The 71272-nt window shown below is 37.8% G+C and overlaps 5 protein-coding genes and 1 long non-coding RNA gene across 15 annotated transcripts; all 6 read right to left on the bottom strand.

Moving 5' to 3' along the window:
* Positions 1–10914: 10914 nt before the first annotated feature.
* Positions 10915–12334, bottom strand: LOC139192515 (uncharacterized). The gene is made up of 2 exons (XR_011576718.1): positions 11706–12334; positions 10915–11213 (listed from the first exon to the last, which is right to left on the bottom strand). It is a non-coding gene; the product is annotated as an uncharacterized lncRNA (long non-coding RNA).
* Positions 12335–18966: 6632 nt separating this feature from the next.
* On the bottom strand, positions 18967–26621 carry LOC103401338 (uncharacterized). The gene is made up of 7 exons (XM_029094560.2): positions 23982–26621; positions 22546–23172; positions 22086–22372; positions 21340–21475; positions 21074–21213; positions 19984–20107; positions 18967–19495 (listed from the first exon to the last, which is right to left on the bottom strand). The coding sequence occupies exons 1-7, from the start codon at positions 24532–24534 to the stop codon at positions 19137–19139; spliced, it is 2226 nt and encodes a 741-aa protein (XP_028950393.2). The 5' UTR covers positions 24535–26621; the 3' UTR covers positions 18967–19136.
* Positions 26622–26918: 297 nt separating this feature from the next.
* Positions 26919–27404, bottom strand: LOC139191795 (RPW8-like protein 3). The gene has a single exon (XM_070812815.1). It carries the CDS (start codon positions 27402–27404, stop codon positions 26919–26921), a length of 486 nt encoding a protein of 161 aa, XP_070668916.1.
* A 1043-nt stretch (positions 27405–28447) lies between these two features.
* Positions 28448–32097, bottom strand: LOC103425097 (probable disease resistance protein At5g66900). The gene is made up of 5 exons (XM_070814726.1): positions 31027–32097; positions 30463–30863; positions 29936–30297; positions 29587–29843; positions 28448–29451 (listed from the first exon to the last, which is right to left on the bottom strand). Exons 1-5 carry the CDS (start codon positions 31586–31588, stop codon positions 28613–28615), a joined length of 2421 nt encoding a protein of 806 aa, XP_070670827.1. The 5' UTR covers positions 31589–32097; the 3' UTR covers positions 28448–28612.
* A 1279-nt stretch (positions 32098–33376) lies between these two features.
* LOC103415988 (uncharacterized) lies at positions 33377–53608 on the bottom strand. Of its 10 annotated transcripts, none has more exons than XM_070814725.1 (17): positions 53419–53608; positions 53139–53256; positions 52821–52927; positions 52107–52173; positions 51222–51585; positions 51033–51121; positions 50728–50823; positions 50440–50497; positions 50069–50240; positions 49821–49900; positions 49244–49405; positions 48988–49086; positions 48034–48119; positions 35321–35386; positions 34921–35012; positions 34698–34801; positions 33377–33580 (listed from the first exon to the last, which is right to left on the bottom strand). In XM_070814725.1, exons 7-11 carry the CDS (start codon positions 50804–50806, stop codon positions 49387–49389), a joined length of 408 nt encoding a protein of 135 aa, XP_070670826.1. In that variant the 5' UTR covers positions 50807–50823; positions 51033–51121; positions 51222–51585; positions 52107–52173; positions 52821–52927; positions 53139–53256; positions 53419–53608; the 3' UTR covers positions 33377–33580; positions 34698–34801; positions 34921–35012; positions 35321–35386; positions 48034–48119; positions 48988–49086; positions 49244–49386. The 10 variants fall into 10 exon arrangements, with proteins under 10 accessions (XP_070670826.1, XP_070670817.1, XP_070670816.1 ...); XM_070814716.1 differs by lacking the exons at positions 33377–33580; positions 34698–34801; positions 34921–35012; positions 35321–35386; positions 50728–50823 and adding exons at positions 41398–42549; positions 43651–43750; positions 43870–43961; positions 44270–44335; positions 52649–52670 and having other exon boundaries at positions 51510–51585; positions 53419–53558; XM_070814715.1 differs by lacking the exons at positions 33377–33580; positions 34698–34801; positions 34921–35012; positions 35321–35386; positions 50728–50823 and adding exons at positions 41398–42549; positions 43651–43750; positions 43870–43961; positions 44270–44335 and having other exon boundaries at positions 51510–51585; positions 53419–53558.
* LOC103401335 (probable disease resistance protein At5g66900) lies at positions 36572–42423 on the bottom strand. Its single transcript, XM_070814714.1, has 5 exons — positions 39151–42423; positions 38587–38987; positions 38060–38421; positions 37711–37967; positions 36572–37575 (listed from the first exon to the last, which is right to left on the bottom strand). Exons 1-5 carry the CDS (start codon positions 39710–39712, stop codon positions 36737–36739), a joined length of 2421 nt encoding a protein of 806 aa, XP_070670815.1. The 5' UTR covers positions 39713–42423; the 3' UTR covers positions 36572–36736.
* Positions 53609–71272: the final 17664 nt, after the last annotated feature.

The raw sequence follows: 71272 nt of genomic DNA, 5'->3' as shown, positions 1-71272 counted from the left end.
TTGGCGGTTAAGGAGTCTCTGGCTCTTAGCGTGCAGTGTGCGGGTTCCGTATCCAACATGGCCCAACGCCTATATGCCCGAACCCGTCACGTTGAATCCTTGGTGGCTGAAATACAGAGTCTCAAGCAAGAGATTAAAGGGCTCAAGCATGAGAATAAGGAATTGCACAAGCTCGCACACAGCTATGCTACCAACATGAAGAGGAAGATTGACCAGATGCAGGACACCGATGGTCAAATTTTACTTGATCATCGGAGGTTTGTGGGTTTGTTCCAACCGCATCTGCCTTCGTCTTCTGGAGCGGCACCGCGTAGTGAAACTCCAACTGATCAACCTCTGCTGCCTCCTCCTTATGTGGCCCCGCCGACTGCTGAAGCCCCGCCTACTACTGAAGCACCACCCGACCAATGAATACTATTAGTTTACATCATTGTAAAATATTTGTACTTTTTTTTTTTTTTTTTTTTTTCATTAATTTTAAATTTTATCTTCTTTTTTTTTTTTTTTTATTTTATTTTATTTTTTATATATATATATATGTAAATTAATGTAAAGAGACTTTGGTTAACCTTCCCCCACACTTAAACTAAATAACACAAACTCACAGAAATCAACCAAATAACACAACTAACTAAACAAAACAAAATGAAAGCATTAAAGATAAGGGTGTAAAAATGCAAATCTGATTGGGTTAGCGATTCCAAAGTCTCTCTTCGTTGAATGCTTGGGTTGCCTCCCAAGAAGCGCTTGATTTAACGTCTTTAGCCGGACGCATCTTTCCTTTAAATTTCCCTCGGCTCCATTTGAACCTAAAATCAAAGAAAGAAAAATAAATCAAATATCAAAAGTAAAATACACAAACACCAATATAAACATAAACAAAAACAAAAATAAAAGGATTAGCAAAGTTGCTAATCCCCGGCAACGGCGCCAAAATTTGATGTGAAAATTACTTGACACACAAATTAAACCCTCTTTTTTACAGTTGTAGTATAGATGTAAGTAGGATATCGTTCTAGGCCGGGGATTAGGAGGGATTGCTAATCTATTCTAAATTAATTTAAAAATATTAAATAAGACTCAAGGACACAAAATTAGGCTAAAAACTCTAATAACTCGAAACACACTTAAAATGACTCAAAATAATGAAAACAATTAAATTAAACACTAGGAACTGAAATGGACGGAAATTAAATTAAAAGACTAACAATAAAGAAAACTAACTAAATAATATAATTTAATAATGGATGGGTGTTTGGTTTTGATGAAAAGTAAATTAAACTTAATTAAATTACAGAATTGACAAAAACATAAAATTAAGGTAAAATGATAAATGACGGACTAGCTAGAGGGTTCTTCTCCACACATGACACATATGCAACCTAAATTGATTTTCAGTTGTTCTTTCAATAAATTGTGAATCTCAATACTCCAGATTAACCGTGAATAGCACTTTTTTAATCTTCAAGTTTTCCTTAAGTTATTGAATTGGACGGAAAAACGCATACAACAATTCAAAACATTCTTCAAAAGTCCCCTACGTGAAAAGCACAATAGAGATACAATCAAAGATCATTAAACTTTGTGAAAACTATAAGCATTGACGAGGCATTCGTAACTATGAAAAGCATGATACTCTTGCCAAGAATTTACTTAACGTGATTGTGACTAGCAACCTTTACTGCTTGTGAAAATAAGTTCATAACGATTAGGTGAAATTCACTTATATTCTAGCATCAAATTCATGCATGTAAATTAAGCGTGCACTCTCAACCAACATACACAAATCAGTTTTTATACGAACGGATAAGTAAATTGAAATCACAACTTATGAAATCACAACCGAAGGTAATCAATTCATATTACAAATATATTCATGGTTTCGACTTAACCTCTAGCCAAAATAAAATTAATTACACATTATTAAAACAAAAATAAAATAGGAGTTTGGAAAGATTAAACCGAAAGAAAAGGCTTCTGCTTTCTGTGCTCTGACCAACTCTTGCTGTGCTCTCCTCTCCATTCCGTGGACTTGGCTTCTTCTCTCTGACCTCGCTGCCAAAGGGCAGCGTTCTTCCCCCAGCTCTCAGTCAGTCCGCCTCTCCCTATTGCCCACGCTGCCCAAGGGCAGCCCTCCTGCTTTCCCACGCTGGTTTTCAAACTGCCCCCGTGTTTCCCTCCTCTCTGACCTCCTGACCTTCCCAAGCTGCCAAAGGCAGCTTTCCTCCTGATTTTTTTTTATTTCTTTCCTATTTTCTTTTTCTGCTTCTGGCAGCAAGGCTGCCTTTCTCTCTATCCCGTACTCACCTTTCCTGCACCTCCTGCGCACTGCTGCCAAAACAGCCCCCCCCAGTCTCTCCGCTTGTCTCTGCGAGCTGCCCAAAGGGCAGCTCCTTTCTCCCGCTCCCAGACCCCCCCTTTTGCACCAATCTCTTCTCCTTCTTTTATTCTTTTCTGACCTCTTGTTCTCTGCTTTTGACTCCTTGGATTCCTTCTCCGCGTCCAGCTGCAAAGCAGCTCTCCCTCTTGGATCCCTTTCACGTTTTCTGCTTTTCTTTATTGCTCACGCTGTCTCTCCACTTCTTCTATTTAATTTCTCAGTGCTTTCCACTTTCTTCTCCTACAAACACAATAAATTAAAAGTATCATAAATACTTAAAGCTTTAACTAAATTAGACAAGACAAGAAAAGAAATATAAAAGGATGAAATATATAGTTTAAATATTGGTTTATCATTTAGCGTCACAATGGGTTGGCAATATTGTAATTTAAATTTGCTTTTGACGAATTTATTACATAAAATTTCACTTGTTCTATTTTTATTTTCTTTGCATAACAAATCCTATAAACACAAAAATAACGTAAATAGCTCAAAAATATAAGGAACTAACTAAGAAAAGACGAGTGAATTTGAAGTAAAAATATATATAAATATGATCCGATCATTTTGTTAGATTAGATGTTAGATTAGTCATCGACGGGGTTCGAACCCACGTTGTTATTTAAGGGCTCAACTCATTTCTACTACTGTGGTAAAGAGTCACTTGCTTATCAGAATTTAAATATATTTAAGTTAAAATGTTCATAAAATTAAATTAGAATAATCTACATAATTTTTTGTTTAAAAGTGACTTAAGAAAAAAAATTATCTTAAATCCATTATTTAATAATCTCGAGTTAAAAATTTTAACTAGAAGGGTTGGAGTAGAAAAATGATTTCTGGGTTTAAAACCTAAGCTTTTAAGTTTTGGGTTAAAAATTTTAGGTTGTAAACCCAAGAGTTGGAGATGGTCTAATACACCAGATTTTTTTAATAAGTTGGTTTTTAGTAATTTCAACAACCCCAAACTGATACTCAATTAGAAAATCTCTAATAAAATATGTAAAATATCTAGAAATTAATAATGGCTTATTTTATTAACACCCCACAAATTGTTGAATAAACCCCACATACTTAATACACCCCACATTTGTCACATCGCGGCCCAGGGCGGACCACTTCCCGGGCCCACTCCACTACCGTAGCACGATATTGTCCGCTTTAGGCTTACCATTCCCTCACGGTTTTGTTTTTGGGAACTCACGAGCAACTTCCCAGTGAGTCACCCATCCTGGGAGTGTTCTGGCCTCATTCTCGCTTAACTTCGGAGTTCCGACGGAACCCGAAGCCAGTAAGCTCCCAAAAGGTCTCGTGCTAGGTAGGGATGGGAATATACATTTAAGGATCACTCTCATGGGCGATGTGGGATGTCACAATCCACCCCCCTTAGGGGCCCGACGTCCTCGTCGGCACACCACAGCCAGGGTTAGGCTCTGATACCAATTTTCACATCCCGGCCCGAGACGAACCACTTCCCGGGCCCACTCTACCACTGTAGCACGATATTGTCCGCTTTGGGCTTACCATTCCCTCACGGTTTTGTTTTTGGGAACTCATGAGCAACTTCCCAGTGGATCACCCATCCTGGGGGTGCTCTGGCCTCATTCTCGCTTAACTTTGGAGTTCCGACGGAACCCGAAACCAGTGAGCTCCCAAAAGGCCTCGTGCTAGGTAGGGATGGGAATATACATTTAAGGATCACTCGCCTGGGCGATGTGGGATGTCACAACATTTGCTTTTTCAATTAAAAATTATCTTAATACACCCCACTTCCTTTCCCATAATACCCTCACACCCACATTATCAATATACACTATACATTTTCTACATACACCCCATATTTTTTATACACCCCACATTTATCAAATCTTATAACACTCATTTTTAATTTTGCCGAATGATTTCAAACCATCTGAACATTAGTTTGCTGAATACTTTCAAATTGAATGATCTGAAAAATATTTAGGTTCATTTGAACATTTTTCAATAACAATAATAATGACCATGATTCCACATCGCTCAACTTTTCTTTTGAGAAATTGTGCGACTATATGGAGTGCCTCAGTCTATTACTTCTTACCGTGATTCAACATTTCTCAATCATTTTTGGATCCTTGTGGAAATTATTTGGTACAGATTTGCGGCGTAGTACTATGGCTCACCCACAGACGGATGGTCAAACCGAGGTTACAAACCGCACCATGGGTAACATGGTTCGTAGTGTTTATGGGACCTTGCTCTTCCTTAAATTGAACTTGCCTACAACATTGTTGTTCACAACGTAACTGGCAAGTCTCCTTTCTCCCTAGTGTATACTACTGTCCCCAAGCATGCAATGGACCTCATCAAGCTCCCTAAGGGTCCAAGTGTGAGTGTTGCTGCTGAAAAGATGGCAGAAAGCATCCAGGCTATTAAGGCAAAGGTTTGTGAACGTATGGCACATACAAATGCAAAATACAAAGCGGCGGTTGACCAACATAGGCGTTCCCATGTGTTTCAGGTCGGTGAAGCTATGATGGTGTTCTTGAGGAAAGAAAGATTTCCAGTCGAGACTTACAGCAAGCTCAAGCCTCGCAAGTATGGACCCTACATGATTCTACAGAAGATTAATGATAATGCTTATGTTATGGATCTTCCTTCTTCTATGGGCATTTCTCCTACCTTCAAATGTTGTTGATCTTTTTTAGTTTTAAGATTAAATCATTATTGTTGTCGTCGAAATCACTAAAACAATGAAAAATATGAAGTCTTACCTCATGTGAAAATTTCGAAACACCGATTTCGTATTCCATTCGTCAAAAATAATTTTCTCAATCAACATATTTGTAGTTCCACTGATTAGGGTTTTATTCAACAATGGAGGATGGGAGGGGTTTTGATAGTTGAAGAAGATAAACAATACGTTGAAAGTGATTTAGGGTGTATTTAGAAATTTTTTATTTTTTTAACCTAATAAGGTCAAAATTATCATTGTATAGTAAGGTAAATAAGTCATTCTTATTAAATTTTAATGTGGGGTGCATTCAACATTTTGTGGGATGTTAATATAAAAAGCTATTAATAATTCTATTTTTTTAAGAAGCTGTCTAATAATCAATCTAAATTATCCATTTTTCCCGTAACATGTAAATAAAATGTATATTCACATATTTAGGAGGTGAACTCCACTTGCCAGAGAGAGACCAAAAATAAATAGATCCCAAATTTATCTTTTTCGTTAGAGTAGAACTCCTATTTTCAATTCTCAAAAACGCTCACTTCCTTAATACAAATATTGTTGAATACACTCCATATACTTAAAACACCCTAAATTTGCTTTTTTATATAAAGTTTATCTTAATAGGCTTCACCATTTTTTATGTTTTTTTTGAAGTTCAATGGAGAAAGATTATGCGAGATTAATCATTCAGCAATGATCGTGTGCGAGGCACCCTACCGTCCCCCGTAAGGGTGAGGACCCTTACACCCAGAAACCCTCAACCCGTCCCTCATCCACCATTTTTACAAATAGATATTAGGAAATTAAAAGGAAAAAGTACAAGCGGGGGGATTAAGCCAAGACCTGCCATGACCAAATGATCAATGAAATTGCAAATTAGGGCAAAATGAAATATCACAAGCATGGGCTGAGGCAAAAAAATCCGTAACTGTAAACCACCAGCGATCAGTATAACTATTTACCCAAAATGAAGCTAAAGAATTTGCGACCTGATTTCTTTCTTGATAAATATGTGTACATATGAACCGCATTTAACGAAGTTGCCAAAGACAATTCTTCTAATCCACCGTAAGGAACCAAGGGACCGCATTAGGAGCCTTTTAAAAGATAATGAATAATTAACATGGAATCTGTTTCAATTCATATATGCTTCCAGTCATTCACACAAGCTATACGCGCAGCCTTAATGAATGCAAGAACTTCTGCAACAACTGAACTTACAAAATTCGTATTTGAAGCAAAAGCACCAAGCACCTCAACCTCCGAAGAGCGAAATATCCCCCCAAATCCAGCACGTCTGTTGGCACATAACCCATCAATATTAACCTTAAGCCACCCATTCATCGGCATATTCCAAAGGACTGGAATAAAGGATGGAGACGCAATTGAAAGTGGTGACATACCCAATAAAGAGAAAATATGCAACATTGAAGATGAAGAGCTAAAATTCGAGAAACATAATAGTGTCGAGTCACGAAACCGAGCCACTAGCTAGCACTTGATATAATCCAATGAAGCGAACTTGCCCCCAAACTGAATTTGATTACGAAGACACCGCATGCCCCATATATAAGTGCAAGCCACTATAATCCAAAGTTTTCTAGATGAACCACAAAAAGTTGAAAGAAAAGTTTCTGAAAAAACCTATAACAATGATCTTACCAGAAGAGAAGAGGATGAAAAAGCTCCAAGATCCCAATTCAAGGACATTCCAAATAAATGTGAAAGAAAGATTCAACAACAGAATTATAGAATGAGCAACAAGAGACCAGTGAAGCTCCCATATGTTGAAGCACCACATCAGTGAGGAGACGACCTTGTAGGACTTTCCAAACCGTAAGGCTTTGCCTTGGTTGAATCCCGTGAGACCAGATGATTTACTCCAAGGCACCTGGTTATCATAGTTAAGCAAGTGAGAATAAGCCTCTTTAGCTGTAAGGATACTAGAGAGAGAACCAGACCAACATAAAGAGTCAATAGATGCCTGCAGTGTGAGAGGAGTAGCTATAACTAAAGCAGTCACCTTAGGGAAAATATTAATGAAAGCAGTCGGCAACTCCCAATGAGAACCGCATATAAAATCTCTCACTGAAGCGGTAATCGTATGAGCAAGAGCATCAAGAATTTCGAGATAATAAATTAAGGGCCTGCATAATGTCTTCACACCCCACACTATCACCATACACCTTACATTTTCTATATATGCAACACACATTTTCTGTATACACCACACCACACATAAGCCGGTGTGATTCGGGAAATTTTCTAATTCTCTATTGGAGTGGCTCCAACACACCTTTGGTCTGATGTTTTCCAAAGGGTGGAGTGAGTCCGGATCTCTTCTATTTCTATATGCCTTCTTATTGTTCTAAATACTATCATCCTACATCACTTAATACTTGGACGATGTGATGCCGGCAATTGTTTGATCCTATTTGCATGTGTTCATCCCTTCATATTTCTCTATCACTTCAATTGTTTGATCATATTTACTCCATGGAAAGAGGTGGAAAGCTGTGGGTATTCAGCATCAAGTAGATGAAGAAGATGATTTTCGCAGCAGGGGATGAGGAAGATAAAAAAACAAAAAAAAAAGGGAAAACAAAATATGGCAGCTATAGGAATGTAGATGATTAGGGTTGATGATGATGATTTCCTTTTTTTCCAATAATCGAATCATGGGAATGGATTGAGTTGTTTAATCATTGAATTACGGGAAGAGATTAGGCTGTTATAACGCATAAAAAAATAGAGAAATATCCTAAAATTGGACAATTTCTTAATCTTGGGACAAAAATAGGACATTTCGAATATGCACACGGCATGCACAACAATCAAATAGAAATACAATTTTTCCCACACCTTAAAATGACCAAATTGTCTTCCCATATAAATGGATTATCCAGAAATTCCAACCTTTATTTCTCATTTTGTAGAGAGAGAAACAAAAAGGAGGAGAGAGAAAATCTCTTTCTCCCAATTCCAATTCAAAGAACCCTATCCCACCCACCCATCTTCTTCATCCAAAAGCTCCCTCTCGCTAACCCAACCATCTTCAGTTTTTACCTTTTCATTTGTAGGTTTTGTGAACTGGGTTTGCTTAATTTTGCTTTTTGATTGATGGATTTTTGGAGTTGAAGTAATTGGTTTTGTGTTTCTTGGAGGAGACCCAAATCCTTCATTTTTTATTGTTGATTTTTTATCATTTCTCTGATTTATATGTGGGTTTTTATTTCTTGTCTTCTCCCTCCCTCTACTCCCCTTCTCGATCCAAATTTACAAGCACTAAAATAGGGTTTGTCTTTTGCTGCAATTAAATGAAAAAACATATTAAAGGCCAGTTGTTTTTGGAGAAGAGATAAATTTGAGGGAAAAGAGAGAAATCATAGTGGAAAGAAGGAATAGAGAATGATATGGACAAAATTGTTTCGCACACTCGTTCGCTTTCTTCGTATTAAGCTCATTCATACACTGTATGCACATGGCATGCACATGACATGCACATCTTATGCTCATAGATCTAAGCTTAACCCAAAAACCCATAGCTCACAGCTCTCTCTTTGAAATCAGAAAAATAATGCAATCAGATAAACGAGCCTAAACTTTATATGAAGAATCGAAGATTCATTAATTTGAATTTGGTATCAAATTTGATTGGGTTCAAATATTTCAAGGATTTGGAAATTGTAGTTTGAATGGGCACAAAAGAACCCAATTGAATCAAAGGAAATTGTTTTAGGAACTTGTTCACTTTTTTCGTATTTGCAAAGCATGCCTCTGAATCAAAGAAAAAAGTAGTAAACTACGTTAATGTTAAGAGTATCAAAGATGTAAATCCACACCATATACACTATATGCATGCCATATGTGCATAATATGTACAATACATGCACATGATATGCACAGAGCACAAGAAACTTTAACAGAAACATATTGGTATAGTGGATACAATTAAAACATAATTTTTACGTACATAAGGTTACAGTGAAAGTTTGAAAAGTCTTGTTGCATATATCAATCACCACTTAACTGTGCACGCAGAAAACATTATACTCGTTTTCGTTATTTCATGGACACACATGACCCTTAAAGTCCTCTAAGTTTTTTTCTTTTTTTCTTTTTTTTTTTCACCGAGGCCAACTAGGTTGTGGTCATACTCACAAAATTCCGGGGCATAACATATGTGCATCATAACTATTGAACTTCCCGCTTCTCATATTAAGATGTAGCCATGCACACCACATGCACACCATGGAAAAATTTTCACAAACTTCTGCAATTGGACACTTGAACAATAAATTGTTCCATCCTAGTTTCTAGCATGTCAAAACTTGAAATTTAGTCCACAACCCATACACCCCAACATGAAACACAAACCCTAGTTTAACTTCTAAATATTAATTCATCTTACAAAGAACCCATTTATTCCATAAATCATTGATGAAGGAACTTAAACTAAACACCCTACCTTACTATGCATGTTGAAGCTTTAGTTGCCCAAAAAAATGGAACTTTCTGGCCAAAACAGAAAATATGGTACAAAACTCAGCTCACTCTTCTCACCTTTCTCTCGCATCCCTTTGTTCAAAATTAGAGGTATGAGGTCAACCCAAAACCCAGCCCACTTTTTTTTTACTCTCTTTGGACTTTACTCTTTTCAAAATCAGCCCAGAGCTCACGAAGCTCAACCTAGAAACCCAGAGCTCACGAAGCTCTCTCGACAACCCTCTCTTCCAAATGAGAACAGTGATGCAATGGGCTGATGATTTTTAGCATTTATATGTGGGTATTTTAGTAATTTTGATTTTGTGCATATTGTGCATGACTTGTGCATGGCCGGTTTGTCCTATTTATGTCCCAAGATTAAGAAATTGTCCCATTTTGGGGTATTTCCCAAACAAAATATGGTAGTCATGGCAGCTATAAGCATAACGCATATTAACACATGATATCTGATAAAAGGATCTTTTTATCAAATATGGCTAAGGTTTATTAGGTGTGTGATTCTCATCATCAATCATATTTTTTTTCAAGGGATATCATTCATAATGAAGCTATAGTCATGTTGATGTTGTTGAAGTCACTAAAACAATGAAAAATACGAATTTTTACCTCATGTGAAACTTCTGAAACACAATTTCATGTTTCATTCTTCAAGACTAATTTTTTCATTAACGTGTTTGTAATTTCATTCGTTAGAGTTTTGTTCTACAATGAAGAGTGAAGGTGGTTTTGAGAGTTGAAGGAAATAAATAAACTTGGGATATAAATGTTAAAAGTAACTTGGGGTGTTTTAGAAATTTCTTATTTATTTTCAAACCTTATAAAGTGAAAATTATCGTTGCATATTAGAGTATATAATTTATTTAATATTAAATTTTAATCTTAAGTGTATTTAACATATTGTGGAGTGCTAATAAAAAAATTGTTAAATATGTACTAGAAAGACACTATAAATGAACTACTCAGTAATTACAAAATTACTATTAAAAATACGACAAATGCATTACAAAGACATCGTTGAATTACAATTATTTTTGCATTATCTTTTGTTAGTAAAACTCGCAAGGATAATACAAAAATTAAAATAATTATCAAACATATTTTAATATTTAAAGCCTAATATTTTTTCAAGCTTTCAGCTTTTAGCTTTTTAAACTAAATAAGAATCCCAAAATATAAAAATTTTAATTGTCAAACATATTTAATATTTCTGTGCATGTTCGTTATGTAATCGTGTCATTTGGTAGGACTTTCGGTTTAATGCATCACACACACAATAAATTGTAATGAAATGGTTGCAAAACAGCTTTACCGAAACAGTATCGTTCTTGGAAACTTCCTGCAATCTGAGCGAGACAACGCACACAGCGGAGTCAAGTAAATGATAGCGTATTTAAAAGTGTTCTGACGACAACGACCAAAATAAAAATAATAGGGTAAATTACACAAAATTACTTTAATTATAGGTCGAATGATACTTTCATACCTTATCTTTTAAAAGTGGTAATGTCATAGCTCATCTTACGAATTTGTGCCAATGTCATACCTTCCGTTAGCTTGGCTGTGAATTTCTTAGTTAAATGCTGACTTGGCTTGATTCAGGCCTACTTTCTATTAAAAAAATAATTAAATATTTAAAAAATTAATTAAATATTAAAAAATTAAAACAAAACAAAAACAAAAAAACAAAAAACAAAAAACCAAAAAAACACCCATCCATGTGTCCCCCTTCCCCAAAAACCCAGATCCCCTCCCCCCATCAACTCGTGTCCCCCTCCCTAAAACCCAGATCTCCTTCTCCCCATCGGAAACCCTTCCTACCCATCCCCCCCCCCAACCTTCCTCCACCACCCACCCTCTCTCTCATCTCTCTCTCTCTCTCTCCTTTCTCTCTCATGTGTCTCTCCTCTCTCTCTCTTCTCTCTTTCTCTCTCTTGCCTCTCTCTCTCCTCTCTCTCTCTTCTCTCTCTCTATCTCCTCTCTCTCTCTCTCGCCTCTCTCTCTCTCTCTCTCTCTTTCTCTCTCTCTCTCTCTCTCTCTCTCTCTCTCCTTCTTTATGGGTTTATGCTGAAACCAGAAAGAAAAAAGATAATAAGTACTTACTCGGGTCAAGTTCTGCAATTAGAGCAGCACCCTTGAAGTAGCAAGATCCCCACCCTTGTATTTGAATCTTTGGAAGTAGTTGTTGAATGCATAGGAAGCATGGTCTTTTAGAGTGTTTGGGAAATAGCAAGCTTGTTTCACCTGAATCTGGCTACAATCTGCACCTCCTCCTCCCCCACAAGCCCAATCCATTGCCGCCTGCCACTTGTCATCCAGCGTCAGCTCGTCAGTGATGCACCATTGCTCGAACTTCGCAGCAGAAAAATCTAGTATTGTGCATTCACACACACGCATTAAGTAACAAAGGTTTGGGGGGGGGAATTGAGGGTTTGGGTGTGTAGGAGGGGAAGGGGATCTAGGCGTGGCCGCGTGGGTTTGGTTTTTTTTGTTTTTTTGTTTTTTTTGGTGTGGGATCTAGGTGTGGGCTTGGTTTTTTTTGTTTATTCAGTTGGGTGGTGAAGATGGAGGAAGAGAGGCGGTGGTGGGGTGAAGAGAGAGAGAGGGTGGTGGAGGAAGGTTGGGGGGACAAGGAAGGGTTTGGTGGCTGTCGAAGAGAAGAAGAAAAAAGGTTGGTGCGGGTGGAGGAAAGGGAAGGTCAGCATTTAACAGAAAAATTAACAGAAAAATTGACGAAGGTATGACATTGGCACAAATTCGTAAAATGAGGTATAACATTGTCACTTTTAAAAGATGAGGTATGAAAGTGTCGTTCAATCTACAATTCAGGTAGTTTTGTGTAATTTACCCAAAATAATATAATGAAAGCGTATTGAAGGTAGTGGCCCACCTCAACAAACCTTTGGCCTTTTCTTTTGGAAAGAGATCCTCTTTGGATTTCTTCTACCAAAATCACCGGATTAAGTTATATGAATCTTTAAAATTTTATCCAACGGTAAAAAATTATTATAACTTTTAAAGGGTCAAAATAGGTGGGTCATTTGATGAAATTTCAAAGGCCCAAATCATTTGATCCGGTGATCTTGGTGGAAAATATCATCCAATGGCCTAAATCAAACCGGATCAAGTGTATTTTGATGGATATTTTCAAAGGTTCCAAATCACTTGATCTAGTTTATTTCGATGGATATTTTCCAATTCACAACCGTGGTTACCGATTGGAAACCAACAGCACCGGATCAAGTGAATTGGTAACCATGATTGTCAATTGGAAAATATTCATTGAAATACACTGGGGAACCGAGGATTTGAATCTGCAAATGGAAGAAACAACTCAAGATTTGAATTTCGGAACTAGAAAATGTCTGGAGTAAACCCACAATTTGATTTTGTCTCTCTTTTCCAAACTTAGTGTTTTCTTATGGACTTCTCCCTATATCTTAATTTTCTCTAAAATTTTTCCATCGGAAATTTGTGAATGTAAATACGTGTTCTAGAATCGTGAATAATTTGTATTTTTTTTTGCTCTATGAGCTATTGGGTTTGCTTGATAGGTTTTTAATGGAGTTTTTGTAAATTCGGAGCCATGAGTCCATGACCTTTTCATGGTTTGAGAGAGGGGACCAGAAATTTTTAACAGATCCTGGCGAGAGAGGGTGAGGAAGAGGAGAGAGGAGAGAGGAGAGAGAAATATCATTTTCCTTTTTTAACAGTGAGACCCAAGGGTTGCGGTGGTGACGAGGGAGTAGGAGGGGAAGAGGGTGGTGACGATGAGTTTTAACAGTGAGACCAAGAGCTCCAGCGCTGACGAGGGAGAAATACCATTTTCCTTTCTTTATCTTTTATTTTATGTTTAGCTTTTTCATATGAATACATTGAAGGTTAACGGTGTTAATTTTTGAGTAAATGAATGGACACATGTCAACTAAATAAGAAATAAGACACAAACGAGGCATCAAAATCAGAACGGCAGACCCGTAGCCAAAAAACACTCCTTGATGGCAACCATTTCTTTATCCAAGGTATCCAAGCTTCGTTCAAGGCAAAAAAAGAAATTCAGTCTCTGAATCAAGAATAGAAAAACCTTTAGCAAGAGGATATCCCTTTTATCTCTATAGCCTCCCCGAAAAGCGAACTCCCCACACTTAATACCAAGAGGATATCCCTTGCAATGCTGAACTATCTGCAGGAAAATTTTCCAAAAGTTCTAGAGCCAAAATGCAAGTTACCAATATGAGAATGGTAACTATCTACATTTCTTTGTTCTAATTTTAGTTCTAGTTCACAAGTATGCATGCAACTAAATATCATCATTGAGCAGTATCATCTTCAAATCTCTCAAAGGCCCATCCAGTGTAACTGCAAAATGTGGAGGTTCAGGAACAGAACCCAAATCAATGAAATTTGTCTTGCTTTTGTATCACAATATTCTCTCTGTTTCCTACCAAACCATTTTTCTGGACAGCAGCCAAGGCCTCCTTCGAGACGGCCAAGTTCTCCCTCAAAATAGCCAAGTTCTCCCTCAAAATAGCCAAGTTCTCAAATCCGTTCCTTACTCCCTCCCCATTCAGTATCTTGGGCAACCTGTTTAGACATTTATCCAGATCGAGAAGTTGCTTGGCGTATTTATACTTTTTGAAGCCTTTCCACGGGCTAAGCTTGGAGCACTTGAGAACCAGCTCTTCCCCATTCGCTATTTGTCTCACAATCTTTTCCACTTCCTGGTTTGATTGATCCAGCACCTCTTTGTATCTCTCTATATCTTTAATCAGCGGATTTAACGTTTCTAGCGTGGAATCGAGACCTCAGAGCGGAGCTCTCTAAACATCATAGTCTCGTCTTTGACATCCTTAACAACCTCATACAGCACAGTAAACAATGCTCCTACAGCAGCACCTGCAAAAAGCTCCCCATATAAGTTGCATGTAATCCTAGACATGAAAAATCCCATATAAAATTGTAAATAAAGCTCAAAATTGAGTTATATGACAAAATAAGTTCTAAAAAGAATCTATACCGTCAGAGTACCCAATCCAACTGTAAGAATTAGGGCTGGAAAAAAATCCCAAAAATCTCAAACCAAACCGAAAAAATCCCGATCCCAAACCAAAAAATTCCTAAATCAATGTTATCCCGAACCAAACCGATATTTTCAGGACGGGAATCGGTTTTGCATCTTCATTTTTTCAGTATTCCCATACCGAACCGAAAATAAATATTATATATATATATATATATATTTTAATTATAAAAGAATTATTTGAACCGTTGATTGTTTTGGATTTAATCTAGAGAATTTTAACGAAAAGCACCCGGTACTGTTCACTTTAACGAAAAATCACATTTTTACACTAAAAAGTCAATCCTAGTACTATTCACTTTATCCTTTATTTTGTCCTTATCATTAAAACTAAAAATTTTCAAGCCATTTTCATTAGTTTCCTTTTAATCTATGTCGTTGGTTTGTTTTTAGGTCAGTATGCTGCATACGGCATACCATTTCACTTTCACAGTCCACTTCACTTCGGTTCACTTCCCTTCCATTTCTATCGAATAGCCGAGCGGCCGAGCCCTCCTCATCTCATCTCTGATCTCTCCATTACCGAGCCGGCGAGCCCTCAGCTCATTTCTCTCTGTCTCTGATGAATTCCGGCTAGCCACCGGCCACCGCCACATCTGACTCTCCAGCCTTCCTTCATCACACAGCCACCTGTACGCCACCCTTCTCTGTCACGATGATCTCTCTCTGGGGAACTCTCCATCCAACACTGAGTTCGAATCTCTGTCATCCCAGATTAGGTAATTAATTTAATTTAGTGTTTTGAAATCTAATTTCTGTCTTCCTTTTGAAATTTAACTTAGGGTTTGGAATTAATTTTGTGTATTATTCCCCCTTTTTTTTTCTTCAGTTTTTCTGTATTATTCAGCGGAAGATTCAATTTCCAACTAGGTTCTCGAATTCGTGAGCTTTTTATCAAAAGGTACGTTTTTGTTCGATAAAGTTCATTATTTGAGTATGTGAGTTCGAATTTACGGCATTTGGGAGTTCGAATCATTATGTATTGCCATTTGGGTATCTGTATGTGGGTGTGAATCTGTATGTGTGGGTTCGAATTTGAGTTCGAATCTGTATGTGGTGTGGCCCTGTGGGTGTGAATATGAACGGATTGATTTCAGTGCATAAATTTTCAATTTTGTTATCACATTTCTGAACTATCAAAGGTTAACTCAATGGTTGTAAGCACCAAAGGGAAAAATGGTTAAGTGAACATTGTTCGCTCAGTCTTTCCGTCAAACACCTCGGGTTCAATTTCATTTTATGGAATGCAGAATAACAGACTTGAAGTTTAGATTGAATTGCTCTGATTAGTTAAGCAAAGCACAAATATGCCCAATCATCTGCATTTTTTTCTTTTTTTAATTGTTATTGCAACCTTTACTAGTTCACATCTAATTGGGTTCTTTTCATTACTAGTTCACATCTAACTGGGTTCCTTTCATTACTAGTTCACATCTAACTGGGTTCTTTTCATTCTTACACGCCTAATTTTTATTTTTAGTTTTTTAAACAATATCTGGGAACTTCTCTTACTTTTAAGTTTAACTGATTGCAGTGCTATGTGGGTATTAGAAAACGAAGACTAGGTTTCTCAGTGATCCTCTGTGTAACGTGTTGTATGTTTATTTCTAGTCTACACTGGTTCTTGGGAAATTCTGCAGAGAACTATTTGTTTCGTGAGCAATCATCCCTGTAATAACTAGTTTTTAGCAAAATGCGTGCTTACATTTGCTAAATTTTGGACATGATGCACCGATGTTTTGTTTTTCAGCCTTATCAAACATTGTTATGTTGCAGGCAGAGATAGCCAGACAAGAAGCTAGGGGCCGAAGAGGCCAACAATCTTCATAAACTTTAAGCTTTGCTTTTTTTGCTTTTGGTTTGTAACTTAATTATTTTGAAACTTTGTCTCATAACTAATTTTTTTGCTTTTGGGTTTGTTACTTTATTTATTTTAAAACCTTGGCTTGTAACTAATTTTTTTTGCTTTTGGATTTGTCACTTAATTTATTTTTATTGCATGCATGTGTAGTAGAAATTGAATAGGCAGATTAAGGATGCTATTGTGCACAGATTTCAGATTGGCAGATTTGTGTAGATTCAAATTTTAGTGTAACAACAAATTGGGCAGATTGGCAGCTTGCCCAAAAGCCCAAATTTTCAATATAAAATGTTGAATTTTAGCCCAAAAGCATAATATGTTAAATTTAGTCCAAAATCCCAAAAGCCCAAAACTATTTCGGGATTCTTGATTTGTCCTGAAATCCCGAAAATATTTTGGGATTCCCGAAAATTGGGATCGGTATTGAAATTGGGATTCCCGAAAATTTTAGTTTGGGAATCAGGACAAGTGTTTTGGTTCGGTATCCCATACCGAACCACCCCTACCTAGGACACCCGAATCTTTGGTGCTACACAGCAGGTTGCACATCGTACCACATATGTGTAATTTACCTTTTTGATTCATTGAAAACGGGATGGAAAACGGAAGTCCAGAAGCAAAAAGGATAAATAATCCAGTGGTGGGATGGGGTGCCATTAATTTACAGAATGCTAATAAGATACATCCAGTCATTCCTCATATCATCATCTTATACATATCCTAAATTGTCATTTTGGGATACACCCCCTCACTTATTAAAAAGAAGTTGAGCAAATCCTTGTTGCTAAACAATAGAAAAAACATGAGCAAATCCTTGCTAAACATGAATGATTTTGTATCAAACAGTACATAGCACAGACCAAAAAGAAGAATAAAGAAATCATTGTGAAGAGTGTGGGGTGTATCCGTGTATGTAGAAAATGTAGGGGACCAATGTAAGACGTATGTTGAGAGAGTGGAGTGTAAATGTATTATGGAAAAATATGTGTGAGTATATAAATTTTGATTGGAAAAGTAAATGTATGGTGTATTAAGTACGTAAGGTTTATTAAATAATACGTGGAGTGTTAATATAATAAGCTTAGTTTCCTAAATAAAGGAAAATTAATGAAAATGACTTGTAAACTTTGAGTTTTAACGACAAAGACAAAATAAAGGGTAAAGTGAATAGTACCAGGATTGACTTTTTAGTGTAAAAATATGATTTTTTGTTAAAATAAACAGTACCGAGAGTTTTTAGTTAAAGTTATCTTTAAATAAACATAAAATGAAGAAATGATATTATATTATTGTATGTTGCCATTTACTATTATTATATAACATAAATTTGAAAGTGCCTATTTCCAAATTCCAAGTTAATCTACACCGCTGGTTTTTTTTAACTTCTTTGAAAAGGCTAAATATGGTAAAAAAATTGTTAAATGGGACAAATCTCTTCAAAGACTCTTGCCTCTGCTGAACGTGCAGTTAGAAGTTAATTCCGCGGTGGTGCTCAACCGAATTGATGCAAATCTTGGTGCACAGATTTCAGATTGGCAGATTGCATTCAGATTGGCAGATTTATGTAGATTCAAATTTTAGTGTAACAACAAATTGGGCAGATTGGCAGCCTGCCCAAAAGCCTAAATTTTTAATATAAAAGGTTGAATTTTAGCCCAAAAGCATAATATGTTAAATTTAGTCCAAAATTCCAAAAGTCCAAAACTATTTCGGGATTCCCGATTTGTCCTGAAATCCCGAAAATATTTTGGGATTCCCGAAAATTGGAATCGGTATTGAAATTGGGATTCCCGAAAATTTTGGTTTGGGAATCGGGACAAGTATTTTGGTTCGGTATCCCATACCGAACCACCCCTAGTAAGAATGAAGGTTCATGTACTGCAGTTCCTTCCATTCCACTTTGCTTCCGTACCACGTCACTCCTTTCAATTTTCTCAGCAACCGGTTTTTTATTCCTGACGAGAAGCAATGCCTCGTTCACATCGCTTGTTCCCTGCACATTCAGCATATCTAATCCAGCTGTAGGTGATAAAGTTCAGGTAAATTGTAATGCATTCCGACCTCTAGTTTGAATTTGATCTTGAAGGACACCACCTTCTTCAATTTTGCTTGATCACCGCCTGAATATGTTGCACTGAAGCAAAGTCTGCCTCACATCTCTTGCTACTTGCACTTTTTGAAGCGATTCATCCAATCTGAGAAGCGAAAACTAGAAATAGTAGTATTTGGCGAATTGAGTGGCTCCGGTTGCTCATGGAGAAGGAGGCGCCGTAATAGTGGGAGAGGCCTGACCCCCTCCTCCCTGAGTCAAAGGTCAACCGCTGAAGATTCAAAGTCCAACTGCCCCTATTGTCAAAAAGTCGTATGACTCGTATCTTCCAATTATTCTTTTTTTTTTTTTTGGTGTGTAAACACATAAAAAGTTACAGAGTGCAATAATTCTTACTCATAAATTCATAAATAGAGTAAAGGTGGAAAACTCAAGAAATTGGTTTTACAAAACTATCTACTGTTTTCCAAACTTTCAAAATAACGGTTGTGTATAGGAGTAATTTGAAGATTTGATAGAATGGAGGCAAAAATTACTCCCACTTCATGTCAGACCGGTTGGACCCTTCGAACGATCAGCCGGCACTTGGGAAGGTTCACTTTTCTGAAGCTGCTCCAATGTTATTACCACGTCGTTCATGTTTGGCCTAGACTTGGGGTCTGCTGCTAAGCAGTGAATTGCTAGATTAACTACTTTGAGAGCGTCACTCAAAGAGTACTGACCTTCAATTCGAGCATCAAAAATTTTGAAAACTTTGCGTTTGCTGGCAAGGTAAGGCTTGGCCCATTCAACTAAATTGTGTTCTCCGGATGGCCGATTCTTGTCCACAACTGGTCTGCCAGACACCATTTCGAGCAGAACAACTCCAAAACTATACACATTACTTTTGGCAGTTAATTGACCTAAAAAAACAAAAATACAGAAGAAAAAAAAAGACAAAAAAAGGATCAGAAGGGAGTGATCATGCATTGTAGATCAAATATAAGATAAAAATAATGCATTGTGGTAGCTGCAACACTGGTGAAGGTGAAGAGTGGTGGAGACGAAGCCTCTTAGAAGTATAATCTAAACAATTTGTTCCTACACAATTTTAACCTACAACACTCATCTGTAATGCAAATAAAGGATGGAGAATGTCCTATCCATGAAACAATCACCATTTTATTCTAAAGAGGATAGAAACGTGGCTCTAGTTTTCAGATGCAAATATTTGGGATGTTGTTTTGAGTGATCAAATTGAACTGAACTGATTAATAATACATGAAGTTGAAGGCGCAAACACAGAATATTGCAAGAAACAGAACATGGCCATTCAAAACGTACACATGTTTTCCCCCTTTTCGGGGTAGTTTGCTTTTGTAAGTGAACCCAATACTGTAAACTAAAGTACCTGTGGCTATATACTCAGGAGCTGCATACCCATATGTCCCCAAGACCCTTGATGAGACATGGGTTTTATCACCGGCTGGCCAACCCCAGGCCAGACCAAAATTTGAAAGTTTAGCATTGTTCATCTGTGGTTTTTCAATAAAAATTTGATGTGTGAGCAAATCTACACCAACTATTCTAGAAGAAAAAAACAATAGTTAAAGGGTTTTTATCACGATTGCTTCCCGAAAATTGGACATTTCAATCAAGATTGTCACTGATATAAAAAAATCAATCAGTTTGGTCCCTAAAAAGAGATCTCCCAAATCAATTTAGTCCTTCCGTTGTCTTTCTGTCAATTTTTCTGTTAGTGTAGTGATGCGGCACTGAGTAGGTCATCCTATCTAATCATATGGCGCCATGTAAAAAAACTATTTATTAAAACAGGTTTTTTTTTTTTTTTTTTTTTTTTGTTGAACTAAAAGTGTTAAAAAATAAAAATGAAAAGAACAACATCAATGTTGTCTTCATCTCTCACTCAGGTGGAGAATTGAAGATCGTTTTCAAGCAATTCCAATCAATTAGATTTTCCCAGCAACCAAACAACAGGTAACAAGCTTGGGATCCCAAATTCATCGGCTAGGAGATTGGGCTCAGCTTCATCGAGAGAGACTCGTCGCTGTCGTGGTAGTTCACAATCTTCATGTCCTCCCTTCTCTTGTCCGGGCTGATCGGCTATTACGGTTTTCTCACTGCCGTGTTCGTCATCGCAGCATCAATCTTGGCAACGGACGGCGGAGATGAATTGGGAGGCTGCGTGTGTCTCAATGAAGAAGACGTTGTTTCTTTTTTTGTTTTTTTTAGTTTAAGTTTTAAATCTTTTAAAAAATTGGTTTTTATGATTGATCTACATGGTGCCATATGATTGGTTGGGTAAGACCCACCCTGTGCCATATCAGCATACTAATAGAAACTTTGACGGAAAGACAACGGAACGACCACATTGATTTGCAAAACCCATTTTCAAGGACTAAATTGAATTTTCTATTTCATGGATCATTTTGATTGAAAGGTCTAATTTCAGAGACAACTGTGTTAAAAGTTTCACTTACCGAATCCAGCAGGATATCAGAAGTTTTGAAGTCACGATAAATCACTTGCAGATCACTGCTAAGAAATGCTAGACCCTTAGCAGCACCAAGGGCAATCCTCATACGAAGGTTCCACGGAAGTGGTTGAAAGAAAGAAGACTCTGTTCCACCAACAACATTTAAGTATCCAAATTATACTTTGTAGTGAAACAGTTGATCTCCTTAGCAACGATAATGCTGATTTTAACGATCAAATGGCTAAAGAGTGAAGGAAGTTCATAACTCACTGTTAAATACATGTCTATCCAAGCTTCCGCGAGGCATAAATTCATACACCAAAAGTCGGTGGTCATCCTCTAAGCAGTAACCAATCAACCTCACAAGATTTTCATGATGCAGCTGCCCAAGGTAGTTGATTTCCGCCTAGTGTTCAAGAGGCTCCACAAAATTAATAAATGATTCTCTAAAAATGTTACGAGTAAGACTATCTATTTGTAACAACTATTAAGGAGCAAAATGTAAGAATAATCTGACCTTTAAAGATCAAAGAAGGTGAAGTCATAGCGGACTTCAATAGTAAGCCTTCTTCTCTCTTGCAAAAACAACATGCTCGACTCACAATAGGTCTAAGTCCAATTATGAGCCAGTTTTACTCTGAGAGCAATGACCTCTATTATATAGACATACAATCCGTACGATTCTCCAATTAGAATCCTTGTAGGAAACCAACATTGTCTCCCAATTTTAAAATAAGTGAGTAATTTATGACCTATTCCCGGTCTCAATCCTTTATAAACTAGGACAACCAAACATCTTCTAATAAGACTCAAACCAATTTGAGCTCAAATATCTGGCCAAAATACTCCTACACTTGTGCTCATATTCTAACAAAAGATTCATCAAGACTGTTTAAATATATTAGTCTTTCTAACTAAACTCAACAATTCATCCACAGGGGACTTTGAGCAAAAACGAATCAACAAGGTATTAGGAAAGTGCATTTAGGCCATCGAATGATAGAAGTGATACTCACCAACCATTCTTTGTGACCCAGCAGATCTTCTTGGTTAAGCCTTTGCACAGCAACAACCATGCCAGTACCAGGCTTGGCAGCTGTTAGTGAATTCTCATCAACCCACCCCTTAAAGACAGAACCTGAATGTCCTTCACCCAAAATACAATCAGAATGGAAGTTCCTGGTGGCTGTTTTCAGTTCATTAAATCCGAATTTCTTCACATTGGAGGACTGCACGATCTCACCCTCTGTCCGAAGAGTTGAAGGCACCGAGATAGTCGACAGTTTGCTACTTGAACGCAGTCCTAGACATGACAAATCCCATATAAATTGTAAATAAAGCTCAAAATTCAGTTATATGACAAAATAAGTTCTAAAAAGAATCTATAACATCAAACTACCAGAATACTATGGCTATGTTGGTTTGACTCCTATATCAAATCCAACTGTAAGAATGGAGGTTCATGTACTGCAGTACCTTCAATTTCACTTAGGTTCTGTACCACACCACTTCCTTCGATTTTCTCCGCAACCACTATTTTATTCCTGACAGAAAGCAATGCCTCCTTCACATCCCTTGTTCCCCGCACATTCAGCATATCTAATCCAACTGTATGTGATAAAGGTTCAGGTAATGCATTCCGAGCTCTAGTTTGAATTTGATCCTGAAGCACAGCACTTTCTTCAATTTGCTTGATCACGGCCTCTATATGTTGCACTGAAGCAGAGGTCTGCTTCACATCTCTTGCTACTTGCACTTTCAGTATATTTAACAGTATTTGAAGCGATTCGTCCAATCTGAGAAGCCTGTCAGTGTATTTATACTGTTTGCAGCTGACCCACAAGTGATCCTTGGCGCACTTGTCTATGAGCTCTACACCATTCTCCATTTGTATTCTAAAATCTTCGAGTCGCTCCTCTGTGCGATCTAATATCTTCTTATGTTTTGTTACCTCTTCAATCAATGGTTTTAAAGATTCTAGGGTGGATATAAGATTTTCAAATAGTGGTTTAAACATCACAGTCTTGTCCTTTGCTCCTATAACAGCGTCAAACAAAGCCAAAAACACTGCTTCTAGAGAAGCTCCTCCATCAAAAGATGTCACTGCATAATTACAACACCATCAAAATAAGAAAACTCGTAATTGTTTCAATCAAAAGTTCAGGATATGTGAAAAGAAAAAAAAAAGAAAAAAAGTGAGACACCTCACAAATTTGGAATTAAATAAAAAAAATCATTTACAACCCAAGAACATAATCAAGTAAATATTAACTTTTTACATCTACTTATAAATCTGATCATTTGAGAAAGAATGGAAATAGCGAGTCATTCAATTATAGAGTTAACTGCTCTATTATCTTTTCCATTAATAACTGATAAAGAACAGAACTGAGAAGAAAGAACCGTACAATTGTAAACATCGAGTTTACATCTCTATTCAAAGCAAGAAATATGAAATCTCTTTTTGTGTTATGTTTTCAACACTTGACACCAGAAATAAATCCAAGTGGTCAAACCTAATCTCTCATTTTAAGAATACACATCTACCTAGAGAAATCACAACTAGACGTAGGCAAAAGTTCTGCCAAACCAGTATATATTTTGTGTGTTTCTAGTTACTCTCTATTTGCAAGTTTATTCTATCGTCGGGTACACCAACAAGTTTCATAAGGGAGTCGAAAATATTACACGCTACTATCAAAGAAGGGTTTTAAGCTCTTGCTAGCCATGGGAGTCAATATTCAATGACAGCAAAACCAATATCAGATGATCGGGTTTAATTACCATATGTCTGATCTAAAATTAGCTAAATATTAAGTAATGCTTATTGCTACAACAAAAGCTATATTCCAAAAACGGCAAAAGAAAATCTACACCAAGCATGTCTATAAATTTAGTTCCAATCAACTCACCTTGTTCCCCACTATTCCCTTGAGTTTGCTCCGGCGGAGCGGTTTCTGTACTATTTCCGGAAACCAAATTCTGCAAGCCACTCCCTCCTTCCCCAGCTCTCTGCTGCAGTAATTTCTGTATATCCAACAGTCTTCTGTTCACTTCATCCAATTTATCTCGGTTTTCCCTCGACAACAATAAAACCTCTTTCACATCCCTTGTTTCCTGCATCTTCAATTTTTGCAGCAATCTTTTGAGAGCCCTATCCAACTCAACAATTTGGTCAGTATAATCATACAGACAGCAATAGTTCCACATTCGAAAATTCGATAACTTTACAACCAGCTTTACGCCTTCCTCCATCTTCAATTTAAGACTTTCGATTTCGTCGTTGGGGAGACCCAATTCCACATTATGTTCTTCAATTTGTTGGATGTCTCTCGGTACTAGGGAGTCTAGTGTAGATTTGAGGTCTCCCAGAAGGGATTTAAAGGTGCTGCTCTTGCTCATCGCTTGCTTAACGCCGTCGTAGAGCAGCGTAAACAGTGTTCCGCCAATAAACTCTAGTGCCATAGTTACCAAAGCACTCCCAATACAGCAAAATTAGAAATGTCTGTGTTTGATTGCAACCTAAAATTTGGCCAACCTTATTCAATACGGTGGCGAATTGGGTGGCTCCGCTTGCTAATGGAGGAGGAGGCACCATGAACGGTGGAAGAGACGAGACCCCAATCCTCCTCCCTTCATCTCTTGGTCCCTGGAGCCTGCCACCAGAGGTCAACGGACGAAGCTGGAGCTGAAGAGCCAAGGTAAACTGGCCTCTCTTTTGGTATTTTGTTGTATTTCTTTCGCGTCTTTTAGTTTGGTTCTCTTTCAGATTTTTTTGAGGGACCATTTTCATAGCGGAGCTATATGGCTAGGAACTGGCTTCTCTCCCTTCCTACTTCTCGTCCATTCTTATTTCTTCTTATTTATATAATCACAGTTAAAACACGTTAATATTTTACATTACTATTACGTTTATCTGTAAACATATAAAATAGGAAGAGATAGGAACGTATGACAAGTGAGAGGCAGAAAAGCCGAATCCTGTGTTTTGAGTCCGAAAATCCTCTCTCTAAATCATTGTAAACCTTCCTGTCTTATCATTTAGACCTGCTGATAATGTTTTTTTATGTTGACGAAAGATAGGATGGTGACACACAACACGGAAAAAAAAATTCAAACTAGCACAGCTCTAGCCATATAGACCCGCTTCTTGCCCTTTCATTTCTCGTACACTCTCAACAGGTCGCTAGAACTTTCCAGCTATTTGAGGTGGACGTTTACTAGGTAAGTTGGCAGAAGGTCGGTCGAACTTTTTCCGGCTAGTTGACTGGTCAAGAAACCTAACTCCAGGAAAGAAAAAGTTTATGGAATTGGGGTTTAGGTTTGAACTTTTATCCTTGCATCCCATTAGGTTTAAGCGAAATTGTTCCATCCAAATTGAGGGTACACGTTTTTACACTAAGGGCTCGTTTACTAATCCGTAATCATATTGAGAGGAATTGGATTGAGGATGAATTGGATTGAGAAGGAAACATAATTAAATTCCTGTTAAAGTTGTTTACGAAACTAAACTGGAATCTGAATACAAACGATATTAGTTATATATATTGTTTACTAGTTTACTGGAATCGTAATTAAAACTAGCTTGATTACTAAATTGTCCTTATTGAAAATAAATTATTTTTATGCTATAATTATTGAAAATTAAGGCTATCTATATAAAATTAAATTTATCTTTATAAACTTATCTTTTCTCCCTGCTATCCTCTCATCCCCATCTTTTCTTCACCGACTACCAGAGCACTCCCGCGCCTTTCATCCTTGCTGCCTTTTCCTTTCCCACCACTTAATTACGGTTTCTTGGTTTTGGATAGTAGGTACCTGGGAACCCTTGCATTGATGTAGTTCTTGTACAATACGTTCCAAGTTGGGTGTTTTTTCGAAACAAGGACAAAGTAGATATTGTTCTTGAAAAGACATATCCAAATACAAGTAAGCTATCACCAAGCGGGCATTTAAGCACGCAGATATACGATTACGCAAACATAAAACATACAAGATGGTGATGTTGAGGTCTTACAAATGAATCATTCCTTGAACATTCTTCAGAGTCTTTGTACTGGGAAGGTTGTTCACAGAATTTTTCCACAAGGAGACTAAGACCTGGTTTGGGAGTGAGGTGCTTAAAAAAAAAAAGCACCCATGAAAAAAAGCTGTAAGGGTTTTAGATGTTTGGTAAACTGAAAAAAAAAGGCTTATTTTGGAAGCTGCTGTGAGAATAAGCTGAAATCAAAGGAAAAAGCTAAAGCTGCTATTTGCAGCTTTGGAAAACTGGATTTTTTTCAAAGCACACAGAGTTACAGTGCTCCTTTAATGAAAAGACCCACTATCAGACTGCTTTTTTTCCAAAAGCACTTTTACAAAAAAGTTTACCAAACACTCTGCTGCTTTATTTCACAGCCGCTTATTCTCACAGCAGCTTTTTTTCAAAGCACAGCAATACCAAACCAGCCCTATCAGTAACTCTTATGAGGTTTGGACATAGTTATCAGTAACTCTCATAAGAACGACAATGATATTCTTAAGATTAGTCCAGTTGTAAAACATTCCTTGACGCCCTGCAGCAGAAAGAACTTCTATATATACCATAATAAGAAGTAAGCTTTCAGGCTAAAGTACTACAGAACTTTGCGATTCAGAAGTAGGACTGTAACAAGAATAAAAAGATAAAATGATGATACACATGTGATCGCACGCGCACAACATACCTTTGATTTCTTGATATTGACAAAACTTTGTTGCCAAAGTGGTTTTCCCCAATCCTCCAGGAGAAATCAGCATCAATATCAACACCTTTTCATTGTTCAATAACATCATCTTCAACTCCTTCAAAGGCAAATCCAACTCAACTAAAACGGTGGAACGTGAGGTACTGCATGCCAAGCATCAATCTCGTATTCATTTTGGCTGACCTCCGTAGATATATTCCTTACTGTCTCCATATCTCTTATTTCTGGCGCTCTAAGTATAGCTAACAGTCTTTGTAGAGATTTGTCCAAATCCAGAAGTTCCATGGAGTGTCTATACTTTTTGTAGCCTTTCCAAGGACTAAGCTTGGCGCATTTCTGAACAAGCGCCGCCCCATTCTTCATTTGATTTTCAAAATGTTGCAGTTCCTCTTTTGGACGATCCAACACCTTCTTGTACTTTCCTATCTCTTCAATCAGTGGTTCTAAAGAGTCGAGCGTGGATTTTATGTCTTCAAGCAGAGGTTTAAAGAGCGTGGTCTTTTCCTTCACATTCCTAAGGACATCAAACAACACTGTAAATGCTGCTCCAAGAGTACGCCCTGCGATTAACGAGGTCTCTGTCGTAATTACACCACCACCATACATTGTCAATTGATTATATTGGTATCTACATACATCTTTAAATTAACAATTCTATATGTAAACCAAGTAGTTCTATGTATACCTTGTACCACACTCTTCTGTTCAACTGGTTCGAGTTCCGTCTCTGTATTGCTTATTGAAACCACGGCCTCCATGATTTCACTTGCTTCCTGCTGCACCTCCAGGGCAGTATCTAGCGGTCTTAAAAACGACCCATGGAGTTCAACAATTTGTTCACTTTAGGCCTTCCTATGTGCAAGGTCTCTGCTTCCTCAGGCACCTCCCAGTACACGGATGGTCTTCTAGCAGTAGCAGCCCCTGCTTCCAATCGGGCAAGTGCTTCGCCATTTTGCTTAATACGTCATTCTTCTTGACGCAATCATGCAAATAATTGCCGAGGCTACATACCAGCAGCCGGAACTAAACTTGATGCTGATAGCAGCGGGGAAATAGTGTACGCAATTTAATTGGAGGTTAGTGGGAAACAGTTTTTGCTGTTGGTGAAAAACTGGGAAAGAGTTTTTGCTGTTGGTGAGAAACCAGTAAAAAAAAGAGAATGTGCAATAGATTATTAGCAAAGAAAATCAGATATGTAGATTGAAGGCTCTATATCATCCCGTATACTATCCTTGGAGGTTGGAGTCTGTCTGTCTGTCTCTGTCATATATTTTTCAAACCTAGTTGTATATTTTTACTGTGGATTAAATTTGATTTTAATTGTTAATCTGACAACCTTTGTACTTGACATAGCCGCCAGTTTACATGCGGGGTTGAGTGGTAGACCATATCTGCTACATCGATAGAGCACCCACAAATACGAAGGCTCTGATCGAGTAGTAAGCCATATCTGCCATATCGGTAGAGGGACCACAAATACAAGGGCTCTAATCGACAAAGCGATAGATAGACCACACCCATTAGCCAGTGGATAGATGGTTAAGAGATGTGAGAAGCATGGAGGGGATGAGAGGGAAGTGATGAAAAAAGGTAGGCATTAGAGGGTTTTTACCGTCTGTCCTGGGAGGAAGAAAATCAAAAATAAAAAATTCATCAAATCTTAATCAGTATATAGAGAAGAAAACCAGGGAAATCCAAGCCAATGGAATGATGCAATATCTCATACAAACACCAAATGAGAAATAGGAAAAAATAAACTGGAATACAAATCACACAGGCCATTTGCTCCAATACTTATCGTGGAAAGATAGCTCTCAAATCTGAAGTCTGTGGAGCCAATTCAGGTTGAATTCTTCTTTAGCCACCCTTATTTTGTCGGGATTTGATAAGACAGATTCCCATAAATTTCTTGCGTCTTCGTCACATATCACTTTCTCTAACTGCTGACCAAGATCAAACACTGACACAGGCAGCTCTTTCAATCTTGAACATAGTGCCACGTTGATTTTTCTTAAACCATTCATCTTATCAATGCATTCGGGCAAGTCCTTAATGCTGGAACAATTATATATGTCAAGAAAGCACAACTTATTGAGTCTCTCAATCGAGCCTGGAAGCTTTTTTAACTCTGCGCAGGACCTTAGCCTCAACACTTCTAAATTCGCCAGCTTTTCGATGTCTTCAGGCAAGACAGATAGCTTATGAGAGTTGGTGATGCTGAGAACTTTTAGGTGGATAAGATCACATAGCTTGGCAGGCAATTCCACCAAATCGTTACAATAGTCGATGTGCAACTCCTCTAGGTATGGGAATGTCTCAAAAATTTGGATGGAAGAGTTTCCAAATGCTTGACTGACGTTACACATGAATAAAGATATCTTCTTTAGACTCTTCGATTGAATGATGTTCTCGCGTATCAAAGGAATCGAAATATGCTCTAATCTTAGTCTCTTTAGATTTGACAAAGAACACAGCAGTTCAAAGTCGCTTAGCTCAGCAGGTGAGAAGCCATCATTTGTGACTATTAGAACCTTCAGCTTGCACATTTTCTTCATGAACTTGGGTAAGGCATAGTTCTTTGCTTGAAAATTCAAAACTAGAACCTCGCCTTTTGGTAGATCCATGTTGTGCCACTCTGTTGAAGAAGATTCACCTGCAAATAAACAATGTGCTATATGATGTGACTCTGGGGAGATATTAATGTGAAATTACGTTTGTGAGCTTGTATGTACGTGATCGTACATATGTATGTATCTATTTTCTAAAGAAAGAGTTCAGAGATGCCAACCAGTTATGACAGATACTAAGCGAGCCTTCTTTGTTTTCTGCTTCTTCTCTGTCCACCATGGTGTTAAGACAGATACTAAGCGACCCTTCATTGTTTTCTTCTCTGTCCACCATGGTGGAAGCTCATCTCCACGTATGTCTACAATCAGTCTATGTCCTGTTGGGTCTTCATCATGACTCGCACGGATTGATAGCAATTTAAGCATATCATGTTGGATAACAAAATGTTCACCATAGTATCCATCCAAATCCTTAGTCCTGGTTGTGATCAAAATTTAGTTTCACAGAAGAAATTTCTGAAACGTGCATATCACAGTAGTAAATTGGTAAAAAAAGTAAAGTTTGAATACCTTGTGACTACAAGACTGGCCAAATTGCGGAAGGTGAGGTGGTATAGGTTCACTATTGAATCGTCATCATTTGATCCCTCATATAACTCTGCCCACATATCAAGAAGGAAAGCAACGGGAATTCTTTGGTCTTGGGGAAATAAAGCAAGGTCTATGAAACAATCCTTGACAGGAGCCATTTCTTTATTCAAGTCATCTAAGCAACTTTTGAGGAGCGCAAGCAAAATTTTCTCTGAATCAAAAATAGAAGAACCTTTAGATAATTCTGTGAGTTTGCTTGTCCATTTCTCTACAGGCTGATTGCGAAGTGACGTCCCTATGGTTGTAATGGCAAGCGGAAATCTCTTACAGTGGTTTAGTATCTGCAGTCCAATTGTCCCAAATAAGGTGAATAACTATTTACAGATATAGTAAAATCAACGGGTTCATTTGCGTGCATGGGTGATTTGTGTAGTAAGTGACATTTTCTATAAGCAGGAATGCATAAATAAGGGCATATACATTAGAAACTCAAACTAATATATCACCTGAATCTGAAGATCATCTGGTATGTTACAGATCGTATTTGGCAGGAATGCTGAACGACGAAAAAGAGTCAGTGCATCTTTATCTGTCAATTCTTGTAAATTATATGGAGGCCCGAATTTCGGAAAATGGTATCTTGATGTCACCAAAATCTTGTAATCTGGAATTTTGATTTCATCAAACTTGTCAAGAAGGGATTCTGATGCAGACGGAACATCATCCAAGATTAACAGTAAGGGATTTTGCCCTGCTTCCCTCAAAAATTGCGGCAGCCAGATAAATGCAATTTCTTCATTTTCTAAAGCAGGTACCTTGAATCGGGCATGTTGACACAATTCTTGGACAACAAGGTGGCTGGGCTTATTGGAAACCGTGGCAAAGAAGATATTGTCCTTGAATTTATCTAGCCAAGAAAACACATGGGAATGCAACATTACTAATTAGAAGAAAAAAGAGAGAAAACAAGTGATTATCATTAGCAGACAGGTAGGAGCCATTCTACAGTATCGAGTGTGCGCATCTAAAAAAAGTTTGCCGCATCGTACAAAAACTTTATAGATAGATACCTTTGACTTGTGGATCATGACAGAACATATTTGCCAAAGTGGTTTTCCCACATCCTCCCGGAGCAGTGAGCACAAGCATTGACAGCGCGTCATCTCTAAGGAGTTTCATCTTCATCTCCGCCAAAGGCGCATCCAGTTTTAGTGTATTGCTTGGAAGGTCGGGAACTGCGCACCAAGTTGTAACAAGGTCTTGGTTTTGATTTTGAGCCACAAGATTTGCATCAGTTTGCACTAACTTCAAGATTCTTTGACGAGATTCGTCCCATTTAACAATTTTTTTAGCATATTTAGCCTTTTCAAAGAAGTTCAGATTCCCCTCGTCGCACCTTCTGGCCAGCTTCTTGCCATCCTCCATTGTTCTTGTTAAATTTTCAGAAACCCAAATGATTCTGGTGCGGCTTATCAGTGGGATCCGTTGTTCCAAGTAGTTTATATTTGAAGTGAGATCTCTGCGGAGAGTTGGAAACTTCTTAGCCATCTTGTAGAATCTTATGGCGGCACCAAACAGCCATTCAAATGGTATTTTTACAATAGCTGCTACAGCTGACGCAAGGACTGCCATAATTACAACAACAACAACCACCACCCAGCTCTGAAAATCTGAATTCTAAAACAAGAGAGCAATTGCTTTGGATCACAGAATTATAAATGCATTTGAAACGAGGGAGAGGCTGCTTTCTTTTAAACTAATCTAAACTGAGGAGAGAGAGGGATTTGAGCTCGGCTGAATAGGGAGAGACACCTCTCAAGTGTTAAGATAAGTTTGGAAGCCAAGAAGCAGTGGGCGCCTGGGCGGCTTAGGCGGGCGTTGGGCGAGGAACTGAGTTGAGAGGAAACTCAGACTTCCTCTCAACTCAGTTCCTCTCTCGGCGACAGAAAGAATTGAGAACAAATGGAAGAGCTTGATGACTAATCGAAGAGCCCATCTAAAGATAGGAGTTTGGAAGAAAGAAATTCAATACAGAGGAGATGCGGTGGGTCGCGGCGCTCTTGCTCGCCAAATCGATCTGAACCCTTTCTTTGAAACTCCAAGTTTGATAAGCAATAATGCATACATACATATATATATGTATATTCATAGTCAATGAGAGAAGAATATTTTATTTGCAAAACTTGTTTACATCATATTGCTGACGTAAGCAACTAAAAGCATCCAAGAAAAAGAAGGAAACAAACAACAACTAAAGCCAAATGATTTGCAATTTCCAGGAAACTCGTATTACGGAAAAATCACCGACAAAACAATTCATAGGCAATGAGAAAAGAATATTTTATTTGCAAAACTTGGTTGGTGCATATATATATATATATAGGAATTGCTTAAGGGGAGGAATCCCCATTTTTTCAAAAAAATGGGGACATGCTCCCTACCGTTGGATTTGAATTAAATGAAATCCTGTGGTTGAGATTCTATGGCCTGTGTTTTAATCTCAACCACACAATTTCATTAAAGTCAATCTAACGGTGGGGAGCGTGTCCCCATTTTTTTTGAAAAAATAGGGATCCCTCCCCTTAAGCTCCATGTATATATATATATATGTATATGTATATTCATAGTCAATGAGAGAAGAATATTTTATTTACAAAACTTGGTTGGTGCATAATTTGGAAAGCCCATAGAAACGGACCGAATCCCCTCCGGATTTAAAAAGTTTGTGCATAAAAATCAAATGATTCATACCATTGAAATTTGATCCAACGATTACAAATAAGGAACTCCTTTAAAAATTCTAATAATTGTAATCATTGAATCAAATTTCAATGGTCCGGATCATTTAATCAATAGGCTCAGATTTTTTGGATCCGGAGGAAATCCGGTACCATAGAAACAACCAAGTAGGGCCACATTGACGAATTTATTACATCATATTGCCGACGTAAACAAGCGAAAGCATCAAAGAAAAAGGATTTGGATCCTCTCCTCCTGAGCTAATGGAGAGGATCCTCCTGACCAAACATTTTAGACCGTTGGATTTTTATCGAACAACTACAAACAGAAGGATCCCTTTAAAGTTATAATAATTATAACCGTTAGATGAAAATCCAACGGTCCTAAATGGTTGATTAGGAGGATCCTCTCCATTGGCTCAAAAGAGAATCCAAATCCAAAGAAAAAGATGGAAACAAACAGCAACTAAGGCCAAATGATTTGCAATTTCCAGGAAACTTGCATTGCGGAAAAATCACCCACAAAACAATAAAAAGGCTCAGAAATCCCACATAATACATAAATTAATACACTTTTTTCTCTACATAAAAAATAATGATTTTCGAACTCTTATTTTCTTTCCATGCACTTATCTCTGTTTCTCTAGCCGTTCGATGGATATATATCAAAGACGAGAATCAATGAAGAGTTGAACAGTGAGGAGTGCAGAAGAGAACAGGGGGTGCAAAAGTCACTACCCAGTGTGAATAGTTACAATAATTCTACAGTGCTGCGATGTTATTACAAACACAAACCATAAATAGAAGTAAACTAGAAAATATGCTCGTACGTTGTTACGGAACTTGAATGAATCAACCTTAACTACATGAATAAGACATATTTAACCTGAAAAAAAAAATCAACATAATCATGAACGAACAAAAAGAATAGATCTAGGAAATTATAAAAAGCATTGTAACCGTAGATCCAGAAAATTATAAAAATCCATCCAGTCGAGACAATATAATAGTTGTGGGAAGGTGAGTATGCAACTAAGAATCTAAGATATAATTGATTTGCGATTCCATTATAATTTCACACAAATAAAGATCAAATTTTGATTTAAACATCAAACAAAACAATCTCATCTGTTACAGATTGGACCAACTAAATAAAGAATCTATTGATATGATTTTCAACCTGACTATAAAACAAAGCTTTATAACAATGCAATCAACATTATTTGAACTCAACTAAAAAGAAACTGATTGCATGTTATAAATTCCAGATTGCATGTTATAAATTCCATGGGTAAATTGATTTTGCAGATTAAAAAGAGTCAAAGAATATTGAAAATTACTAAACCCCATCACAACAAACCCATATACCCATACCTCCCTTGCCCGTTCCCTTCAACCCTTGCAGAAAATCCTCCCATCTCTCTCACCCTTGTCCCATCTCTCTGTCTCTGCAAATCGCAGAAAACAAACCCTAAACCAAATCCCTGAAATCCCTCGCCTAAATCCTCCTACATCTCTCTTGGACACCTCCTATCTCTGACTCTGCAAACCCTAAATCAAATCTCCTAATCCTATCTTGGATCCCCCATCTCTCTGCCAATCGCACAAACAAAAACCCAAACCTAATCATTCAAATCCCACCAAAACCTAATCCTTGAAACCCCACCCAAACCTAATCCCTGAAACCCCTTGTCTCAAACACCCAACACGTCTCTCTCTCAGATAGCCCTAAATGAAGTGCCTCGTAGCATCGAATCGACCTGCAACAGCCCCGGGTGAGATCAAGAGCGGCATAATAAGATATTTGTCAGAGAGCTGTGAAACAGAAAAGTAAAAACCATAGGTAAAGCAAACAACATAGTCGAAAGAGAGAACCCAGCGATGATCGGTTCTACTTTTCATATTTCCATTTTAATGTACCAGCAAGGAAATGATAGTATATTTTACAGAGAATATAAATATTGTTTTCAATGAATTAATATGATTGCAAATGTAATAGCTACATATAGTGAGGTAGGAGAAATGATGGAAGACGCACTGAAATTTGAGGTCCATAGGTTGAGAAGAGTCCATAGCATTGATCCATATATGGATATCTTGCACAAACCTACAGTTCAAGCTCCGAACAAAGTATCAATTTATCATCAATTGTGACATTCATTATTCCTAAAAAAGTTATTGATTCACAAATAAACAAATGAAAGGAATCGAAAAAGTAATGCTTACCACATGCTGGCTAAATCCAAACTCAAAATGACCACGATATTTTCCCGGCGATGATTACAAAGAGATTGCTGCCTGGGACTTCTGTAACTCCCCTGAAAACAATGTCATGAATTTATTTATTGGATAAATGTGTGTACCCAAGAACTACACTGAAACAACCACAAAAATTCAAACTTCCAAAGTAAAAATGATCTGCAACTAATAAAAAAATAATCGACTAAAAATCACATATAAACCCAAATGAAATCTGAACCCCCCAAGCAAAACTAAAAAACACCCTACATAGACAATCAAACAGAACCAAATGGGGGTTCAAATAATTTTTTTGTTATTGTTTCTCTCTTTCATGCAAGCTTACATCAGTAAAGGAAGCCAGAGATTTTAACCTTTTACCTTTTACCTTGGGTCTGAGATCCTCAAGTTGTGCACTCTCCAAACGGTTCTAGAAAGCAAAAAGCACTGTTTCCTGGAAAAGCACCAATATTCAGACATTTGCACAACTAATGGTGCACTAATTGAGTTCCCAACCTCTAAGGATGATAACTTCATCATATAGCACTACAGTTGAGCAAATTTCTTTCTGTCGTAATTACACCACCACCATACATTGTCAATTGATTATATTGGTATCTACATACATCTTTAAATTAACAATTCTATATGTAAACCAAGTAGTTCTATGTATACCTTGTACCACACTCTTCTGTTCAACTGGTTCGAGTTCCGTCTCTGTATGGCTTATTGAAACCACGGCCTCCATGATTTCACTTGCTTCCTGCTGCACCTCCAGAGCAGTATCTAGCGGTCTTAAAAACGACCCATGGAGTTCAACAATTTGTTCACTTTAGACCTTCCTATGTGCAAGGTCTCTGCTTCCTCAGGCACCTCCCAGTACACGGATGGTCTTCTAGCAGTAGCAGCCCCTGCTTCCAATCGGGCAAGTGCTTCGCCATTTTGCTTAATACGTCATTCTTCTTGACGCAATCATGCAAATAATTGCCGAGGCTACATACCAGCAGCCGGAACTAAACTTGATGCTGATAGCAGCGGGGAAATAGTGTACGCAATTTAATTGGAGGTTAGTGGGAAACAGTTTTTGCTGTTGGTGAAAAACTGGGAAAGAGTTTTTGCTGTTGGTGAGAAACCAGTAAAAAAAAGAAAATGTGCAATAGATTATTAGCAAAGAAAATCAGATATGTAGATTGAAGGCTCTATATCATCCCGTATACTATCCTTGGAGGTTGGAGTCTGTCTGTCTGTCTCTGTCATATATTTTTCAAACCTAGTTGTATATTTTTACTGTGGATTAAATTTGATTTTAATTGTTAATCTGACAACCTTTGTACTTGACATAGCCGCCAGTTTACATGCGGGGTTGAGTGGTAGACCATATCTGCTACATCGATAGAGCACCCACAAATACGAAGGCTCTGATCGAGTAGTAAGCCATATCTGCCATATCGGTAGAGGGACCACAAATACAAGGGCTCTAATCGACAAAGCGATAGATAGACCACACCCATTAGCCAGTGGATAGATGGTTAAGAGATGTGAGAAGCATGGAGGGGATGAGAGGGAAGTGATGAAAAAAGGTAGGCATTAGAGGGTTTTTACCGTCTGTCCTGGGAGGAAGAAAATCAAAAATAAAAAATTCATCAAATCTTAATCAGTATATAGAGAAGAAAACCAGGGAAATCCAAGCCAATGGAATGATGCAATATCTCATACAAACACCAAATGAGAAATAGGAAAAAATAAACTGGAATACAAATCACACAGGCCATTTGCTCCAATACTTATCGTGGAAAGATAGCTCTCAAATCTGAAGTCTGTGGAGCCAATTCAGGTTGAATTCTTCTTTAGCCACCCTTATTTTGTCGGGATTTGATAAGACAGATTCCCATAAATTTCTTGCGTCTTCGTCACATATCACTTTCTCTAACTGCTGACCAAGATCAAACACTGACACAGGCAGCTCTTTCAATCTTGAACATAGTGCCACGTTGATTTTTCTTAAACCATTCATCTTATCAATGCATTCGGGCAAGTCCTTAATGCTGGAACAATTATATATGTCAAGAAAGCACAACTTATTGAGTCTCTCAATCGAGCCTGGAAGCTTTTTTAACTCTGCGCAGGACCTTAGCCTCAACACTTCTAAATTCGCCAGCTTTTCGATGTCTTCAGGCAAGACAGATAGCTTATGAGAGTTGGTGATGCTGAGAACTTTTAGGTGGATAAGATCACATAGCTTGGCAGGCAATTCCACCAAATCGTTACAATAGTCGATGTGCAACTCCTCTAGGTATGGGAATGTCTCAAAAATTTGGATGGAAGAGTTTCCAAATGCTTGACTGACGTTACACATGAATAAAGATATCTTCTTTAGACTCTTCGATTGAATGATGTTCTCGCGTATCAAAGGAATCGAAATATGCTCTAATCTTAGTCTCTTTAGATTTGACAAAGAACACAGCAGTTCAAAGTCGCTTAGCTCAGCAGGTGAGAAGCCATCATTTGTGACTATTAGAACCTTCAGCTTGCACATTTTCTTCATGAACTTGGGTAAGGCATAGTTCTTTGCTTGAAAATTCAAAACTAGAACCTCGCCTTTTGGTAGATCCATGTTGTGCCACTCTGTTGAAGAAGATTCACCTGCAAATAAACAATGTGCTATATGATGTGACTCTGGGGAGATATTAATGTGAAATTACGTTTGTGAGCTTGTATGTACGTGATCGTACATATGTATGTATCTATTTTCTAAAGAAAGAGTTCAGAGATGCCAACCAGTTATGACAGATACTAAGCGAGCCTTCTTTGTTTTCTGCTTCTTCTCTGTCCACCATGGTGTTAAGACAGATACTAAGCGACCCTTCATTGTTTTCTTCTCTGTCCACCATGGTGGAAGCTCATCTCCACGTATGTCTACAATCAGTCTATGTCCTGTTGGGTCTTCATCATGACTCGCACGGATTGATAGCAATTTAAGCATATCATGTTGGATAACAAAATGTTCACCATAGTATCCATCCAAATCCTTAGTCCTGGTTGTGATCAAAATTTAGTTTCACAGAAGAAATTTCTGAAACGTGCATATCACAGTAGTAAATTGGTAAAAAAAGTAAAGTTTGAATACCTTGTGACTACAAGACTGGCCAAATTGCGGAAGGTGAGGTGGTATAGGTTCACTATTGAATCGTCATCATTTGATCCCTCATATAACTCTGCCCACATATCAAGAAGGAAAGCAACGGGAATTCTTTGGTCTTGGGGAAATAAAGCAAGGTCTATGAAACAATCCTTGACAGGAGCCATTTCTTTATTCAAGTCATCTAAGCAACTTTTGAGGAGCGCAAGCAAAATTTTCTCTGAATCAAAAATAGAAGAACCTTTAGATAATTCTGTGAGTTTGCTTGTCCATTTCTCTACAGGCTGATTGCGAAGTGACGTCCCTATGGTTGTAATGGCAAGCGGAAATCTCTTACAGTGGTTTAGTATCTGCAGTCCAATTGTCCCAAATAAGGTGAATAACTATTTACAGATATAGTAAAATCAACGGGTTCATTTGCGTGCATGGGTGATTTGTGTAGTAAGTGACATTTTCTATAAGCAGGAATGCATAAATAAGGGCATATACATTAGAAACTCAAACTAATATATCACCTGAATCTGAAGATCATCTGGTATGTTACAGATCGTATTTGGCAGAAATGCTGAACGACGAAAAAGAGTCAGTGCATCTTTATCTGTCAATGCTTGTAAATTATATGGAGGCCCGAATTTCGGAAAATGATATCTTGATGTCACCAAAATCTTGTAATCTGGAATTTTGATTTCATCAAACTTGTCAAGAAGGGATTCTGATGCAGACGGAACATCATCCAAGATTAACAGTAAGGGATTTTGCCCTGCTTCCCTCAAAAATTGCGGCAGCCAGATAAATGCAATTTCTTCATTTTCTAAAGCAGGTACCTTGAATCGGGCATGTTGACACAATTCTTGGACAACAAGGTGGCTGGGCTTATTGGAAACCGTGGCAAAGAAGATATTGTCCTTGAATTTATCTAGCCAAGAAAACACATGGGAATGCAACATTACTAATTAGAAGAAAAAAGAGAGAAAACAAGTGATTATCATTAGCAGACAGGTAGGAGCCATTCTACAGTATCGAGTGTGCGCATCTAAAAAAAGTTTGCCGCATCGTACAAAAACTTTATAGATAGATACCTTTGACTTGTGGATCATGACAGAACATATTTGCCAAAGTGGTTTTCCCACATCCTCCCGGAGCAGTGAGCACAAGCATTGACAGCGCGTCATCTCTAAGGAGTTTCATCTTCATCTCCGCCAAAGGCGCATCCAGTTTTAGTGTATTGCTTGGAAGGTCGGGAACTGCGCACCAAGTTGTAACAAGGTCTTGGTTTTGATTTTGAGCCACAAGATTTGCATCAGTTTGCACTAACTTCAAGATTCTTTGACGAGATTCGTCCCATTTAACAATTTTTTTAGCATATTTAGCCTTTTCAAAGAAGTTCAGATTCCCCTCGTCGCACCTTCTGGCCAGCTCCTTGCCATCCTCCATTGTTCTTGTTAAATTTTCAGAAACCCAAATGATTCTGGTCTGGCTTATCAGTGCGATCCGTTGTTCCAAGTAGTTTATATTTGAAGTGAGATCTCTGCGGAGAGTTGGAAACTTCTTAGCCATCTTGTAGAATCTTATGGCGGCACCAAACAGCCATTCAAATGGTATTTTTACAATAGCTGCTACAGCTGACGCAAGGACTGCCATAATTACAACAACAACAACCACCACCCAGCTCTGAAAATCTGAATTCTAAAACAAGAGAGCAATTGCTTTGGATCACAGAATTATAAATGCATTTGAAACGAGGGAGAGGCTGCTTTCTTTTAAACTAATCTAAACAGAGGAGAGAGAGGGATTTGAGCTCGGCTGAATAGGGAGAGACACCTCTCAAGTGTTAAGATAAGTTTGGAAGCCAAGAAGCAGTGGGCGCCTGGGCGGCTTAGGCGGGCGTTGGGCGAGGAACTGAGTTGAGAGGAAACTCAGACTTCCTCTCAACTCAGTTCCTCTCTCGGCGACAGAAAGAATTGAGAACAAATGGAAGAGCTTGATGACTAATCGAAGAGCCCATCTAAAGATAGGAGTTTGGAAGAAAGAAATTCAATACAGAGGAGATGCGGTGGGTCGCGGCGCTCTTGCTCGCCAAATCAATCTGAAACTCCAAGTTTGATCAGCAATAATACATACATACATACATATATATGTACATTCATAGTCAATGAGAGAAGAATATTTTATTTGCAAAACTTGTTTACATCATATTGCTGACGTAAGCAACTAAAAGCATCCAAGAAAAAGAAGGAAACAAACAACAACTAAAGCCAAATGATTTGCAATTTCCAGGAAACTCGTATTACGGAAAAATCACCGACAAAACAATTCATAGTCAATGAGAAAAGAATATTTTATTTGCAAAATTTGGTTGGTGCATATATATATATATATATATGTATATGTATATTCATAGTCAATGAGAGAAGAATATTTTATTTACAAAACTTGGTTGGTACATAATTTGGAAAGCCCATAGAAACGGACCGAATCCCCTCCGGATCTAAAAAGTTTGTGCATAAGGATCAAATAATCCAGATCATTGAAATTTGATCCAACGGTTACAAATAAGGAACTCTTTTAAAAATTCTAATAATTGTAATCATTAAATCAAATTTCAATGGTCCGGATCATTTAATCAATAGGCTCAGATTTTTTGGATCCGGAGGAAATCCGGTACCATAGAAACAACCAAGTAGGGCCACATTGACGAATTTATTACATCATATTGCCGACGTAAACAAGCAAGAGCATCAAAGACAGAGAAGGAAACAAACAGCAACTAAGGCCATATGATTTGCAATTTCCAGGAAAGTCGCATTGCGGAAAAATCACCCACAACAATAGAAAGGCTCAGAAATCCCAGAATATTTTATTTGCAACTTGGTTGGTGCATAATTTGGAAAGCCCATTGAAACAACATAGTAGGGCCGCATTGACCAATTTATTACGTCTTATTGCCGACGTAAACAAGCGAAAGCATCAAAGAAAAAGAATTTGGATCCTCTCCTGAGCTAATGGAGAGGATCCTCCTCCTGACCAAACATTTTGGACCGTTAGATTTTTATCGAACGACTACAAACAAAATGGTCCCTTTAAAATTATAATAATTATAACCGTTGGATGAAAATCCAATGATCCACAATGTTTGATCAGGAGAATCCTCTCCATTGGCTCAAAGAGAATCCAAATCCAAAGAAAAAGATGGAAACAAACAGCAACTAAAGCCAAATGATTTGCAATTTCCAGGAAACTTGCATTGCGGAAAAATTACCCACAAAACAATAAAAAGGCTCAGAAATCCCACATAATACATAAATTAATACACTTTTTTCTCTACGTAAAAAATAATGATTTTCAAACTCTTATTTTCTTTCCATGCACTTATCTCTGTTTCTCTAGCCGTTCGATGGATATATCAAAGACGAGAATCAATGAAGAGTTGAACAGTGAGGAGTGCAGAAGAGAACAGGGGTGCAAAAGTCACTACCCAGTGTGAATAGTTACAATAATTCTAAGGTGCGTTTGTTGCACCGGACTGTCTCGGACTGGACTAGCTTCAGGGACTAAGCTGGACTGGCTTAGACTAGACTAAGCTAAACTAATTTAGTGAAGCGTTTGGTGCAGTGTCAGACTAAGAAGCAGGATTACAATATTATATTATTTTATATTAATTTAATATATATTGATTAATATTTTATTATTACTTTATCTTGTTTTTTCCTTCTTCTATAATCATCATCCTCTCCAATCTTCCTTTCCCTTTTTCCCCTTCTCCGATCTCTGTTAACTTGTCCCTACACCTCTCCATCCCCCTTTCCCTTTTACTACACCTCTCCATCCCCCTTTCCCTTTTACCCCATTTTTGTCCCTCTGCCTCTCCCTCCTATTTCCCTTTTCTCCATCCCCTTTCCCTTTTTCCCCTTCTCCAATCTCTCTGTAACCTTATTTCTCCACCCGCCTCTCCATCCTCCTTTCCCTTTTTTCCCCATGTCGCTCCGCCTCTCCCTCCTATTTTCCTTTTCTCCAATCTCTGTAAACTTACTTGTCCCTACGCCTCTCCAACTTCCAGCTTTCATTGAATCCCATGCCGTAGAAAATCGAGGTCGATGAACCCAGGGCAGCGAAGCAGACGAAGGAGATAAAGATGCAGCGAGAGTGGACGAAGGCAAGAGAGGACGATGGAAGGTCTTAGCTAGTCCTATGGGTGTCGGGGTCTCTCGCTAAGACCGGCTAGTGAAGGAGTTTGTGAAAGCGAGTCCCACCTAGTGCCATTAATGTTAGTCCCGCCAGCCACCAAACACAGGATTATAGTCCTATTTAAGCTAGTCCAAACCAGTCCCTCTTAAGGAGCTGTAACAAACGCCCCCTACAGTGCTACGATGTTATTACAAACACAAACCATACATAGAAGTAAACTAGAAAATATGCTCGCACGTTGCTGCGGAACTTGAATGAACCAGCCTTAACTACATGAATAAGACACATTTAACCTGAAAAAAAAAATTCAACATAATCATGAACAAACAAAAAGAATAGATCTAGGAAATAAAAAGCATTGTAACCGTAGATCCAGAAAATTATAAAAATCCTTCCAATCAAGAGACAATATAATAGTTGTGGGAATGTGAGTATGCAACTAAAAATCTAAGATATAATTGATTTGCAATTCCATTATAATTTCACACAAATAAAGATCAAATTTTGATTTAAACATCAAACAAAACAATCTCATCTGTTACAGATTGGACCAACTAAATAAAGAATCTATTGATATGATTTTCAACCTAACTATAAAACAAAGCTTTATAACAATGCAATCAACATTATTTGAACTCAACTAAAAAGAAACTGATTGCATGTTATAAATTCCATGGGTAAATTGATTTTGCAAATTAAAAAGAGTCAAAGAATATTGAAAATTACTAAACCCCATCACAACAAACCCATATACCCATACCTCCCTTGCCCATTCCCTTCAACCCTTGCAGAAAATCCTCCCATCTCTCTCACCCTTGTCCCAACTCTCTGTCTCTGCAAATCGCAGAAAACAAACCCTAAACCAAATCCCTGAAATCCCTCACCTAAATCCTCCCACATCTCTCTTGGACACCTCCTATCTCTTGACTCTGCAAACCCTAAATCAAATCTCCTAATCCTATCTTGGACCCCCCATCTCTCTGCCAATTGCACAAACAAAAACCCAAACCTAATCATTCAAATCCCACCAAAACCTAATCCTTGAAACCCCACCCAAACCTAATCCCTGAAACCCCTTGTCTCAAACACCCAACACGTCTCTCTCTCAGATACCCTAAATGAAGTGCCTCGTAGCATCGAATCGACCTGCAACACCCCCGGGTGAGATCAAGAACGGCAGAATAAGATATTTGTCAGAGAGCTGTGAAACAGAAAAGTAAAAACGATAGGTAAAGCAAACAACACAGTCGAAAGAGAGAACCCAGCGATGATCAGTTCTACTTTTCATATTTCCATTTTAATGTACCAGCAAGGAAATGATAGTATATTTTACAGAGAAATATAAATATTGTTTTCAATGAATTAATATGATTGCAAATGTAATAGCTACATACAGTGAGGTAGGAGAAATGATGGAAGACGCACTGAAATTTGAGGTCCATAGGTTGAGAAGAGTCCATAGCATTGATCCATATATGGATATCTTGCACAGACCTACAGTTCAAGCTCCGAACAAAGTATCAATTTATCAGCAATTGTGACATTCATTATTCCTAAAAAAGTTATTGATTCACAAATAAACAAATGAAAGGAATCGAAAAAGTAATGCTTACCACATGCTGGCTAAATCCAAACTCAAAATGACCACGATATTTTCCTGGCAATGATTACAAAGAGATTGCTGCCTGGGACTTCTGTAACTCCCCTGAAAACAATGTCATGAATTTATTTATTGGATAAATGTGTGTACCCAAGAACTACACTGAAACAACCACAAAAATTCAAACTTCCAAAGTAAAAATGATCTGCAACTAATAAAAAAATAATCGACTAAAAATCACATATAAACCCAAATGAAATCTGAACCCCCCAAGCAAAACTAAAAAACACCCTACATAGACAATCAAACAAAACCAAATGGGGGTTCAGATAATTTTTTTGTTATTGTTTCTCTCTTTCATGCAAGCTTACATCAGTAAAGGAAGCCAGAGATTTTAACCTTTTACCATTTACCTTGGGTCTGAGATCCTCAAGTTGTGCACTCTCCAAACGGTTCTAGAAAGCAAAAAGCACTGTTTCCTGGAAAAGCACCAATATTCAGACATTTGCACAACTAATGGTGCACTAATTGAGTTCCCAACCTCTAAGGATGATAACTTCATCATATAGCACTACAGTTGAGCAAATTTCTTTCCGAAATTAAATTAAGAACAAATTCGACATTCACATGCCACAACAATTACACTGTTCCATGAAGTAATCTTACTATCACAGCCAAATTGACACAAAACATGTAACAGTCCTTTTGAAAACAAAATTCAACCCATTAATCATATTCTCATTTAGCACTCTATATACAGAAACAGATTACAGAATTTCAATAATTTTCTGAAAACAACAAACCCAACAAACATGAAAAAAAAAAGTAACTAAGTTCCCAATAGTATAATCCATCAGAAACATACAAACTTGCACATGTTTAAGGACCATGAGAAAGAAGCAGGGTAATTAAGCATATCAATATTTGCATAAGATGAACCAACATTTGAAAAGTATAAGCAGATGGACCAACACAGAGAGAAAACACCTAAATTTACAGCAAGATGAAACCTTAATGGGAATTACACATTTCCATTGGACCTAAGGATCATACACCCAACACCAAACACCTCATCGTGATCAAACCAAACTAAACTGTCATTCAATTAAGTCTCAAACACTTTAATTAAGTTAAAAAGAACAGTCCAATTCTACCAAAACTATTTACAGAAACCAAGAAAAACAGAACAAACAGTGGTGCAAAGGTGTCACCAAACACCTCATTGTGATCAAACCAAACTAAACTTTCATTCAATTAAGTGTCAAACACTTTAATTAAGTTAAAAAGAACAGTCCAATTCTACCAAAACTATATACAGAAACCGAGAAAAACAAAACAAACAGTGGTGCAAAGGTGTATAATGACACTAAATCTTCAAATGAAATTAAAAAAATTACCCAAACCAATATAAAAGCCAAAGTTAACCCTAGCAACTGTAAAATAACAATTAAAAAACGAAACCCATTAAATTAGCTACAAACCTAGATAAACCAATACTAAATTAGACTAAACAAATAACAAATAAGCTTCAAATCAAATTCCAAATCAAAAGTTTGGATAAAACCAACAACAAAACCACACCTTGTTCCTGTTCTGTCTCCCTTCTCTTGCTTTTCTCTTCTGCCTACTCCCCATATTAAGCCTTTTTTTCCGCATTTTTTCTCTTTTGGCTGCTCACTTAACCCCCATTTTTTTTTCTCTTCACTTTCCTCAATTTCCAGTCTCTCCCTTTCTTCCACGTCTATCTTTTTTTCCTCATTTTTTCCATCACTACTCTTGACACTAATTCTCCACTCTTTTTTATCTCTTAATTATTTCACTCAATCAAAACATGGGATCACATTTTCTCAAGCAGCCGAAAAACACTGACCAACCCAAAATCAGAAAAACATCCAAACTAAAACATACAATCACCATTGTCAAGCAGCAAACGATAAATTAGAAATATAAAACAAAGAAAAAAAAAAAAGAGAAACACACTAAACCATGCCATCGGTGAACACCATACCTTGGAAAGAGTAGACACACGCAGCTATTCAAGACCGATCCCACCGAAACACAATTTGTGAGCTTCGACAAAAAGGGGAGAAATCCAAATCTCAACCAATTGGCCCATCGTCTGAAAATTGAGAGCGCAAACAAAATACCAAAATAAACCAAAAGCAGGGTTTCCTTGGTGGGTATTTTGTGAGAGGGAAAACGGAAGATTTGAGGGTGGGAGAAACGAAGAGAAAGGTGGGTTCGTGGTGAGTGAAGGGGTGAAAGGAAATCCCTGGAAATCAGCCTACCCCATACTTCTCCCTTACTCTTTCTCCCTAAACCCATATCTCCCTGCCGAAAATCCTCTCCCCTACCCCCATACTCCCCCGTCTCTCCCTGCAACGGACAGAACTGTCCCTTCTCCAGTATGCGTCCAGCATGTTTGAAGCTTGTCGACCGTCACTACTTGGTTTGCAGGCTCCAAGGAGAGAGATATGGGGAGCGGAGAGAAAGGAAGAGCCGAGGAAGATGAAAGACTATGGATTTTCCAGTAGAGAAGGAGAGAGGAAGAGTGAGAGATGAGCACAAACCTGAACTCTAGACCTCTGTTCACCAGAATCACTTCCCATTCCTAAAATTAAGCAAATTCCCAACAATAACAACAAAAAACCTCTTAGATTTCACTTTCACTTAATCATAGGCATCCACTCATCCGTAACAAATGGAGAAATAAGCAAAAATCACCTAGAGACAACACAGAGTCCACTGTTGAAGCTATACATAATCATTGAAGAAAAACCTTTTACGTCCAGCACAAAGCAAACTATAGTCGAAAATTCAACAAACCAAAATAATATGCAGATAAATAAATAAATAAAAAAAGGAAAAAAATAGTCGAAATTTCTTTTATGTCCAGCATTGGAACCATCAGAGATTGTGTAGCAACAATGCAGCAAACACCATCAGAGAATGGGGATAAACATAATAGTTATTCGCACATACCTATCAGAATAGTATAATGAAAACAACTAAACATGTAAATTCAAAGATCACGAACATGCTAAAAGTCAAAACTACATTGCATAGCGATTGACATCTGGATTTACCCTTAAAGTGGCCTACGATATGTCATTAATAAAAGGCCCGAATTCTTAGTCCACTCCGCTAAATTGGTAAGAGCTTTTGCTTTACCAATCAGAACCTTAAAACAAAACCTGTAAAAGTATGATAGCGATGAAGACCTGGTAAGTTTATTACATACTGTTTCAAATACAAATTGAGACTCGTGGGAAAAAAAGAAAAAGAATCAACTATCATATTATATTCTGACAACACTATGAGATGGTATGAAGTCACCTCATCTAATTTTATGACAAATGGGTGAAACTCGTTAAAGAAACTCAACAATGGGTAGAATGTTTAAGTCTTATCTGATGAAAGAAGTGATGACGTTGTAGTTATTTCATCAGGAGGCGTTAAAACCATGAATCAAGAGGATTACAGACCAGGGATTTCAAATATTTTAATTATAAGAAGACTTGTTTGCAATACAGAGAAAAAGCTTTTTATTGTTGATAAAAATGCACACGACACCGTTGGAAGTCTAAGTTGTACATAAGAATTGATTCCCCTGAAACAATCATTAATTCAAAAGAACCAAAATTTTGCTATGTCAATGCAGATTTAATGGGAAGTAGCACACATTGCCAACAAACTTGTGTAACGGTTTATTGTAGAGAGAGAGATAGCTGACAGTAGGTCGTAGGTCGTACCCAGTGCACAAGGCTCCCGCTTTACGCAGGGTCTGGGAGAGGTGAATGTTGGCTAGCCTTACCCCCATTTATGGAGAGGCTGCTCCCAAGTCTCGAACCCGAGACCTACCACTCATGGGCGAAGGCACTTGCCAAATAGATACGCATAAATAAATAGATGACAAATAGATACGCATAAATAGTTAAAATATCACTTCGCAGAATATAAACCCTATGAGAAGAAAATAAAAAGTAGAAAAGTCTCCTTTGAGTATAATCGACAAAACCACAACAAAGGTGGCTAATTATGGAAATATCATGCCTCATGATTCGAATTAATTTATCATAACCATGGTCTGCAACAGAGTGGAAATATCACGCCACATGATTCAAATTAATTTATCACTAATCTAAATTCTAAAAATGGTAAAAGTGAGAAAATATACCTATCAACCTGCTTGCTGTGCTTTGTGTAATCCAAGTTCCACTGTGTGACTGTCTGCAGAGCTGCATAACCTCTGTGGCGAACGCCCTGAAAAGGTTTAAAGTGGCAGCAGATTGCCAATTAGAATTGAAAGGCAAAAATATCATTCCACATTTCCACTGGGCTACAAATTGACTACTAAATAGCAAAAAAATTCAAACTTGAGCTCCCAAGTTGTTTTTTCTGAAAATTTCAGGCAGATAGTGAAGAATCAAGATCGGTCCCTCGTAACTCAATTGAACCAAAACACCTTAGTAACACAGAAAACAATTTCTTTTTACGATATTGCGTTTGATACTTCTTTTGCTATTTGCGTACACCCAGCGATTGGGAAAATGATAAGTATATAGATGTTAAATAGTGGAAAATGAAAAGTGTTAGTAAACATTGAGTGGTATGGAACTTCGAGCAATAAAAAACTATGGATTTGATGCGAATGTTTGTGAAATGAATAAATTTGAGGTTAAGTTATACATAATGTATTTTTTTACTTGTAAAAATTATTCCAGAAATGCTTGGGGTTGCTTTGGTATTCAGAGTGATAAGGCATAGTTGGAATTTGAGTCAAAAGCTGATAGATTTTTCTCTGGAGCTGGTGCAGTGGAAGTGGTGTCATCAGTTAGATGTAAAACAGAGGACAATTAAAGGCATTAGTGAACATGGAATAATATGGAGATCAAAATTAAAGATATTACATAGATGTGAAATAGACTTGCATTCATAAATAAGCAATAATGCCAACACGACACTACAATTTTAAAAACACACATCTTGTCAAAATCAAACTTTCATGTGAGAGACAATTTTAAATTGGGTAACATTTAATGAGAATGTAAGGAAATCAGAGTACATAACTCATCTCTCTCTGCATAAACATTTAAATAACCAAATGCCAGTTATTGGAAAGCTGAATTACCTGGCCAAATTCTTCTTTTTATTCAAACAGCCATCTCCACTTGCTCTAAATAAAAAGGAGGGATTGTATGAACCACAACAATTGCCATCTCCACCTGCCCTGCATACAAAAGAGTAATAGTGTACAGAGACACTCTCATTTTTGCCTACATATAAAGAGTAATAGTGTACAGAAACGCTCTTATTTTTTGGAATTCACCAAATGGAAAATACATGTATATACATTATAAAACTTGACTCGAATGCATGAAAAGTACCAATCTCTGGTTTTTTTTTTTTTTTTTTTGGTCTTTTCGCAACTTGCCCCTCTTTTTCCGTCTTTATACATTAAGGAAAGCAACACATCAAGGAGTTTTTGAGGTCTTCCTATTCATTTGGACGGTACTATTCTCCGTCTTTATCAAGCAAACACTATAAACCTGCAATTAACAAAACAAATAGTGTTAATTCAAAAAATAAAACATGCATAAAATTTTTTTTAAAAAATTAAAAAAAAAAACCCAAACATGCAGGAACAAATATTAAATAAAATCAAACACCACATCAATCCAAAACCCAAATTTTTTTTCATTTCTTTTCCTCCAATCAGACCCTGCAAATCCAAATGGATATGGCCCCAGAAGAGCTCCAATTTCTCAACATCCCAGTCATACTCAGAGAATCCACCACCACTCCCAAACAGTCTTCTACCTCATAACCCCATTACACACTTTTCAGCCCATGATAACAAAAAAAATCATCGATCAGATGAGAATTTACACAAACCATAGAAAACCTACGAAAAAATAACTAAAACCCAATTATATTAAATAAAAAATTTGAAGCAGATCTGACATGAAATAGAAGGCACCTGAGGTGCTGAGGAATAGTTTAAGACCAACATCAACGCTGACCTGACCGGAATTGTTGGAAAACTCTGAGGAGATTTCAAAATTGTTATGTTGGTTTTAGGATTAGATTAAGACTTAAGAGTGAGAGAACTTGTAGAATTTGATTTATTGATTTGAGGGCTTGAGGTTGTTTTCTTATTTAATGCAAAGAAAACTTGAATCAAATGCCAAACAAAAACCCCAAAATCTTACCTGATGACAAATCAGAGGGAGAGCTTTTGGGAATAAGGATCGGAGAGGATTTGGAGGTGGAATCTGCTGACGCTGGGGTGAGTGAAGATGATGTTGCAGTCCAGGTGTCAATCGACGATGAAGACACCACCAAATTCTGCCCATCTCAACAGAATCCAACAGTTGAGGATTTCTGCAATTTGTTGGTTTCAAGGTTAGATTAATTGTCAGAGAAACTGTAGAAATGAATATGTTGGTTTGAGGGTTCGAGTTTTTTTGTGATGATTGTAGGCAACAGAAGAGATGAAGTGGTGAGCAACAGAAGTGGTGAGAGTGCAACCAGGAAGAGAGTAAACAGAAAAGGAAAGCAACACTGAATTCTTCTTCAGTACCTATTTAGTGAGTTCTTGGACCTATTTAGAGAGTTACTGGAATGAAATGAAGCCAACCCTGCAACAGAGAAACAAACGAAAATGTCAAAATCCAGAAATCCAAGTTTAACTCAATCAAATAAAATAACCAATCAAAGTTGCACACTGCAAATTCTCGCAATGTAAACTTGTTTCTCAAGGACAATTGGTCTCTCTCTCTCTCTCTCTCTCTCTCTCTCTCTCTCTCTCTCTCTCTGAATACAACATTTCAAACCAGACAATAATTAATAAAATAGAAAATTGAAGTACCTGGTAAGTTTTTCTTTTTATACAAACCGTCATCTCCTCTTGCTCTAAGTAAGAAGGAAGTGTGTGATCCACCCTTCATTCAAAACATCACAACATCTGCACTTATATAAAGGAAAAAAAGAAATGGACCAAAATAAAATTATACTAGATCCGATTATACAGAAGGCCAAACTCTTGAGTTGGGGCTGGTGGCCGTCGACCACATCATCTCCTCCATTTGAGAGAAAAGGGTTTGTTTGGCTCTTTTGTCCAATTATTTACATTAACCATATCCAAATTAAGAAGGAAAACACCATGATCAATACCTATGTTGCTCCCTTCTTGTGATCCAAATTTGAAGAAGGCCGATGGGGAGGGGCAGTTATAAGTGTCATCCTCTTTGTTTCTCCTATCCCTGCATTGTCGACCAAAACAACATCAAACCAAGTGCAATACAATCCAATATAATGCTCAAAAAATTTGAGCTCCAAACAAAGTCACAGGTTAGCAATCACCTAATCGATCATAACACCATCGCAAATATGAAAAACATAAACAATTAAGTCAGCAACATGATATGCCATCCCTTTCATACAAAACACAGATTGCAATTCAAATACGCCACATTATTTACAAACAATTACAAATCGAGAAACAATTAAATCATCATCATGAATCGCAGTGCAACATGAACACCATCAATTAGAAAAGACAGAGCTACATGGCAATAAACATACAGAGAGGAACTGCTTCAGATCCTTCCCAAAAGCAATCTTCCGCATGATAACAAAAGTGTGGTTGACCTCTGATCTAATTGCAGACACAATCTGCACAACCGACTTCTATGGAATTTGAACTTGTGAAATGTGGGGTGGAGACCTGAATGTAACAAATTAGTGTTAAGTGAATAATCCAAACATATAAAATTTAGATCATCACACCCGAATGCAAACAGAAGAATTAAATAAAGAATCGAAGCCATACGCAATCTAATTAGACAAATAAGTGAACTTTCCCATGCCGAAATCCGAAAGGCCAACAGAAATCTCTCATTACAGCACAGAAGACAAAACTTAAAAACAAAACTTAAAGGACAAATCTTAAAACTAATCAAAATTAGGTGAACCAATTATAGAGAACATAACCCTGGTAACTAATCAGGAAAAGATGCTTTTAAATCCCAGGAAAAAAATTAAGAGGAGTTTTTAAAAAATCATCATTTCAATTATTTTTCAATCTTACATTTGGGATTAAACAGAAAATATAACTAAAAATGCCAACTTTCTCAAAAAACTACAACTATTTTTACAAATTTCCATTACCCAACACTGAAAAATGAGAATCACAAAGCAACGAAGAGCTGAACACACGAGAACCAAAACGTTAAAAACAACACGTACCCATTTCAAAGACCAAAAATCCTGCAAGGACAAAAAAAATCCCAGAAAATCAGTACATCAGCACTACCTGCAAAACGCCAAAAATCAGAAAATTATTAAAAGAACCCAAAATCAGTGGCATGGTACTCGTTTCTCCATCATTCAGTAGCTAATGACCTAATGAAAAAGAACCCAAAACAGACAGCTTAAATTATGGAAAGTGCTTATAAAGCTCATGAATAAGTTCGAGCCTGCATAGATATGGTATAGCACAGATAACAACAGACAATAAAACTATGCACAGTATAACCTAAATCCGATATGTTGCATTCCACACACACACATATATGTCTACATATATATATAGATGGCCCACAGAGATTAACATCATGCAGAGGTGTGCACGCGAACACACATAAAATATACATGCATACTTAATTTTTCAGACAATAATACCACACAACATAAGTTGCAAGCTGGGACTATTTGGTTGACTCAAAAGAAAATGATGGGTTAGAAAAAGGCCAAAAAAATTGAAAGAAGAATGTTCATTCATCTCTTACGTCAACAAGAGGATGAATGCCCCTGCAAAAGACAACAAAGCAATCCACAATTATCCAACAAATAAGCACAATTTCTTGCCATTCAGTAATTATGTTCATATCTATTACAGCGCTAAAAGTAGTAGATTTTTTCATGGCCTTGATGCTGAACAGTGAAATGAAGGGTGGATACCTATTTTCTGCATCTTTAGACTCAAGGGCAAGAGAAACCTGCCAGTCCTCAAACAAATTAGGACACTCTTGCGGATCGGCCAATGATTCTGGAGCTTTTTTATTGACCTGCCATATTGCAAATTAAAATTACAAAATTAAAAATACTTGGAATAGCCAAATATATGCAAAAATATTTCCTTGCTTCAATTCAATTGGTCGATAAAGTAGAAGACATAACAATTTTTCTTTGTTATGACTTCTACATCTCATATATACATTTCACTTGAAAGAAAAGCATCATGTTCATGAATCAAGAAAAACACTGCAAAAGTCTAACCTTGTTCAGGTCATTTCTCCAAATTGAAACTATCTCTGAATTTTTTGCTTGGTAGGTAAGATCGTGCCATCAAAGCTACTTCAGGTATCCGTCCACTCTAATGAAAGATAACGAAACCCTATAAAGTAGAACACAAAAATTAGACAAAACCCAAAGACTAAACAGTAAAAAAAAAACCCTAAAATGAAAAAAAAAACTGCAAATATTCTATATATCATATAATGAACTGCAACCCATCAATCATTTCCCAAAATCAACTGCAAATCACAAAATTACTTACCCCAAATCGGCTGGAGAACTCACCAGCAGACCAAGGCTTTTCTGGGCTTAAAATTTCGTGCAGATCATTTGCACCACTTGCTCACCTACCCAAGGCCCAAGTGGTATAGACCAGCCAGCTAATCAGCCCAAAACTACTTTATAGTGGCAGTACAAGTAAATAGCTGATAAGTCACTATCATTCAAAACTGCATTCGAGCAAGATTATTGCTACATGAGGCCAGGCCAAAGTGTCTATAAAAGGAGAATGAGAAATCAAAGTCAAGGACACTCAAACAAACAAATACAAGCACAAACTCTGCTCAAAGCCAGATTTGCCTTTAAAACAAAGCTGCAGTCAGCCCAAGCCTTCATCCCTTTCAGGATAAACCCTTTGTAATAACTCTGCTACCCTGTTCAACTCTTGATGTAGTATCGATTTCTTTCTGTAAACTCACATCCCAACCCCTTTTCTAAGCTTTCAAATCTCTTGATAAACCACAAAGATAGGAAGTTGCAAGGCGATCAGCCTTGCCCGACCCTCTTTGCTTTTGTCTTTTCATTCATTAGCCTAGCAATATGTTGTATACTACAAGTTGTATCCTACAAGTTGTATCCAAGTTATTTCTAGTAATATGGCTATTAAAAGACTTTCTCAGCGCTTGAATCCGATTTGAATATGTCTTCACAGTTCAAGCCAGATCTAAGTTCTAAGCCCTCGGGCATATAAGATTTGATCACTCTAAAAGGTCCTTGGCCTCAAGGCATAAAAAAGAACCTGATGTGGACTGAACCCATCCACGACAATCTTTGATAACAAGAAGTCCGAAGTTACTTGAGGCGCAAGTAATCGACCTGTCACTTAGTTTTATTTCTGTTATATTATGATTACCATATAACGTTCGAGTACGGGATGAATTCTGATGGAAAGCCTCAAGGCCCATTCAAAGCCCCACAAAGGCACCTATTTGGATTCATCCTATTTCTCGACGCAAGAACATTGAGTATAGAAGGAGTTCTGATGGGAAGCCTCAAGGCTTATTCAAGGCCCTACAAAAGCACCTATTTGGATTCATTCTGCTCTTTGGGCTCAGGTAATCAGAAATATAATGGTTATAAGACTCATATAACCAAGAAAAGGAACCGTATGTGTTCGAGTACTAAGTAAGTTATTTATGGGAAGCCTTAAGGCCTACACCTAAGGCCCCACAAAGGCACCTGTCAATAACTAACATAGTTTCTCGAATATATATGATTAAAACTCAAACATCCGTTATACATCTGTCATGCTGAAGATGGCAGTGGCACGCCTGAGCACTTAAAAGTTAATCTTGATTGTGAGCCTCAAGGCCTACACCTAAGGCCTCACAAATGCACCTTTCAAAGTTAACTATGTTCTTCTCTTTCAGCCTTGTCCGACAGGCTTTGCCCGACAAGCCCGCCAGTAAAGCAAAAGCCCGACAGAAAGCATCAACCAGCGCCAACCTCTCGGGGAGCTGTGTGCTCGTCGACCAGGAAGCATCCCCCACGGAAATTCCCGCCACGAACAAGCTGATTGCGAAGTGACGTCCCTACGGTTGTAATGGCAAGCGGAAATTTCTTATAGTGGTTTATTATCTGCAGTCCAATTGTCCCAAATAAGGTGAATAACTATTTACATATATGGTAAAATCTACGGTTCACTTGCGTGCATGGGTGATTGTGTAGTGACATTTTCTATAAGCAGGAATGCATAAATAAGGGCATATACGTTAGAAACTCAAACTAATAAATCACCTCTTTCTGAAAGATGATTTGGTATGTTACAACTCGTATTTGGCAGGATGCTCCACGACGAAAAAGAGTCAGTGCATCTTCATCTGTCAATGGTTGTAAATTATATGGAGGCCCGAATTTCGGAAAATGGTATCTTGATGTCACCAAAATCTTGTAATCTGGAATTTTGATTTCATCAAACCTGTCAAGAAGGGATTCTGATGCAGAAGGAACATCATCCAAGATTAACAGCAAAGGATTTTGCCCTGCTTCCCTTAAAAATAGCGGCAGCCAGCTAAATGCAATTTCTTATTTTACTAAAGCAGGTACGCTGAATCCGGCATGTTGACACAAATAAGGTAGCTGGGCTTATTGGAAACCGTGGCAAAGAAGATATTGTGCTTGAATTTATCTAGCCAAGAAAACACATAGGAATGTAACATTACTAATTAGAAGAAAAAAGAGAAAAGAAATGATATCATTAGTATACAGGTAGCAGTCATTCTACGTTTTGATTAACTGTCCTTGTGGACTAACTTAATAAGGGTAAAACTGTAAACAGTTAAGGTAGTTATGGTTGTTTTGTAATTAGTGAGTGATGAGTTGATGAAGGTGTAATTAGTTAGCTATCTAATACTAGTGACTAACTAGTATATAAGGCATTAGGGTGTAACCTTATTGAGTTAATGAAAATGATAGGATAATTTTCCTAATATGGTATCACTCGCCTAAGTCCTACGACAGCCGATCCTCTCCTTCTGCTTCCCGCTTCTTTCTCTTCGAATCTTCAAACCCTAGAAATCTCCCGCTTCTTAATCTTCGATTCTTCCAACCCTAGTAATCACCATGGCTGGATCTCCTTCTTCTGGATCTGATTCTTGTCCTAATTCTTCTCTCTCCTTGACGACATCGTCGATTACGATCCAAAATATTGGATCTATGGTGCCGATCAAGCTCACATCGACGAACTATCTCACCTGGAGTGCTCTGTTCGCTCCCATCCTTCACCGGTACAATCTCACCGGAATCATTGACGGCACGATGTCTGCTCCGCCGAAATACCTTCTTGACTCCTCGGGTACTCAAACTTCTACTCTCAATCCTCAGTATGTTACTTGGTTTGAGAATGATCAGAATATCTTGATTTGGATCAATTCTACTCTCTCGGATGCCCTAATTCCGTACACTGTTGGAGTTAATTCGGCCCGTGAGCTCTGGTCCAAATTGGAATCGCAACTTGCAACGGCTTCGCAATCGCACATTCATGAGCTTCGTTCTCGTCTTCGTAACATCACGAAGGGTGATTCTCCGGCTGCGCTCTATCTTCAACAAATTGAAGAAATTGCAGATGCTCTTGCTAATGCAGGCGCTCCAATCGAAGATTCTGAGTTGATTTCTGTCATTTTACATGGTTTGCCCTCTGAGTATGAGTCTTTCATTGATGCAATCCAATTTCGCCTGGGTTCAACCACTATTGATGAACTTCATGGGCTGCTTTTGAGTAAGGAGCTTCAACTGACTGCTCGCAAGAAAACCTTACCTTCTACTCCCGTTCAAGCTTTTAATGCTTCTGCTGGTCTTCTTCCCACACCTCTTGGTGATTTTGGTCCGCAAGCTTTCTTTACTCAGAACGGCTCTTCTTCTCAATCCTATGGTCCTCCAAATCGTGGCAATTTCTCTCAATCTCGCAATTACACAAATCGTGGTTCACAGCGGAATCATCAAGGTTTTCAGGGCAATCAACGATTCAATCGTGGATTTCAGGGTAATCCTCGTTACAATCGTGGTCCTCGTTCTCAGTACAACAATTCTCACAGAAAGATTTCCTGTCAAATTTGTCGCCAATTGGATCATGAAGCTGTTGAGTGTCCTCAGCGCATGAATCCCAATTTTGGTAACAAGAACTCTCCAGCTGCTTATCATGCCTCTACCCCTCCTACTTGGCTTCTTGATTCTGGTGCGAGCTCGCACATGACTCATTCCTCCACCAATTTGCAGAATCCTGAGCCTTTCACTGGACCTGAGCAAGTGTACATTGGTGATGGCAAAGGTTTGCCTATTCTCAATTCTGGTTCTTCTAAACTTAATACTGGTTCTCATTGTTTTGATCTTAACAATGTCTTGCATGTTCCTCATCTTAAGCAAGATTTGATTTCTGCAAATCGGTTTATTCTTGATAATTGGTGTTCTATTCATTTGTATCCTTTTCACTTCATTGTGAAGGATCTTTCTTCGGAGAAAACGCTTTTTAAAGGTCCTGTGAGAGCTGGTTTCTATCCATTTCATGCATCTTCTATTGCTGGTAATCAAAAGGCATTTGCTGCTTCTGCTAAAGCTTCCCCGCAGACTTGGCATCATCGATTGGGTCATCCTGCTCTCAACATTCTTCGTTAACTAGCAACTCATTCTTGTATTTCAGTTTCCAGTGCTTTAAATAAATCTGTGTGCTCCAGTTGTGCTCTAGGCAAGAGTTCCAAGTTGTCTTTTGCTTCTGTTTCTTGTACATCCAGTAGGCCTCTAGAGCTTTTGCACACTGATGTATGGGGTCCTGCACCACTCCTTTCTGTTAATGGATATCGCTATTATCTCATTTTTGTTGATGACTACACCAAGTATACTTGGTTTTTTCCTCTCAAGTCTAAATCTGATGTCTTTGATACATTTGTGCAATTCAAAGTGTTGGTGGAAACTTTACTCAGTACTAAGATTGTTATCTTGCGATCTGATTCTGGTGGGGAATTTCTGAGTCTCAAGTTTATCCGGTTTCTTCAAGAACAAGGCATTTCTCATCAGTTAAGCTGCCCCCACACACCTGAGCAAAATGGTTGTGCTGAGCGCAAGCACCGACATTTGGTTGAAACTGCTCGAACTCTCCTAGCAGCATCCAAGGTTCCTCAGTCTTATTGGGTTGAAGCTTTTGCCACAGCTATCTATCTCATCAATCGGATGCCAACAAACACCAACTTCTCACCTTGGGAACTACTATTTCACAGATCTCCAGATTACACCTCACTGAAAATTTTTGGGTGCCGATGTTTCCCATGGTTGAAACCTTATACAATCTCCAAGCTTGATCCCAAGAGCAAGGAATGTGTTTTTCTGGGGTACAGTTTAAACCACAAAGGCTATAAATGTCTTGATCCTTCCACTGACAGAGTGTATCTTTCACGGCATGTTATTTTTGATGAAGATACATTTCCTTTTGCTCAACAGGATCATCCTCCGCCCTCACATTCCAGCTCTAGTTCTTCTCCTTTGCAACCATCCCATCCTATTCCCACCACTTTAACTTTTTCTTCTCTATCTCAACCTTCTTCCTCTCTGTCTCCTCTCTTATCTCCAACTCCCTCTTCACCCTCTCCATCCCCATCTCTTCCTGTCCCCTCTTCTACTGCCTTACCTAACCCTCCTCTTTCTGCACCCTCAATACCTCTCAATACTCATTCCATGCAAACCCGATCCAAATCGGGTATTTTTAAACCCAAAGCACTTATGGCAACCAAGTATCCCATCTCTTCTGCTCTCTCTCCCGATTTTACACCTTCTACCTATCTTCAAGCCTCTAAACACCCTCATTGGCGTCGAGCAATGCAAGAAGAATTTAATGCTCTCATTCAAACTGGAACTTGGTCTCTAGTTCCTGCATCTCCCACTCAGAACTTGGTTGGTGCGAAATGGGTGTTCCGAATCAAACGAAAACCGGATGGTACTGTTGATAGGTACAAAGCTAGGCTTGTTGCAAAAGGCTTCCATCAGCTGCACGGTATTGATTATACTGAGACATTTAGTCCAGTTGCTAAGCCTGTTACTATTCGGTTACTTCTCACTTTGGCTGCCAAGTTTGATTGGTTTCTCAATCAACTTGATGTCAGCAATGCCTTTTTGCATGGTAATTTGACAGAAACTGTGTTCATGATCCAACCACCAGGATTTGAAGACCCTACCAAGCTAAATCATGTTTGTCATCTCCATAAGTCTTTGTATGGGCTCAAGCAAGCCCCCAGGGCCTGGTATGACAAACTTACCTCAGCCTTGAAGTCTCTGGGTTTCTCAGGTTCCTCAAATGATCATTCTTTATTTGTCAAGAAGGCTCCTGCGTTGATCTTCATTTTGGTCTACGTTGATGATATTATTGTTACTGGACCGAATGCTCACCTCTGCCAAGATGTTATTTCTCAGCTCAGTTCTTTATTTCCTGTCAAAGATCTTGGTCCTCTTCATTACTTCCTTGGTATTGAAGTCAAGCGGTCTTCATCTGGTATCCTTCTCTTTCAACACAAGTATATTCTTGATCTTCTCTCCAAAGCCCACATGGAAGGCTCCAAACCTTGTGTCACTCCTCTTAGTACAACTAAATTGGATCATGACTCTTCTCTGCTTGATAACCCTGAGGAATATAGATCTTTGGTTGGTGGTTTGCAATACTTAACATGGACACGGCCAGATCTGTCTTTTGCAGTTAATTTGGTTTGTCAATTTATGCACTGTCCGAGACAAGCTCACTTTCAGGCCGTCAAACGCATTCTCCGATATCTAAAGGGTACCCTGTCTCTTGGCTTATGGTTTCCCAAATGTCCTAACCCTCTTACTCTTACTGCTTTCTCTGATGCCGACTGGGCCGGTTGCAGTCTTGATCGCCGATCTACTGGGGGGTTTTGTGTCTATTTGGGTGACTCCCTTATCAGCTGGAGTGCCAAGAAACAGCCTACTGTGGCTCAGTCATCGACTGAAGCTGAATATCGATCTTTGGCTAACACTGCAGCTGAACTGACATGGATAAGTAAGCTTCTCCTTGATGTTGGTCTTGCTCTTCCTTCTTCCCCTCAGATTTGGTGTGACAACATTTCTGCCATTTCATTGGCTAAAAATCCAATCTTCCATGCTCGAACCAAGCATGTGGAGATTGATTATCATTACATTCGGGAAAGAGTGCTTGCTCATCAAGTTCAAGTCTTGTTTGTGTGTACTCAAGATCAAGTTGCTGATATATGCACCAAGGCTCTGTCCAAGCACAGATTCCATCTTCTCCGGGACAAACTCTCCCCTCGGCTACCTCAGTTCGGTTTGAGGGGGGATAATAAGGGTAAAACTGTAAACAGTTAAGGTAGTTATGGTTGTTTTGTAATTAGTGAGTGATGAGTTGATGAAGGTGTAATTAGTTAGCTATCTAATACTAGTGACTAACTAGTATATAAGGCATTAGGGTGTAACCTTATTGAGTTAATGAAAATGATAGGATAATTTTCCTAATATAACTATCGACCATGCATTGACAATTGTAAGTGTGCTATATCAATTATATCAACAATATCGAGTGTGCGTATCTTAAAAATGTTTGCCGCATCGTACAAAAACTTTACGGATAGATACCTCTGACTTTGTTGATCATAACAGAACATAGTTGCCAAAGTGGTCTTCCCACATCCTCCCGGAGCAGTGAGCACAAGCATTGAGAGCGCGTCGTCTCTAAGGAGTTTCATCTTCATCTCCGCCAAAGGCGCATCCAGTATAAGCGTATTGCTTGGAAGGTCAGGAACTGCACACCAAGTTGGAATAAGGTTTTGGTTTTGATTTTGAGCCACAAGATTGCATCAATTCAGTTGAGCACCACCGCGGAATTAACTTCTAACTGCACGTTCAGCAGAGGCAAGAGTCTTTGAAGAGATTTGTCCCATTTAACAATTTTTTTAGCATATTTAGCCTTTTCAAAGAAGTTGAAAAAAACCAACGGTGTAGATTAACTTGGAATTTGGAAATAAGCACTTTCAAATTTATGTTATATAATAATAGTAAATGGCAACATACAATAATATAATATCATTTCTTAATTTTATGTTTATTTAAAGATAACTTTAACTAAAAACTCTTATTTTAACAAAAAAAAAATATTCATATTTTTACACTAAAAAGTCAATCCTGGTACTATTCACTTTACCCTTTATTTTGTTCTTGTCGTTAAAACTCAAAGTTTACAAGTCATTTTCATTAGTTTTCCTTTATTTAGGGAACTAAGCTTATTATATTAACACTCCACGTATTATTGAATAAACCTTACGTACTTAATATACCATACATTTACTTTTCCAATCAAAATTTATATATACTCACACATATTTTTTCATAATATATTTACACTCCACACTCTCAACATACGTCTTACATTGGTCCCCTACATTTTCTACATACACGGATACACCCCACACTCTTCACAATGATTTCTTTATTCTTCTTTTTGGTCTGTGCTATGTACTGTTTGATACAAAATCATTCATGTTTAGCAAGGATTTGCTAATGTTTTTTCTATTGTTTAGCAACAAGGATTTGCTCAACTTCTTTTTAACTAGTGAACATTGATAAGTGAGGGGGTGTATCCCAAAATGATAATTTAGGATATGTATAAGATGATATGAGGAATGACTGGATGTATCTTACTAGCATTCTGTAAATTAATGGCACCCCATCCCACCACTGGATTTTTTATCCTTTTTGCTTCTGGACTTCCGTTTTCCGTCCCGTTTTCAATGAATCAAAAAGGTAAATTACACATATGTGGTACGTGTTGTGTAGCACCAAAGATTCAGGTGTCCTAGGAATCGTTTCCTATGAATTGCAAGGATATTTCGTACGATTTAAATGAAAATGGCTACGGTTTATTAGGTGTGTGATCCTCCTTACCAATCATATGTTTTTTTCAAGGAATATTATTCATAACTATATATAGGCATGTTGATGCCGTTGAAATAAGAGTTTCATTATTCAGAGTTTTGTTCTACAATAAAGAGTGAGAGTGGTTTTAAGAGTTGAAGAAGGCAATGAATCTTATCGGGATATAAACATTAAAAGTGATTTTGGATGTATTTAGATTTTTTTTTTAACCTTAAATTGTCATTACATATTAGTGTATATAAGTTATTTAATATCAAATTTTAATGTGGGGTGTATTCAACATTGTGTAGGATGCTAATAAAAAACAACCTTATTTAAATTACTTGGTAATGTCTTATTTTCATCCTTTTCCTTTAAACTCTCACATTATATTCTCTCTCTTTTTTTTAATAGCATAGTATTTCATATTATGTATTATATAGTAATTAATTAATTTCAACTAAATCAGCCTAGTTCGCTTAGGCGTCCGCCTTGGCGCTAGCTCTTGTCTGTCGCCCAACTAACGTCTAGTGTCTTTTAGAACTATGAAAAATACAAACCGAACGCATTGCAAAATGATACAACTTGAAGAGAAGATAAGCAAGAATATATCACATTTGACATATTTGAGGTATCTAATTGAGTTCAAAGAAATTGATGAAAACTATATTCCAAGAAACTAGTGAAATTTTATCGTGACAATTAAATAGGTAAATAGATTAGGATTGAATTGAATTGTTGCAATGATTATATATGAATCGATACTTGCAAAATAGATGGTTCAGATCGATGTGGAGTGAGTCCTACAACTAATTCTCATTTTTTAAATGAGGATCCCTTCCCTTAAAGTTCCTAAAACATGATGTATGAAGTCTTTAAGGGAAGGGATCCCCATTTTTATTTTAACAAACGATAATATCAACACTAAGGGCGAGAGGGCGGGCATAGTCTCACAATGGGTTAGCAATAATGTGGTTCAAATTCGTTTTTGGCGAGAATATGATGTTCATTTAAAGCTTAGACAATCTGACCCGCTTGAATTTCCAACTTGCTTAATGGTTGGAATGGTTATGAATAATGCTACTCATTGATTGTTGAAATTGCAAATTGTTTTGAGCGAATAGCTTCAGAGTGTCCTCCAAAGAAGTGTCAAAGAAGTCCTGTTGTGGTAGAGGTTCAAATGTTTGATTTTGAGCTTCTATGTTGTTGCAAGAGTCATGATAAGGATTCTTCCAAATAGGGCTATATGTGTTTGACAATGGATGTATTGGCCTTTGGTTAGAGAAACTCAAGAAGTGTGAGTGCTCTCGAACAAATGTAGGAAACTCATCTCTTCTTGAGCAGAATTGAAGAGGATGACCGGTCTTGGCACATAATTGACATACACCTGACATCTTTTTATACCACCTGAAATCAAAACAAAAAAAAATAGTATATGAAAAATCTAAACTAAGAAAATAAAAACATAAAGGGTTTATAAAGCAAGCAATTAGAGGGGATTGAAATCAGTCCCTGGCAACGGCGCATAACATCATTGGCATAAGTTAATTTGATTTCGGTGCCACAAGGTGAAGAGCTCAAGAGGAGTTGCCACTTCGTGAAGACTGAAGGAATCCATCTCATGAAAGGCAACCACACAAAGGTACAAGCTACTCTGTAGATTAGGATCTAAGAATTGAGCATGTGTAGTTACTTTGTAAGAATCTTGTCTCACTAGTGGATTAGACTCAGTGGAGAGTCCCCCATTTTTTAACTCAAAGGTGGGTTTTTCCGACCAAAAACATCCAGTGCAATTTATCACTTTTCTAGTTTACTTATCTTACCCTTTGCTTGTGATACATGTTCAACATTATTTGCAAAAAGATAAGTCCATGCAACTAAGCTTGTCATAGTTAAAATGTGTAAAACTGGAACTTAGTTAACTTGGAACATTTTAGTAAACTGAGTTTTAATTTGACTATTTCCGCTGTGAGTAAACTGAGTTTTACTTGGACCATTTTAGTAAACTGGAACATTTTAGTAAACTAAGTGTTGTTGACTAGTCAGACAATCACGTATATAGATTTTAAATTGCAGGTTATTTCACATGGTGCCAATTTCACAATCAAACTAATAAACTTGTCTTAAGATTGTTGGAAAAATTAGGAACTAAAAATCTATAACCATTAGTCTCTTAACTCATCAAAACGTGCAGTTATAGTTGTTTTTGTTAACTCCGTCAGTATTTCATCAAAATGAGTTATGTTGGAAGGACCATTGCTACAATTGGGTTAAAGTTGATGGACCATTTCTCCAGTTAGGTTAAAGTTGAAGGACCATAGCTACAATTTTTCTCATTTAGTTTTCCATATCTACCCCTCGATTAAGCCTCATGTGTGTGGCACGTGACTCATTTTGATAGAAGTTCTAATGGAGTTGAAGAAAAAGACCGATAACCATGGATTTTTAGTTGAGTGACCATTTCCAATTAGGTTAAAGTTGAGAGACCATTACTACAATTTCCTTCATGCACATGAGTAACCAATGTTAAAGGAACATGACATAATGGATTAGAAAAACCTGAAAATACGGTCGAGGCAAGTGTTAGACACCATGTCTTTAAGATAAGTTTAAACCCCTATGGTGCTCATGGTTGATCGAAGGTTGTCTCCCAGGATAGAACAACCACGTCTTTGTAATAGTAGCACTCCAAATTACAAAGCTTCAATGAACCACAATTGTGTTGAACACTCTCTGATATAGACTCAATATAGCTCTCTAATTTTTAGTGCACTATATGTATGAATATATGTATGGTGAAAAGTTGTTAAGTGATTATAGAAGGTTTCCCTATTTATAGGATTTGAGATACCTCTTTGAAAAACATGTGATCATTTATGAAGAGTTAAAAGTTGCAATTCTTCATTCATGAAAAGTCAAAGGTTGGAATTATTCCTTTGATTAAAGGGGGTTTCCCTATTTATAGAATTGGATATGTCGAGCAATTTCAAAACTTTAAGGTTCCTAATCGAGTTAGCAACTCTAACATGATTGGTTCATCTAAAACGCACCATCGAGGAAAATGAGGAGCATGACGATTCATCTGATGCAACACAACCTCCCTAAAGATTCTCCACACTTTTCTTCACGCCGTTCAACGGAGATTCAGACCCTGATCGAATAACTAGCGAAGTGTTATGACACTTCACAAGCAGGACAAAGTCTTGATGTGTAAAGTTTTTGCTATGATTTTGCAAAGAGCAACACATGATTGGTTCCACACTGTGGACCACTATCTATTGGTATTTTCTAGGAACTTCTTTGTTTTCACAATATACGTCCTACTAAGTAGTCAAAATTTTTCAGATCACCTTTTCCGCGTGGTGAAGAAGCCCAATAAGTCTATCCAGTAGTACATTCAGTGCTTCAAGACTAAAATGGCTAAAATTTTCAGCTGCGATGAAATAGTCCCATAGATAGCTTTCAAGAGAGGACTGCCAGTAGGTTATCACTCTGCAGAGACATTACCACGACCCCAAAGCAAACCTTAGCTAAGCATTTTGACTTAGCAAAGGGCCATGCAATTTAGGAAGATAATAAGCGAGCAAGAAAGGCACCCAATTCAATCACAAAGTATAAACCATCCAAGAAAGAAGCCGATTACAAAAGCTCAATCAAGATAGAGTGCGGAAAGAAGTGACAGCGACGTTCCACATTATACGATAATTCTTCCAAGATGACCTATACTAAGTTCAACGTCCCTGTCCACCAAATCTACAACGCATTCACGAAAGCATCGCTTATGAGGGGCAAGAAGGATTAAATTAAGTATTGTGTCTTTCACAAGGCTACTGACCACCTGACAGACAAATGTATAAACTGGAAGAACCATCTCCAAAAGTTAGTTAGGTAGCATAGATGTACAAAGTTTCGTAGAGACAAGGCAAAGTAGCAGACCAAGGATGTAGATACACCAGGCGCCGTGGCACAGAAAGTCATTTGGATTAATTTGATCATCGCCGAATTAGAGCACCTTGCTTATATTGCCAAGGAGAAAATGAGAAAGATCCACCAAGCTATGATGTCTAGGTGTAGGCTAGTGATCTGGAAGACAACGATGCATTCATCATCAATATCTAGATTTCTTATGCGAAAGTAGATCGCATACATGTAGATAAAGGAAATGTTGCCAAATTCTTTCAACACTTCATCGTCAATAAACTTGGCATGAAGAAGATTATCACTAAGAAGTCTAGTCTGCTATCTGGTTGTAATGGTGCCACATCTACCACCATTGAGCTCAACGTCTACACACCTCTTATCGTCAGTTTTCAGAAGTTTGCAATCATCGATGAACCATCGCTCTACAATAACATCTTGAGCAAGCCATAGATGTACAAGATCACCACCCAGACTTTAAGCAAATGTCAGAAGATTTAATTTCTCATCCTCAACGGTGGAGTAGGTGAGATCCGGACTGTCAAGCCATGACCAAAAAGTGCGCCCAATCAGAGGACAACAAAAGGGAAAAAGTTCACCCAATCAACAAAAACAGATGACAACAAGAAGACTCGAGGCAACTCAAACCATGATCAAGCAAGCGAACTCTTACCAGACTCCACGATAGAGGAATAAGGATGGAAGCCAGAAGAGTATGCCATACTTGTCATACTTGATCCAGATCGCCTCAAAAGGAAGGCGAGGATAGGCAGGCTCAGTACATGGAAGAATAACAAACTCCCGTGTTTCTTTAGGAAAACAAAGACGTATTTGCATGGTTCCCTTTAGACATTTGCTGTAAGCTGCACGTAGATCCAAACTTCAAGCTCGTGGCTCAAATGTGAAACATGAAGTTGTATTTCACTATAGTACATTCAAAGTCTCCTCAGACAGATTTCTTGGCTACTTAGTCACCCAACGAGGATTGCATCGTGGGGAGGAAGCTCTTCGTATCTTTCGCTGGGTTTGCAAAACAAAGTCACTGTGCTTATTAGCTAATATTTATTCCACTACAAATTAAAAAGAATTTAAATGTATAGTTGAGGTTATTTTAGGTATAATAACGGGTGGAGAAATAGTGTTTTATTTTTTTAACATTTTATAATGGGTGAAATATAATATGGGTGGGCAAATAGGACAATGAGGTGGGTTTAGCAGTACTCGTGCAATTTTTGGCTGATTTCAGTTTATTTACGAAAGAGAGCTGCTAGACCTATTCCGTTGTCTTATTTTCCCACCCAGATTATATTTACACCGACTATAAAAAGTTAAAAAATTAAAATGTTATTTTCCCACCCATTATTATTCCTAAAATAACCAATGTGTGTGTGTAATTAGAAGAAAAGGGGTGAACAGCTGCACTGGTGTTCCAAACAGATGAACAGCATCACGGATCCAAAAGAAGTAAAGGGCAAACAAAAGAACTCTCAACACAGCACCTCCAACAAATGTCAGGAATTCTCATAGGAAAACGTGAAACAAATTGCACCCTAACCTAATGAAAATTAAAATAAAAAGTCACATAGCTATGCCTCAATTATACGATGTTGACAAATCAAGATGATCCACATAAAATTATCTTTTACCTCTTCGACAGAAACATAATCATCTACTTTTTCCATAGAAACATCATCTTCTGAGTTCATTCTTTTTGCTTTCTTTAAATGATTTTGCTTTCTTTGAATGAAAGGAGATGAGAATGATGAGTTAGGGTTTAAAGGAAATAAATCGTCTAAACATAGCGTGAAAGTTATCAAGCCCAAAATTTTCTTTTTTATTTTTTTATAAAAAAAAGTAATGCAAAAGGGATAACTAAGGTCCTTATTAGTCATTTTACAAATTGATAAATTTGTAATTAAAAACTTCATAAAAAGGTGAGTGAAAAGATAAGACATTGAAGTGAGAATAACAGCTCTCTTTACGAAATTACTAATGAAACTCTCTGCCCCCTGATCTAACGTAATTTGCAAAATTGCCACTGGGCTTCAGAAAGGGCTTTGGGTATTTGGGCGGGACTTTCCGTTCAGATTGGAATTTTCGGTTTTGGATGGGTTACGTGTCCCATCATCGTAGAAATTTCCGTTTCAACTTCTCTCTCGCAAGCCTCTGCTTCAGCACAACGAAATAACGCACAACTCCAACCTCCACCACCACAAAACATCAAAATCTCCTCCGAAGACGACTCGGTCCCGACCACCGGGTCAACTCGCCCGTTCGACGACGACGGTTACCTGGGCTACGACCCCCGACTCTCCTCCCAGCGATTCGACTCCGAGTCGCTCAAGGACTCCGCCACCTTTTCCCCAATTTTCCACGGCTCCGCCGTAAACGACGCTTTTGCCACTCAGCCGGCGTCGGAGGCCTTCTCTCCTCCGTCGATCTACGCCGAATCGAACGGCCAGGGCTTTGATGGAGGGTTTGGCGCGTCCGACGATCCGATTTTGCCGGCTCCGTCGGAGATGCTGCCTGAGGAGGGCTTCGCTCTCAGAGAATGGAGGAGGTAGGGTCTCGAATTCTGATTGTTTTCGGCTGTTAGGATTCATGAAGTCCTGAAGTAACTGTAGCTTGCGTGAAGTCCTGATTTATCTCCATGTTTTTCTACCTTTTTTCCTTTTACCCTTTTGTTATTTGTGGATAAAATAATGTATGTTCCTATCATGGTTTCTCCAAAAATAGATTTTTTAATATGCTGTTTACTGAAATTTCAGTTCTTGGAGTGAATCTCCTTATAAGGATGCTGCAAAGAGAACGGCATCTGGGAATTTACCCCTTAATGCATTTTTGTCTGAGGTATCTTCCTTTTCATTGCTACCCTGTTTAAATTAGCTTACATTTGCTCTTCATGATTTTTTTTCCCATTTATTTTGGATGTACATGTTTCCCTTTTTTCTTTGTTTAAAGAATCTCCTTAAGCCAATTGTAAATTGTAACTATATCTTTGTTTTTTTGTGATTCCAGTGGGCCCTCATGACACTGTTAAATCCAAAGCGAAGTTTGGCGAATTTGATATATGTTAGATACAATGGCAGTCCTGCTTCAGCTATCCATGTTACTAGAAGAAGATCAGTAGATCATAAAAGCCAAAAAACAGAAAGAAATGTTTTCAGCTGCTTCATTTTTGGTCCTAAAAATGCAGGAAAGTCCGCTCTTTTAAATTCATTCATAGGAAGGTATGGCTTTCCCCCTTCACTGTACTCAACATAGTCAATTAGTTCCGTATATTATAAATGTGAAGAGAAAGGGTACCACCATACCTAATCCCATTTTCTTAATCTTTGGTATAACAAAATTTATTGGGTGATAACTTCCCAGCTCTCAGATGCTGTTATAGTTCTACACAAATGAACTATTTTGCTCCTGAAACTACCCAATTATCTTTTCTTTTTTCTTTTCAAACCGAGACAAAGCTCACCGTGTCTGCTGTCCCTTTCCTGTTTGACTCTGGTCTATCTTCCATTTTAGAAAATATTTGTGGTGACTCTAGATTTATTCTTTCATTTGGCTTTGTTAAGTTGTTGTTGCCAATTTTGACCTCAGGCCTTCCTCAAAGAGTGAGGCTATACCTACTGGTGAGTGTTATGCAGTGAAGATTGGGGTGAGTACTATCATATATAACACTTTTAGCTTTGAGAAAGGGAACGGGTAAGGGAGGTATGGGTATGGGTTTTTACGGCCGGTTTCTAGGGAGGTGGTCTGGTGTTAGTGCCTTCACAGGATGGAGGTGTGATATGGGGGAGAGAGGAGAGGGGGTTGGTTGTAGAGAGAAGGTGACAGCGGGTGCACGATTAGGGGGACAGAAAAAGAGTTGATTGGGTACAAGATTTGAGGGTAGGGTTGAGGGAATGAGTGTGTTGGCTGCAGAGAGATGGTGGGGTTGAGTTAGACCTAGTTTGGGAGTGAGGTGCTTAAAAAAAAAGCACCCATGAAAAAAAGCTATGAGGGTTTTAGGTGTTTGGTAAACTGAACAAAAATGGCTTATTTTGGAAGCTGCTGTGAGAATAAGCTGAAATCAAAGGAAAAAGCTAAAGCTGCTATTTGCAGCTTTGGAAAACTGGCTTTTTTTCAAAGCACACGGAGCTACAATGCTTCTTTAATGAAAAGACCCACTATTAGACTGCTTTTTTTACCAAAAGCACTTTTACAAAAAAGTTTACCAAACACTCTGCTGATTTATTTCACAGCCGCTTATTCTCACAGCACAGCCGCTTATTCTCACAGCAGCTTTTTTTCAAAGAACAACAATACCAAACCAGCCCTTAGTGTCACTCCCTCTTTGTCACTTATCTCTTCCTCCATCTATGACATCTTCGTTTTGGGGTCAAAATATGTTCGCTTTTACATAGAAATTTGAGTGTTTTATTTATTTATTTGGGTTTTTGTAGCTGATACATATTAGGTTTGTGTTTCTGGGTTTTATCACTAATTGTCAATTGGATTTTCTGGTTTCAGTAATAGGTGGAGGCATCGACTAATCATCTGGCTGATCAGCAGATGCCAGTGTATAATCTTGCATTGAAGATTCTTTGTCAGGTTATCAATGTATCATTGAAGGTAGCATGGTGGCTGATCTTATAAAGAAAACTAAGAATTCTGGATTTAATTGTTTACCTGCTTCTTTTGTACTCAAGTTATTGGGCTTTGCGAGGGAATAATATGTTTCTTTCTGCTGAATTATAGGCTGAACCAGACACTGATGAAGTATTTGCACAAGTCACTTTACTTCCGGAATCAAATGTAAGTTGTTGGCTTGAGGATTCTGATTTATTGTGGGCGGGTAAAACTGTTTATGGGTTGAGATTCTGATGGTTTGATGTTATAAATTTTAGCAAGATGAGAATGCAGTGGAGAAGGAAATAACATAGGGTGCGCGTCCTTAAACGGGAAAAGACTTTGGTTAGGCAAAGCCAAATTAAGGAAGAGAATAGGTAGAGGCTAAAACATAATCAAGTGAAATTTTAGGTACAAAATGTCCAGTGAGTCAAGAAATTATACAATGGTATCCAACTGCTTTCCACCACGGCCACTTGAAAAGGCTTAGTTCTTTTTCCAAGTGAAGAAATAAAATGGCACTTGAATCGTAGAAGTATTAACATCTATACTCAAATGGAAAAAAAACTGCATATTTGAAAAGAAAAAAACACACCAGCACACACTTGGAAATAGCTGGAAATATTGGCAAACCTCACAATGTATATGCATGCTTTAGCGATATTTATAATGAGGATATCTATATTAGCAAACCTCACTTATGCTCAGTACACATTCTACTGTTTAAGTAATGAAGAAAACTATTCTCAATGTCTCTAGCTATTCATTTATTATCTTCAATGATTTGGAAACCTGCTACTATAGTTTTCAGAATGGTTATGTCACACTCTGCTATTCTTCCTGTCAAAATGGGGAAGGCTTGCATCTATTCAAATAATGACTTCTAAATTTTGTCTTCACAGAGAGGCTTGATTGATAGTGACGCTTTAACCCACAAGAGGAATGCTAAA

Source organism: Malus domestica, chromosome 15 (assembly GCF_042453785.1).
Source record: "Malus domestica chromosome 15, GDT2T_hap1".
Taxonomy (NCBI): Eukaryota; Viridiplantae; Streptophyta; class Magnoliopsida; order Rosales; family Rosaceae; genus Malus; species Malus domestica.
Note: the sequence above shows the minus strand (reverse complement) of the source record. Positions and strands in the feature narration are given on the sequence as shown.

Coding starts and splice junctions, on each gene's coding strand:
- LOC103415988 (XM_070814716.1), bottom strand. Junction 51,122..51,509: donor TGTCTGCAATTAGATCAGAG/GTCAACCACACT, acceptor TCGACAATGCAG/GGATAGGAGAAACAAAGAGG. Junction 50,498..51,032: donor ACAAGAAGGGAGCAACATAG/GTATTGATCATG, acceptor TCTCTGTTGCAG/GGTTGGCTTCATTTCATTCC.
- LOC103425097 (XM_070814726.1), bottom strand. CDS start 31,588: ATGGCAGTCCTTGCGTCAGCTGTAGCAGCTATTGTAAAAATACCATTT. Junction 30,298..30,462: donor CAGATGATCTTCAGATTCAG/GTGATATATTAG, acceptor ATTGGACTGCAG/ATACTAAACCACTGTAAGAG. Junction 29,452..29,586: donor CTTAGTATCTGTCATAACTG/GTTGGCATCTCT, acceptor GTTTATTTGCAG/GTGAATCTTCTTCAACAGAG.
- LOC103401338 (XM_029094560.2), bottom strand. CDS start 24,534: ATGGCACTAGAGTTTATTGGCGGAACACTGTTTACGCTGCTCTACGAC. Junction 21,214..21,339: donor GGATAGACATGTATTTAACA/GTGAGTTATGAA, acceptor TTGGTGGAACAG/AGTCTTCTTTCTTTCAACCA. Junction 19,496..19,983: donor TCCTGAGTATATAGCCACAG/GTACTTTAGTTT, acceptor TTGTTTTTTTAG/GTCAATTAACTGCCAAAAGT.
- LOC139191795 (XM_070812815.1), bottom strand. CDS start 27,404: ATGTATGGTGGTGGTGTAATTACGACAGAGACCTCGTTAATCGCAGGG.
- LOC103401335 (XM_070814714.1), bottom strand. CDS start 39,712: ATGGCAGTCCTTGCGTCAGCTGTAGCAGCTATTGTAAAAATACCATTT. Junction 38,988..39,150: donor TCATGATCCACAAGTCAAAG/GTATCTATCTAT, acceptor TTTCTTGGCTAG/ATAAATTCAAGGACAATATC. Junction 38,422..38,586: donor CAGATGATCTTCAGATTCAG/GTGATATATTAG, acceptor ATTGGACTGCAG/ATACTAAACCACTGTAAGAG.